Source organism: Zea mays, chromosome 5 (genome assembly GCF_902167145.1).
Source record: "Zea mays cultivar B73 chromosome 5, Zm-B73-REFERENCE-NAM-5.0, whole genome shotgun sequence".
Taxonomy (NCBI): Eukaryota; Viridiplantae; Streptophyta; class Magnoliopsida; order Poales; family Poaceae; genus Zea; species Zea mays.
In genome coordinates, this window is record NC_050100.1 from 4,118,594 (window position 1) to 4,188,630 (window position 70,037).

The following is a 70,037-nucleotide window of genomic DNA, read 5'->3' on the forward strand; positions in this document are numbered from 1 at the left end:
ACTTAGCACAACAAGTGCGCAAAAATCAAAGTCTATCGCGAAGACTATCCGCGCAGAAGTCGCCTAAGGGTGCAGCCGGACTTAGCACAACAAGTGCGCAAAAATCAAAGTCTATCGCGAAGACTATCCGCGCAGAAGTCGCCTAAGGGTGCAGCCGGACTTAGCACAACAAGTGCGCAAAAATCAAAGTCTATCGCGAAGACTATCCGCGCAGAAGTCGCCTAAGGGTGCAGCCGGACTTAGCACAACGAGTGCGCAAAAATCAAAGTCTATCGCGAAGACTAACCGCGCAGAAGTCGCCCAAGGGTGCAGCCGGCCTTAGCTCCACAAGTGCGCAAAAATCAAAGTCTATCGCGAAGGCTTTTCGCGCAGAAGTCGCCTAAAAGGCGCAGCCGACCCGCAAAAACCGCCCAAGGGCGCAGCCGACCCAGTATGACAAAAGCAGAAGCGACAGCAAGACCAATTATAATCACACTGGCACAGCACAATCAATCACGCCAGTCAAAGTACACAGCGCCCTCGCAGGCACATACACAAGCGAGGGCACCACGCCCTACATCGGCTCAACCTTAGGAATGATCCCCATCTCTCTATAGTTAAATAACATTATCCTAAGCTCCTCACCAGCAAAAAGGCTTCGCAGCTCCCCTTCCCCCATACCCGAGACGGCCGGCAAAGACAGCAGCTCCCGCCGACCAACCCTACTAACGCGAAGACGAGCCCCTTCCTCCGCACTAATCCTACGCTTCGCAACCGCCCTTCGTCGTCGGTGCCCGGTGCTAGGACCGGGCACGCCTGGCGCGTCCGCAGCATGTAGCGCAGCCTCCGCCGCAGCCTCGTCCAGGGCCGCAAAATAGTCCAAGTCCTCCTCCGACGACTCCTCGGTCCATTCAACCGAGCTCCCAGAGTCAGTAAAATCAAAAAACTCAGAAACAGACCCACCACATTCATTTCCACCTTCCGCGGTCGAAGCCGCCAAAAAACCAGTAGTAGCGGTTGCGTGCGCAGGCCCAAAATCTTGAACCTGCGCAGCAACCAAAATTCAGTACATCATCCAAAAATCCCTCAACCCTAAACACCACCTACGCCACCTGCGAAGGCCCTGCCGCTGCGGGAGCCTCCGCCGCCGCCTCCGCCGTTGTCTCCGCTGGATCTTCAGCGCCCGGCACGGCAGCTGCGGGGGCATCAGACACGCCTTCGGCCACCCTTGGGAGTAGGCCTTCGCCGGCCGCAACAGGTACAAGGGCGCCTGGTGCATCTTCCGCGGTCACCGGGGCGACTCCAGTGGCGGCCTCCGCAGGGGTGGTCTCCGGCTCAGGCGGCGCGCTGTTCAGCGCCCCAAAATCGTCCACCCGCTCGCCGCGCTCCGCCTAAGACAAAACGTACAAAAATTCAGCAAACACACGCACAAACCGCATCCAGCAAGCACCGAGTAAACGACAACGTTACCTGAGCCCTTGCAGCCTCGGCCCGCGCCCGGACCACCTCTCGACCATATGAACCCCACATCCGGTCAAAGAGGGCCCCGCCGGACTCCTTCACCACGGGGTCTTCGACCTCAAAGATATCTCGCCCAAAATCTTCATCCACCTGGTCGAGGGCCTCAAAGTGCCGGCAGCCTTCGCGAGAGAGCGCGTTCATCGCTGCCTCGCAGGTGACCAGGGAGGTGAACGACATCAACCCCGCCAAGACAGTGGGGAGCTCCTGCAGTTCCTCCTGCACCCACTCCAGACAGCGAAGTCCGGCCTCTCGCTCCGGCACCTCGAAGTCGCTCGTCCGCGCACCCAGCTCGCGATATGAAGTCATGAGCTGCGTGCGCGTCCGTTCGGCCTCCGCTCGCGCCGCAGCCTCGGCCCCCTCCGCGCGGCTCTCGAGGGCAGCAAGCCGCCGCTGCAGCTCCCCGGCGAGCTCCTTGGCGACATTGCCCTCCGCCCGCGCCAGCCTGGCCTCCGCCTGCGCAGACTGCTCCTTGGCGATGGCTTCGTTGGCCTCCCTTCTCTCCTCCATCAGCTGGCGCCGGAGGTCCGCCTTCTCCTTCTCAAGGGCGGCCACCTTCTCCGCCAGCTTGCGGCACTTGCTGTCGGAGGCCGACTTCTCACGGACAGCGTCCGCGTGTTGCGTCCGAAGTCTCTCGACCTCGGCAGACAACGTCGCCGTAAGGGCCCCCGACGCAGTACGGCTGGTGAAGTCAGCCACCTGCAGAACACACATAAGGCCCGTGTTCCAAAAAAAAAAAAAAAAAAAAGCTCGGCAGACCTGACTCAGCGCCTCCATTACTCCTTTCAGCCGGCGGGTCGCCGCGTCCGCCTCGTCTCTGACCAACGCGAGGGCAGTCACCTCGCCTCCAGCGCCAAGGGTCTCTACCCCCGCCTTCGGCGCTGGCGCAGCCGTCGCAACCGCCGCGCCAGGCACAACTAGAGCGAGCGGGCCCTCGTCCAATCCTGCAACGCATCAACAGATTAAAAAAAAAAAAGTGTATACATATAGACTCACCCCCGAGATAATCCTCCACATCAATCTCGGTGCCGAAGTCGGCAACGCGTTTACCGGGCGGCGGTAGCGATCGGGCCGCCTTCGCAGCCTCCGCCACTCCGCTGGCGGACGGCACCGCCTTCGACAGCTTGGGGCCTCCGGCGCCCACCGTCGCCTCCGACGCCTTGCCAGGCGCGGAGGCACCCGCCTTCGCCGGCAATGGCGGCTTGCCTCCGCCGGAGGCCTCAGCCTTCGATGCTCCCCGCTGCCTTTTCGGCCGGGCTTCAGGAACCCTCACGGTCGCCTGGCGTTTCCGCGCCGCCGCTTGGCGATCCTTGTCCATCACTGCCCACACAACATGACCGATATTTCGCCCATAAGGAAAAACTTTCCACCGACGAGCCATACGAGATGTAAAACAGTCCTCTTCATCCCAGGGGATAGGAATGTTTTTAGGCCAGCAACCCCCGGTAACCCTCAGCATCCGAGCCGAAGACTCCCGGAGCTCGGGCGAAGACATCCTCTCCCCCGGGGCCGCACACGTCCTCATTAACTCTCTAGCGAAACTATCAGACACCCCAAGCCCTCCCATCGCAGTACCTAATTTTCTCTTTTTCGAAGAGGTGGCGGCCGCCAGCGCAGGGTCGCCTCCGGCCTCCACCGCCGGTTTCTTCCCGCGGCGGTCTGCTTCGTCCTGACCAGGGTAGCCGTCGTACGGCAGTTGATTTAATTCAAAGACCCTGTTCAAGCGATCGTTTGACCCTCGGATATCGAAACTGCGCTGGCCTTCCGTCTTCGGCACGTAGCGCCCCACGAGTCGCACCGCCAAGTCTTCTGCATCACGCACGAAGGCGGCCGGGTCACGGTTCCGCAAACTCAGTGCGAAGGCAGGGCTTCGCACATCCCTTCCTCCGTGAAAGGGCATCTGGCGAGGGCATACTTCGCCCAGCGCCCAGCCGTGCGCCAAGGGCCAGACCCCGTACGCCGCAAACTCTTCAACCAAATCACGCCCGCTGCTCAGTCCGGCGGCGTACCGTAGGGCCTCTTCGTCTGTATCCTCTTCTGCCACTTCGAAAGGCGGATACGCAGAGTAATAGTGAGAGCACATTATGGACACGGGGAGCCCTTGATGGCCTTCGACAGTTGCCTCAGAAACATAAAACCAAAACTCATTCCAACTGCCCCACTTATTGCGGGCGCACGGGACCAACTCCACTACTGGCATCGTGGTCTTGCCGGTCTTCGGCGTGAAAGTGCACGACCCGAACTGCGCAACTCCGCCCTCAACCACCCTTTTCTGCCAATGCAAGCAATAATTCTTCGCGAAAACTTCAACCGACGGCTGCCCGCCGTACGAAGTCGTCGCCCAGACATACTTCGCCAGCGCCACTATGGCGTTCGGCGTAAGCTGATGTATTTGAACACTGAATCTGCGCAGGACTTCGCTGACAAACCGGTGCGCAGGCAGGCGGAGTCCGGCGGCGAAGAACGCCTCGAAAACAACCAACTCGCCCTCCGGCTCGGGGACTTCCTCCGTCCCCGGGGCCCGAGCGACTCCGTCGCCAAAGTAGCCCAACCGCCGCATATCTTCAATACGGCCTGACGTCATCCGTGACACACCGAATTCAACAGAGTCGCCGGCGCGCAACTCTTCCACCATCGCGTCACTCAACGTCTCCTCAGACGAGGCGGCGGCCGGCGGCGTGGCGGTGGCGGAAGAAGAAGAGGATGGCATGGCTACGTACCGTCGGCGGCGGCGGGCGGTTTGCTTCACTCGAGCCAGAACGACGGCGAGCAAAGGGAGCAGCGGAGGAAAAGGAGCAGCAAGGCGGCGGGCGGCTAGGGTTTTACGGAGCGCGGAAAGCAGAATTCAAACAGCGCCGCCCCCGCCCCCCTTTTATAGGCAGGGCGCGGCTCCTCGGGAAACCCACAACCCGACAGGCCGCGACGCTTCGGGAAACCCGCAATCCAACAGTACGCTGTCCATCAACGGTCACATCAAAAACCCCCGCGGAACCACTTCGAGCGAGGGCAGCGTCTCCGCCATCTAGCGACGTCTTCGGCACCAGGTGACTTTGTCGAACTGGTCCCTCGGAGGGCAAATGTTGGGGCGAAGGCAAAGACGCCACCCTTCGCTCCAGGCCTTCGCTGCAGCCGCTGGTCCGACGGAGGCAAAGCGGGCAGGGACACCCTTCGCAGGACTCGACACTTTGACGAAGACCTGCGGCGACGTCCTCACACGGCGCGGCCTCATTCAGCCCCAAGGCCCACGTGTGATCTGGCCCATTGTAACGGGCCCCGCGTGGCCGCCTCTGTATTACGGGCCTGACTTGTAAAGGCATACTTGTAATTACAGCTTGTAACCCTGCTTTATGGGAATATTCCGGGGATAAACTAGGCGTCTGAGGGCACATGCGTCCTTAAGACAAGACGCTGGGCACTCGGACACCTATAAATACCCCCGCACAGTGCCCGTGAGAGGCTAGATCAACAGAGCTATTGCCCCCGTGCACGTAACCCTGTTGTCGCCATTGTTCACCCCCGTTGGCCCACTTGCAGCAGAGAGCAAGTTCCAACAATGTGCAACCAATATAAAACCAAGGATACACGATTCAGGGTATAAATTAATTAATGGAACACATCTCTCAGTATACCGCACGACTAATCTCCGCTGGTTTTACGCTATATATACTAGCGGAGGTGCCTCTTTTTACTGTACACGGATGAAGTTTACGGTAGGTTGCTTCTGATAGCCCGGTGTAACTGCACAACCGGCATTTTCTCCACCAGAACTCAAGGCCCTGTCTCCGCCAAAGGTTTGTGGTTTATGAACCATATGGCCAAGGAAATGATTTGGCCACTGAAAATTCACAACAGACAAAGAAGAATGGTCAGTTGGAGCATGAAAAGGATCAGTAGATCACAAACTGGTGAAAAATTCTAACAACCAGGCTGTACACTGAACCAAACTGAAATCCATTAACAAGTGCTGTGAACTAGGCCAAGGGTGTATCATAAGCCTAGAATTTATGGCTTGCCTTCTCTGTGGAAGCTTTTATTGTTTTTTTTTTTTGCGGGGGTGATCAGAAATATATGATTGTTCGGGGAATGGCTGCTTTTTTTTTGCTTATGAACTTGAACTGTGACCCTGTAATTTTGTTGCCTTGGTAATGAAATCGGGTTTACCATTGTAGGTAAAAAAAATCAGAAACGCGTTAAGAGAAATTTTTAATATGATGACCCCAAATCATCAAATGGCCAAGATGAACATTTAAGGGGTGTTTGGTTTCTAGGGACTAATGTTTAGTCCCTTCATTTTATTCCTTTTTAGTGTATAAATTGCTAAATATAGAAATTAAAATAAAGTTTTAGTTTCTATATTTGGCAATTTTGGAACTAAAATGAAATAAAATCTAAGTACTAAACATTAGTCCCTATAAACCAAACACCCCCTTAAAACCACACCTCTAGATTTAACTACAACATTATTATAACTAGGTATCTATATTAATAGGAGTAGTTTTTTATTGAATCAAAATTCAGCACATGATGCATGGTTACTACTAAGTACTAACTGTTCACAATGCGTCACAAACCCATTGAGTCATGAGCATACCATGACCAACAACGCTCAGTGCATGTTTTTCACTGACAGAATAAATGTCATCTTTGTTGAAACAAAGATAAGACATCTTTACCTTTCATTACATTGGGAGGAAGTGTGTGCCGGGCACAACCCCCATTAACTTGAATGAGTTGTCATCACGCGGTGAGACCGTCACAGTAAGTAACGGCAAGCAAAACTTTGAGATGCAAAATCTCAGATATGCATTGTTTTATTGGTTGCCTTTTGCGTTGAGAAATATATGGTCAATGTCGAGTACCACGAGAGGGACATCGAACAAAGATTGAAGGGTTGCGCAGCTACTATGGTATTAAGTGGACGGTCATGAAACTAGACCAGAATATTTCCTTGCGTATGAAAAAAAAGGAATTTTCAATATTTAGCATAGAGAAGTGAACTTTCTTCCCTAAAAATATAACATACATCTTCTCTAAAAGTTGTCGTGGCATTGCAAATTTTAAATGGCGCTTGACATCATGAAAGTACAGGCCGAATAAGAAATCAAATGCTTAACTGCTTAGCAGCTAGGAATGCAAGAATAATAAAGATAGAATAAGAAATAGGCTATCGTGATTCGTGCTTCACCAACTAGCCAAGTGGAGGTCCATGTGACCAAAACTATAGCAGCTATCTATTCACAATGCAAAGCAAGCAATCTACTGGTAAAAAAAGAACAGAGAGTTGGTAATGGTAAAAAAGGAGTGGCAAGCTCACCCTTTGAGGACTCCTGGACGAGCACGATATGCATCGCTGCGTTGTTCGGTGGCAGCTGCAGACGGAGAGGAGTGAGCTTCCCGTTGATAGGGCTGCGTGTGCATATAATGATGTCCTCCAGACCGGTCTCCTCCTGCAACTTGTGGGCGAGCTCCTCCAAGTTGCTGCCATTGAATGTGAAGGAGTGTCCCACTGTGCCTTCATCCACATTGCCCAGATCATCTGCAATATGGTAATGGATGGCACGTCCCTCCACCTTGTGCAAGGGGGCGGAGAAAGAAAGGGAGGACTGAAAATGCGAGAAAATTCAATGTCAGCTCTTATTCTGAAACACCTAAAGAAGGCTGAGAAGTAACATGGCAAAAATATCTGAAATGTGCAAGAAAGTGTCTTCGAAAGACTCGAGGCGAAACTGTCATGATCGTTTGACAACATTAGGAAACTAACCAAACCGAACTAAATTTAAAGTGCACTAACCAAACCAATTCATAATAGATAAGCGCCACAAATGAGATGCAAGTGGGTTTGCAATTGGATTTACAGCAAACAATTCCTATAAATGCTTCAACGTACAAAAATGAATTTCAATAATGCACATTGCCTACAGTGGAATTCCCTAGATAGAAATAGAGCTAGCTAATTCAATCCTACGATGTTGAATGCAGTAATCCCAAAAAAGAAAGGAACTTTTACAGAGTGAGAGCATTGTCACTTGGACAAACAAAACACATCGAGACCAGCGGTGTGTGAAAGTGAAACCGACAGACACATAGCTAACGAGGAACAGTGGCAGCGATTCCCCAGCATGATTAGCATTTCAAAGTCACCGTAGTCATAAAGTCTTCCCAGATCCAAAATGCAGTTGAGACCGCCAAAAATCCCAAGAAGAAATTGGATAAGCAAAGCGGAGAGATGGCAATAGTCAATTTTCTTTGTGAAGACGTCATCACAGCCAGACGGCCGTCACGTTCGGCGGGGGCGATTTAGTCAACGTAGGGGAGAAAATCGGGCACTAACCTCGAGCTTATTGAGCCTGGACGGCGGCGGCGGCGGCGGCGGCGGCGCCACGGGCTCGAGCGTGGGCGGTGGCGTCGCGTAGGACTTGGATGGGCGGTGGTGCGGCCCATGCGCCTGCGGTGGCTTGCCGAGGTCCGGCGCGGGCGGCGAGTCCGGCAACTTGGCGACGGGCGCGGAGCCGGTGCGCTCGGGCCGCGGCGCGGGCGTGAGGAGCTGCACGACCTCGACGTCCCAGAGCACCCAGTCCTGCGTGGCGGTGCGGTGGGGCACGTCGTGGGTGACCGAGTTCCTCCAGGGCGGGAGCCCCCCGTTGGCGCGGAGGAAGTGGCCCGCCTTGGTGCGGAGGCGCGCCTGGAAGCCGTCCCGCAGGGGCTCCCAGTCCACGGACGCGTTGGCCGGGCGCGGCGCGGCGGGCGCCGTCTGCCTCACCTTCCGCCCCGTCATCCCCAGCAGGAACGGCTCCCCGGAGGCGGTGAGGTAGCGCCCGTAGCGGCTGCGCAGGCGGACGGCGCCCGCGCTGTGCGGCGCCGCCTCGACGGTCCACCGCGCGTTCGCCGAGGACCCGTCCCGGTCCTGCGTCACGCGCACCTCGTCCTCGTCCGCGTACAGGAACTTGTCGTGGTGGCTCCTGAGCCGCACCACCTTCGCGCGCGCGAACAGCTCCATCGGTGACGGGAAGGGAGGAGAAGCCGGTGAGGACTGAGGACTCTGGAGTCTGGACTCTGGCGTTATGAATACGAAGACGCGGGGCCGGGGCGTCGCTGACTCGCTGCGTGCGGGGGTGGGGCGCCGCGGGGGGGTTTGACCTGTTCACAGAAATTGGGCGCCCGAGACCGGGATTGCCTTTTACCGCGCGTTTGTCCGATAGACAAGGGAGCAAGTTTTCTATCGTGGCGGCTCGGCTCACGCGGTTGGCGTGGGCGTCGTTGTCGTTGGGGGTCATCGTGGACGTGGAGTATGGTACGGACTACGGAGACAGCAGGAACGAACGCGGGATCACAGGGCGGGGCACGTGAGCTCCTGGGCGATCTATCTTTGGATTAGTGTTGTACATTCGGTTTTATTGGTTTATTTGATACGGTTTATTTAGTGCTAAAAAAGTTTAGTGTTTAAAAAAAATGTAAACCAAACTTTTTATTCACAAATCAAAAGGGGCACAAATTTGGTGTTCGGGTTTTTCAGTTCGGTGTTTCGGTGTTTGTTATTTACCACAATCACCGAACAAGTGGCAAATTGAAATTACAAACACAATTGTGTAAAGAATATACTTATAATTCATCAACAAGTACTTAGTAAAATTGCATAGACAATTTAGTGTTGAATAAGAGCAACTAACACATAGTTCTTAAAAATTAAAATGATATGAGCTTAGAGTTTAGGACCTTATATGAGCTGCTTATTGGGTTTTAAGGTATAGATTTGCTAAATTTCGGGTATTTTTGGTATTTTTGGTGTGTGAATATTGAAAACTGCATTAAACACCAAAAACTGAATAACCCGCAAATTCGATGTATGGCGTTCACTTTTGATGTGACGCCTGCTAAGTTGGTTTGACCTGTAGACGGAGAGACGATCAGACGACGTCACGACGAGATCTTTAGACTATCCGTAGTTATTTTCTTTAAATTTTCCTCTATATCCTACGTCGGCAAGATTTCTTCTAATTTTTCCTCTTCCGTAACGGTTCCCTTTTAGGGCTTGTTCGGTTGTACCCAATCCAGGATTGAAGGGGTTTCAATCCCTAGTAAGTCAAAATTTCTCTCAATCCGTATCAATCCCCTCCAATCCGTATGGATTGAAAATAACCGAACAAGCCCTTAATTCATCTGAGGCTTGATCGCCGACCGGAACATGCATGGCCCGCGCGTCCTGCAAACGGATCGGATGGGTCTTCATCGGGTTCAGCGGCAGCGGCAGACGTGCACTCAACACTCACGCGGCGTTTCGGCACGCGGCTAGAATTATTCGATCACCGGCGTCTGTATGAAGCTCAAAGTCATACCGACCAATAAGGACAACGCGGCTAGATTTGCTCGGCCACTTCTAGCTCGTCCAAACAACATCGTAGTATAGATATGCACTAATTTTCATGCAAGATTTTGGAGATAAGTTGACGATTTCAAAGGCCTGTGCGCAGCGGGAGAATTTTCTTTCCTGCTTTCTATGTTTTTCCTATGAAAATAAATAAAAACCATATGAAGTTTCTTTATACTTTCTGTATTCCAAAGGACAAAATTCCTAGTTGGACCCGGTGCCTGGAAACTGTAGCCATCCAACATGAACATTAATTACCCTTTCCCCCTTTTGCGAGAAAAGTAAGGTAGTGTTTGGTTACTAGGGACTAATTTTTAGTCCCTCCATTTTATTCCACTTTAGTTTATAAATTGCAAAATATGGAAACTATAACTCTATTTTAGTTTCCATATTTGACAATTTAGTGACTAAAGTGGAATAAATTAGAGGGACTAAAAATTAGTCTCTAAAACCAAACACCCCCTAACACTGTAAAGACCTTTTCACATGACAGTGACCTGACGTGACTAGCACCATACCCCGCAGAAAAAACCAAACCATGCAGCTGAGGGCAGCACCGCCATCACGCTTGAGCGAGGGGAGTGACACGTTGGAAGCAAAATCACATACACTCGAGAAGCCACATGAATTTCCTGCAAAGTTTCCGTTAGAAATACCAACACAGGAATTTCAGACACAGGCAGGTCATCATGAAGCCATAAACGGTGTATGATAAGATGATTCATAATTATACGGCTGTAACTAGATCAGTTATAAATATCAGTACAGATGGACACAAAACTATTAAGCATCACAATCGAAATTTTGGCCTCAGAAAGTTTGTGGAGACTTGCTCTTCGAAACGTTATACGGTGGTCCGGGACACCGTGCTGCTCTTCAACATCAATCCCACTTCCCACAGTTCCCAAGTCAACTATCCTTTGGTCTTGGTCTTGGTCTTGCTCACACCATGTTGCAAGAACTTGAAACGGTACTGCTCCACCAGCGACTTGTCCACGCCTCCTTCCCCGGAAGGTTCTTTCCTTGTCCTTTTTGTAACCTTTCCTCTCTTTTGCTCTGCCTGACCGTCTTTTCTGTTTTTTCTTTTCTTTGGAGCAGCTGCCTGATCAAGCTCACTTGACGCAACTTGCTGCACCACAAATGAAACAGGTAACCATTTAACACCAATTCAATGCAGTAAAACTGGAGAAATTATTAATAAGTATCATCAGGTACCAATACAAAAAACCTACATTCTGAGCAGTGTTTGGGGTTGCAGCTGTTAGACCTCGGTCCGGCAAAATGGTCCCCACATTTGACTTCCTTGCTCTCTTTGCAGCTTTCGCGTTTCGAACTCCAGGAACTAGAGGATCCTTGGCCAGCCCTTCAACAGAGTCGGAGGGTTTAGATGGTAAACTGTGTGATTTCCGCTTGTTTCCTTTTCTGAAAGTCCTGCTGTTATCTGCGTTACGGCCTTCACTTGCAGGTTGATCCCCTGAAGGGGTCTGCTGAACTTCTGCAGTTTCTGCTGCTGACTTGCGATGCCGTTCCATTCGAATCTTCTGAAGCCTCACCTTTTCAACATCCTCAAGCGCAAACTCTACAATTGGGCGACGTTCTGAACCAAAAGTTTCTGCAAAGAGTGAAATACATTAAATCATATAACTGAGATGGCCTCAAGCAAAAAAAAAACAGCCAATATGTTTGTTCATAGAACAGACCAAGGCAGAAAGAGTGACAAGACAGGCACAGTGATATAATGTAAAACATTGAAATGTGGCACTAATGTGGTGGCGTTTGGTTCATGGGATAGAAAGGATGGGAAAGGAATATCATAACCCAATGGCCTCATAACCCATGTTTGGTTTTATGGATTGGGATATACTGTGGGTTTGGGTTTGGGTTTGGGAAACTGGAACCTCAAATCCCACCAGGAGGGATGGGTTACCAACATCACATGTCGTTGGCAGCAGGGCGGCACACACGGGCTGAAGTTACGAAGGGAACTTGCCTCAACCCCACATAGTTGTGCCGCCTCCATCTGCTCCGCCGGCCATAGCTGCCTCGCCAAGCGCATCACGAGACACCATCAGTCCATCACCACTGTCTCATGGAGCCTCGCATGCGCGAATAAACCATTGAAGCCACAGAAGCATCACACGTGCCAGTGGCCGCAGCTGCCGAAGAGCTGGCCACCTCATGTGCCCGTGTGGGTGTGAGCCGTCGGCGGGAAGCTGCTGGCACTGTTTGCCTTCACGATTGGATCTGACGAAGATGGAACTGAGCACAGCGATGTCACGAAGAAGAAAAGATGTTTTATGTTTTTTTATTTTGTGGGTCCCATCACATAACCCAACCCAAATCCAGAAAAAGCGTGGGAAATGAATAAAATCCCGTATCCTCGTCCCTAACCAACACCATATTTTCTATCCTCAGAAATCAAATGCCACATGTGTAGTAATACTGAATATATACCATTTAAGAACCATGGCAATAAAAAGGATTACTCAGTCAGCAACATCAATTCGCTGAAAGAGACCAAAAGTTGCAACAGGGCACAGAACATTTGACACAATATGATTGCAGAAACTACTCACGAGTGGAGCATACCAGGATTGTTGTTTAGAACCCTTAGAGCAACAAGAGCGTGTTCATGTTCTTGAAAATCAACAAAGGCTACACCGCGTGAATGCTTCTGTATGCCTTTCTTTTCATTCTTCAGGATATTCACCTGTTCAATAAATTTATCACCATAAGCATTACGAAATACAGAAAAAATGGCATAGGAATTTAATAAAAGGGACTCCAAACCTTCCGGATGACAGGATTTTGTTTTGTAGCACGAGAAATGACTGCTTCTCTGCAAAGCTTCTTTACGTCATTAATGGTCATAGTCTTAGGCAAATTGTAGATGATAAGCCTTGTTCTCGACACATGAAATTTTGGAGACTGAAGCATCTCCGCTTTCCTTCTAGCTAACCTAAAACAGACAAAAAAAATACTGTCAAATCATCAATGTAGATATATGATCAAATGATGTGAAAATTATCAGAAAATAAATATTATCAGCGACATAATATGTAGCCGAAATGATGTCAGCAACAATAGTTGCAAATATAACAGTTTTGATGTAGGAGCATGTAACAAACAGAAATGCAGTTGCATTTCAAGCATGAATGTAGCATTCATCCATCTGAAAGGCATATTGGCAGATGGTCTGGGAACCATTTGTATTAATTTGCATAAAATCATTGTCTTTTGTCCTAAATATAAATTAGAAAGAATAGAAGTCTTTTGTATAAAAGTAAAATAGAAATAATAGGTACGAAACACATCATAACATAGTGCCAACACTGATACTAGCTAGAGTATGAAATGATGAAGAATGCTAGCTATCAACTCTTACCAATTACGTTTATTCATGTCAGCATCTGACACACCTTCTGCAGCTGGTATTCCAGCAAGTATTTCACCCTCCTGCTTCGAGACCAAACTTTAAGGAATATAGTACTAGAAGGCTACTACAGTTCACATGCAAAAACAAGTGCTGGAGAATTTGCCTTAGCCAAGTATAGGTTCCGTCGATCCTCGACCTCAGTCTTTGCCTTCTCAAGTGCCTTTTTGTGAGCTGACTCCTTGTCCATCGCTTTCATGACATTAAGTGGCCTGCTCTTTAAAGAAATTCCTAAGCCAGGAGCAACACTGGCAGCAGAAATTGCTGCATCAGCTGCCTCTGTTGTAGAAAACTTCATGAAACCAGTACCTCTAGGTCTCCTGCTTACAGTACAGAACTGTTGGTATCAACGAGAGTGCCAAGTAAACTTTCGCTGGTTGCTACAACTTAGGAAAATGATGTATGAAAGTGAAACAAATGAGCAAACATACTTAGTAAGTTTATGAAGAACCGGGAAGAAAGATTCAACCTTCCCAAAGACTGAGAAGCGCGCTGTTACCTCCTCATTACTTATATCAAAAGGAAGGTTGCTAATAAATATAGTCCTATCCAGGCCAGTATCATTTTTCTTGGGTTTGGAAGCAGGATTACTGATTTCTGCATCTGTTACACGTTTCGACTTAACCAGCTTGTCAGCTACAGGTGAATCAGATTTCTCCTTTTCTGATGTATCATCTTCTGTTTCAGTGTCGGTACCAATGTCCGAACCTTCAATGCCAGATGGTTCGGACTTCTCTGATGACTTGATCAAATTCTCAAGAACTTTTTTAGAAATATCTGCTTCAGTTTCAAAATCATCCTCAGATGGACGGTTAGAAGTCTCCTGATCAAGTTCAAAGCTAGCTTCTCCAACAAGATTATCATCAGAGGTGTCATCATCACTGACATTGTCAGGTATATTCTCAGGCTCTGGAAACATGATATATTCATGAGATACAGCTCGCAAATTAACTAAGAAAAAATGCAGAGCAAACATAACAATTGAAATGTGTTAGAATAGGAACCCATACCCTAATCAGGGGTTGGGAGTGGTATTAAATAGAGAGAGTAACTGGGCCAAGGCCCATTACACAGGGGTATAACGGTCATTACACGGGGAATAGCACAAACCCTAGACGGGTAGTCTAACACCCCCCCGCAGTCACAACTCTATCCTGTACAGATGTTGAGACTGGATCGGAAGTCTAAAAAGACACTCGACGGTAACCCCTTGGTGAAGATGTCGGCGAACTGAAGCGTGGTGGGGACGCTGAGAACGCGGACGTCACCGGCAGCGACACGCTCGCGGACGAAGTGCAGGTCGATCTCCACATGCTTCGTGCGCTGATGCTGCACGGGGTTGGTGGAGAGGTAGACCGCGCTGACGTTGTCGTAGTAGACGAGGGTGGCGCGCTGGAGGGGACTGTGGAGCTCGTGGAGGAGCTGGCGCAGCCAGGAGGCCTCGGCCACGCCATTGGCCACGGCACGGTACTCGGCCTCAGCGCTGGAGCGAGAGACGACGGGCTGCCTCTTGGCGGCCCAAGAGACGAGGTTGGCGCCCAGGAAGACGGCGTAGCCGGAGGTGGACCGGCGCGTGTCGGGACAGCCAGCCCAGTCAGCGTCGGTGTAGACCACGAGCTCCGACGTCGGGGATGGGCGGAGTAGGAGGCCGTAGTCGAGGGAGCCGCGGAGGTAGCGTAGAATCCGCTTGAGCGCAGTGAGATGGGGCTCCCGCGGAGTGTGCATATGCAGGCACACCTGCTGGACGGCGTAAGCGATGTCGGGCCTGGAGAACGTGAGGTACTGGAGCGCGCCGGTGAGGCTCCGGTAGGACGTCGCGTCGGCGACCGGAGGCCCGTCGTCCTCAGAGAGCTTCGCCTGAGTGTCGACAGGCGTGGAGCAGGGCTTGCAGTCAGACATGCCAGCCCGCTCCAGGATGTCGATGGCGTACTGGCGCTGGTGGAGGAAGAGACCCTGGGGCCGACGTTCGGCGGTGATGCCGAGGAAGTGGTGGAGGGGCCCCAGGTCCTTCATCGCGAACTCCCGCTGAAGGGCGACGATCGTGCGCTGAAGGAGGTCGGCGGTGGATGCCGTGAGCACAATGTCGTCGACGTAGAGCAGGAGGTAGACGGTGTCGTCGCCGCGCCGGTAGATGAATAGGGATGTGTCCGACTTGGCCTCGACGAAGCCGACGGAGGCCAGGTAGGAGGCGAAGCGACTGTACCAGGTCCGGATGGTCAGTGTCGACGAAGCCGGTGGGCTGGCTGCAGTAGACAGTCTCCGTCAGAGTGCCATGGAGGAAGGCATTCTTGACATCGAGCTGATGGATCGCCCAGTCGCGGGAGAGGGCGAGGGAGAGGACGGCGCGAACAGTGGCGAACTTGACGACAGGGCTGAAGGTCTCGTCGTAGTCCACTCCGGGGCGCTGGGTGAAGCCCCGAAGGACCCAACGGGCCTTGTAGCGGTCGAGGGAGCCGTCCGAGGTCAGCTTGTGGCGAAATAGCCACTTGCCGGTGACCACGTTGGTGCCTGGTGGACGCGGCACCAGTTCCCAGGTGTGGTTGGCCAAGAGGGCCGCGTACTCCTCCTCCATAGCGCGACGCCAATGTGGGTCGGCGAGGGCAGTGCGAACGGAGGAGGGTACCGGGGAAGCGTCGGGTGGAGTGCTGGTCGTAGCGGCTGCCAGGATGAGCCGGTCAACGGGGCGGAGAACGCCAGCAGCGCGCCGAGTCACCATCGGGTGGACGTGCCCGGGGTCGCGGTGGATGGCGACCGGGTGGTATACGGACGACTCGGAGTGAGCCGCCGGAACGTCGGGAGCGGCTGGTGGGGCCGGCTCACGGCGGTGATAGACGACGGCGGGGTCGGCGAATCGGGCCGCGCTCGTCGACGGGCCCGAGTCGGGGGGCGCCGCGGTAGTGGCGTGGCCGCGGCGATGGTAGACGAGGGCGGGGTTGGCGAAGCGAGCCGGAGTCGACGGGGCCGCGCGTGGCGCAGGCAGGACCGACGGGGCCGTGCGTGGCGCAGGCGGGGTCGACGGGGCCGCGCGTGGCGCAGGCAGGACCGACGGGGCCGCGCGTGGCGCAGGCGTGGTCGACGGGGCCGCGCGTGGCGCAGGCGGGGTCGACGGGGCCGCGCGTGGCGCGGAAGAGGGCGTGGGGGCCGCACGAGGAGCAGGTAACGGCGCAAGACGGGGAACCGAAGGTGGGGGAGGAATCGGATCGGACTCGAGGAGGGAGTCGAGATCGGTGGGTGGGGTGGAGCCAGCAAGGGGAAACACATCTTCGTCAAAGATGACATGACGAGAGATGATGATGCGGTGGGAGGTGAGGTCCAGACACCGGTATCCCTTGTGGTCAGGGGAGTAGCCAAGGAACAGACAGCGGGTGGAGCGAGGAGAAAGCTTATGTGGAGCGGTAGCGGAAGTGTTAGGGTAGCAGGCACAGCCGAACACGCGAAGGTGGTCATAGGAAGGGGCTGTGCCGTATAGGGCGAAGTGGGGGGTAGGGTGGCGAACCGCCTTCGAGGGAAGACGGTTGAGGAGGTGGGTGGCAGTGTGCAGGGCCTCTGCCCAGTAGCTGGCAGGGAGAGACGCCTGGAAGAGGAGGCAGCGGAGCATATTAGTGGTGGTGCGGATCATGCGTTCGGCTCGACCGTTCTGAGCAGAAGTGTAGGGGCACGAGAGACGCAACTGGACGCCATGAGTGAGGAAGAAGGAGCGAGAGGCGTGGTTATCAAACTCGCGGCCATTGTCACACTGCAGAGCACGGACCGGGCGGCGAAAGTGAGTGGATACCCAGGTGAAGAAGTGTGTGAGGGTGGTGAAGGTGTCCGACTTCAACCGAAGCGGGAAGGTCCAGAGAAAATGGGAAAAATCATCCAAAATCACCAAATAATATTTATAGCCAGAAAGACTGAGTACAGGGGAGGTCCAAAGATCACAATGAACCAGGTCAAAAGCCTGCTCAGCCCGAGAAGAAGAGGTAGTAAATGGGAGACGAGTATGTCGGCCTAACTGACAAGCATGACAGAGACCCTCAAAATGTCCCCTACTACATGAAAGATCTAGACTGCTGGTAATCTTGGTCATGACGTCGGATCCAGGATGGCCGAGACGTCGATGCCATGTGGTGGAGGAGGTGGTGGAGACCAGGGCAGGAGGTGGAGACACGCCGGCGGTAGAGGGCTAGAGCGTGTAGAGAGGCCCCGAGCTGTCACAGCGGGCGAGAAGGGTCCTGGTGGCCAGATCCTTCACAGAAAAACCAGAGGGGTCAAACTCAATAGAACAGGAGTTGTCAGTGGTGAATCGACGAACAGAAAGAAGGTTGTGAGTGATGTGGGGAGCTACGAGAACATCGTTGAGGTAAAACGGCCCAGGGAGAACCGAGGCACCTACTGAGGTGACTGGCAGAGTGGAACCGTTTCCAACGACGATCGAGGATGGGTGAGAGGGGAGGGGGGGATGAGAGCGAGAGAGCGTGCCTGCCGTGGGAGTGGTGTGGTACGAGGCGCCGGAGTCGATCACCCAGTCGGAGGGGGCGGGGTCATCGCCATGGTGCTGAATGCAGCAGCGAGGGAGGCGCTGTCCCAACCACCGGCCGGCGGGGACCAAGGCGGCGAGGTGTGGGTCCCCGGGGGCAGGAGCGCGGGCGGAGCCTGGGGCACGACGGGAGCACCATAGGGAGGTGCGTCGTAGTGAGGTGTAGTCAGGAGGGCTGGCGTCGGAGGACGGGGGGTACTCGGTGCCTGGCCCGGCCACATGGCGATGGTCCCGGTCCAGGGGTTGTAGAATGACGGCCACGCATGGCCGCCACCCCGGCCGGAGGGACCACCACGAGAGGAGCCGCCGCTCCCACGGCCGCCCTTGCGGGAGCGGCGACCCCCGTCGGTCGTGGAAGTCGGACGAGGGGCCGCCGGGACGGCAGGTGGAGGGCGGGTGGGAGCCCCAGTCGAAGGAGGACGGGTGGCCTGGCCCCCTGAAGGCGGCTGGCCACTGGTAGGAGCGCTGTAGAGGGCCGAGGCAGGAGTGGGTGCCTCATTCGCCATGGTGAGCTCCTCGAGGAGAAGCTCGTTCCGCACGGCGTGGAAGGTGGGGAAGGGCACGCTCCTCTTGATGAGGGCCTTCAGGTGGCCGTAGCGGGGGCTGAGGCCACGCAGGAGGTTCAGCACCAGGGTACGATCGGCAACTGGCTCGCCGAGATCGCGGAGAGAGTCAGCCAGGCCCTTCATCTGGCGGCAGTATTCTCCCACGGAGAGATCCCCTGAGAGAATAGGTGGAACTGGGCGTCGAGGTGGAGCGCCCGCGCATCCCGATTCCCGAGGAACTGGTCCTCGAGAGCGAGCCACGCCTGGCGAGCAGTGTCCGCCTGATCGCGGATGATGTCCTGCAGCTCAACGGTGATGGTGCCGTGGAGCCACGAGAGGACAACGCTGTCCATGAGGCACCAGGAGCGAGGTGGTGGAGCGTCGTGGTCGACGAGGACGTGATCGTCGAGGACAAACCGCCGCAGCGTGAGGAGGACCTGGCCACGCCAGCGGGGGTAGTGGGAAGACGCCGGATCCAACACCACGGACACGAGGGCCCGGATGTTGTGAAGACCAGCGGCTTGAGCGTGGAGAGCAGCGATGAGGTCGGCGTCGAGGTCGGAGGCGGGGGGGTCCGCTGGGGGCTCCGCATCGGCGAGAGTCGGACGGCCGAGGAGGCGCTGCGTGGTGGCCATCTGGGTGGTCAGAGCGGCGTCCAGGGCACGCTCACGCTCCAGGGCGAGGGAGGCAGCGTGCGCGCGCTCCCGCGAGGCCGTCACAGCGACCTGGATCGTGGCGAGGGTGCCGACGAGCGGGGAGTCGGTGGAGGGCGAGACTCAGTGACTCCAGGTTGGTGGAGCGAAGGCGGGAAAGCCCGGTGGGGAGCTGCGACGCAGGGGCAGCGGGGAGACGGCGGGGATCGGCCCAAGGCCGGCGATGTAGGGGGGGCCCCGTGGGTGAGCTCGCTGCTGGGTGCAGCAGGGGCGATGGGGGGTGGTTGCCAGGGACGGTGATGTCCCCGACGTGGAGTCCGGCCGAGGGGGCAGTAGGTGCGTCCATCGGGCGTGAACGCAGCAGGGGAACGGGCGTCGGGCGCGGGTGACGCGGCACCTGGCGAGGACGGAGGCGCAGAGCAGAGCGCGTGGTCGGAGCAGAGGGGCGGCGAGGACGGTGCCTGGGCGGCGCGGCTCCCTGGCGGCGCAGAGGGGCGGCGGGGACAGCGCCTGGGCGGCGCGGCTCAGGGGCGGCGGGGACGGCGCCTGGGCGGCGCGGCTCCCTGGCGGCGCAGAGGGCGGGGTCGCGGGCGGCGCAGAGGGCGGGGTCGCGACCAGCAGCGGCCATCCAAGGCGCGGTTGGTCGGGGCAGAGAACGGCGCCGGCACGGCAGCAGCCTCTGGCGGCGCGACGAACGGCGCGGTGGGAGAGGGAGAGAGGAGTGGGAGAGGGGAGAGGGGAGGCCGGCGGCTGGGGGGAGGCCCGGCGCCTGGGAGACCGGCGGTGCAGGGGGAGGAGGCCCCCTGGCGGCTGCGCAGGGGAGAGGAGACCCCTGGCGGCTGGAAACAGGGAGCAGGGAGCTAACCTAGACTGAAGATACCATGTTAGAATAGGAACCCATACCCTAATCAGGGGTTGGGAGTGGTATTAAATAGAGAGAGTAACTGGGCCAAGGCCCATTACACAGGGGTATAACGGTCATTACACGGGGAATAGCACAAACCCTAGACGGGTAGTCTAACAAAATGACACAAAAAATCCTACACCGAACATCTGTTTAGACAATCAGGAATAAGACTAAATTATTTTTAAATTAACAGAAGATAACCCTGTTCCCTGAGAAACCACGCCAAGTATCAAATAGCCAACATGATATCAATCAAATGTCTAAGGCTAATAGTCATTTACAGTATCATTCACGTAAGATAAATCTTGCATTAGCTATGTAAGAACTCTTAATTTGTGTATAATGGATAAATGAATGACTTAAGGAAAGATAGCTGATAAAGGAAACTTTAGATTTACCATTATCCTTAGCATCAACTTTTGCAGCAACAGTGTAGACTTTTTTCGGAACAGCCCAATCAACAGCCACTGGTCTCTTTGCAACATCTTTTCCATTAATATTTTTTATAGCCTGATTCAGAAAAATTAAATCATGGCCCATTAAAAATTTAAATGGATTGTGTACTACAACTGAATACAGTACTGACTATACATTTTCTGCATCTTGCTTCCGTGTGAAAGATACAAAAGCAAAGCCTTTTGATATCCTGTTAAAGAGCAGATGTAATCAAGTCATACATCTTGCAAGTTTTATTAATCCACTTAAGGAACAAAAAAATCAACGGAACAGTAACATACCCCTCATCAGACTTATGTGGAATTGTCACATCCCAGACAAACCCTGCTGAACTAAACATATCCACGATCTCCTTCTCTGTAATCTGCAGTAACATGCACACAATTGGCTTATCTGCTCTAGAGAAAGAAAAAAGAAAGACTTGGAACCGTGACGACGTAACCAAACACCTTGAATGGCAGGTTCCTGACAATCGCTCTCCATTTTCTGATCTTTGAGCCCTAAATAGAAAGAAAACAAGTTTCAAGCACTTGTAACCAAATCAGTAAAGAATAGTGGTGATTCTACAAATAGCCGACCATGTACTTATGAGCAAAAGAAAAAAAACAGAAATCAATGAACAACTAGAATTTTCAGTTCTTATGCCAATTCTTAGTTTCCTACTAGCATGGTTGCAAGTAGTCAGCAGCCACTCAAATGATTCTGGTAACATCTTCCTAATTCGAAGAGGCAAAGCATGCTTTAATCGTTTAGTCCACTAATACTTGATAACTTTAGGACTTAGGAGATTAGGGTCACCACATCCAAGTAAGTATCATTATCAACTATTCAAAACAATAACTACCTCTTTAGCTCTAAACTGTTACACTCTACTACACTAAGCAACATAAAGAGATGTTACTTAAATGACTGCTATGCAAATTTTAGCTATCTAACTTATTTAAAACCTAGATTCTAGAAACTTGGAATAGATGTGTATGAGGTATTGACAAGATGTGTGAGCCACAGACAAAATTTGGGATCTGAACCCATTCTTTGTTACAGCAATTATAGTTTTATTTCATAACACACATTTTAGTGCTAAGGAGCAAGTGTTAAGATGGCATTTAACAAATAGAAATAAACTCAGAAACACATACAATTAATGGTTGCAGGAACAGAAGATGCTTTCACAAGATTATTAGTTGCCAAATAGGGATAAAACAAGCAAACTAGAAGCAGAGATAATGTGAATCAATCATCAAACATATGCAGATAAATACAATAAAAAGACAGCCATTAAGTTACCTCTCCGCCAAGTTGACGAGCCCAAACAGTAGCTCCCTTGACTTCCTTATTATGCAGTTGGACAACAGAATCCCAAGCTGATTTGACACTTGCAAAGAGTACAGCTGCCATATCTGATGTGCATCCATCTCGAGCAAGTCCTGCAGGGGTGACCGCAATAATTTAAAGCTAGAGGTGTTTACAGAATCATATGGTAATTGAAATAAACGGGAATAGGTGAGTAACAATAGATGCTTGTTGAAACGACAAGTAAGCTAAATGAGACATGTCATGTATAGGCAAGAGTTCCTCAACTTTTCCTATTGAATCATAAAGCAGCAGATTTATTCTTCATGAATCATGACATACACTGCATCCAAATTTAGCAAAGGCAAAAGAGTCTACAAAGAAGAAACAAAGAAACCCATAAAAATTCCTGCAAAAAAACTATGACAAGCAATAAATGAGCAGAAATTCACTATGCATTTTTTATAGGGAAAACCAGCATGAGGCCAGAAACTGGAATCTCAAGATTAAAAACTGACACCACTGAAGACATCTAGTTTTTGCATCGTCCATACACTGGGAATTTACAGGGATCAAATATAAACTGTACTCACATGCATAACAATTACAAAGGCCTCGGGTCAAAACAGGCATGATGCCATAGACAGATTATAACCAATGATTGCAAGTCACCTGGTCGATCCCTGGGACCGACCAGGCGACTAATCGTGACTAGGCAACGACCAGGGCGACTAGTCGACCCCTAGTCGGTCCCTGATCGTCCTAGACCTTTTAGACTAGTGGTTATACTTATATAGGTATATATAAAAATAGCACAAAAGATATGAGCACTGAGCAGGAACAAAAATGCAGCAAACAGCCTGCTTGAAGCCTACAATAATCTAAACCAAATCATCATCCAAATGGAAGCCTGCACCAGCAACTTCAGCAGATCCAGATTCATCATCATTGTCCTCATCCATTTCATCTGTTGCATCACCTTCAGACTGTTGGGTTGGTCCCTTTGTCGCTTTCTACACCGAGAATAAGAAAAAATATGGCTAGAAACTGCAGCAGCATGTGTAGAAGCAGCACGAGGCAAGTTACGGCCCCTTAGACCCTCTGCTGCACCAACAACTTCATCCACATTGGCCCAAGTAATATCAGCAAAAACCCTAGACGTTGGCGACCACGAACTACAAGTCGAACGACTAATCGCCCTAATCGGCGACTAGTCGGACTATCAGGACGACTAGACAAGCTAATCGAGTCGTCCGGCTAATCGAGTATAAACAGGCGACCAGCCCGACTAATCGTGATTAGTCGGACGACTTGCAATCACTGATTATAACCATAAGTAGTGGGACAAAAGAGACCCTTGGAAATTGCAAATTTGATACATGTAAAAAGGTAACTCAAAACACAAACAAAACCATCATAGCTCAAAGATAGCCCCCTGTAATCATGTACAAGCCTAAAAAAATCATTGATGTTGCCAGGTTATCAGCACCATCACTCAAAAGACTAATAATGGTAATTATCACTGCTCTAAATTACTGCTGCAGAATTAACTCAAAGCACAGGAATTAGGAAATGATTCAAATGAAGCAACATAAAAGAACAGTTTACATGAAATTAGAATCCAAAGTCTGTGAATATGAAAATAGCATACCATTGAATCTCATTTCCTCTTTGGGAAGTGGATAGTTTACAGATACAACTGAACCAATCTCTCGAGCTTGACGGAAAACCTCGGTTGCCATGGCGGAGTCTTGCAGGCCACCAAAAATCACCGTCTTTGCAACCCTTTATAATAAGAATGTCAGAATTGCCAATCAACCCAAAGGGGAACAGAGGTAATATAAATGCTACCAAAATATCTATGCATAGTTATAATTAACTGTTTGCGACTTATCCAAAAAAAAGGTACAGACGGAATAAAGTAGTTAGTCTCTGTGTCTCTGATGATGAGGACATATTGGAACCTTAAATTAGATGACAAGTTAGATTTAGGTGATGACTTCTGAAGTAAAATATTGCAGTATATACCTTTGCTTTTCAGAATTTTTCACTTTTTCGGAGTCGCCAATGGGAGCTTCCTTTGATACCTTAGCATCATTTGACAACAAATGCAGTTGCTCTGGTTCCACATAACATATTGCATCAGTATTGAAAAATACTAACCATGGTATAAACATAAAACAAAAATAATCTCCATTACAACCTGGATCTGTTTTATGAGATTTCCCCTTATGCTTTTCAGCAGGAGAAATTTCGTCTGCTTCATCTTTTGCATCAGAGTCCTTCACTTGCACTGCTCACAATCAAATAAAACACAAGACCGTCGGATCCACAATCTACTGAGCTTCAGTGCAACAAACTGTTAGAAGAAGAGCCTTACTATTCCCCTTTTGCAAACGTTCCTTCAGTGGAGCACGATTCATTGCTAGCTTAACTCTGATTTTCCTACCAGCAACAGGAGATCCATTCTTTTGTTGAAGAGCTCGATCAGCATCTTGAACAGTTGCACTGGCATATACGGGAACGAATTACATTAACCAAATGATCGCCTAACAGTGTCAATGAAAACTCCATGCCCAGATTATTAGTAGCAGCTTACTTATACATGAACGATCATAACAAACACTTATACATGAACAATCATAACAAACACTGGTACATGTAACAATATGATTAGTTTATATCATTTGATCATCCTGGTCTAGCCTGTACTCTCTAGTGAATATTAACTTATGGTCTATGGTCACCAAATTTGCTAACAATAGCACTAAGTTCTGGTACACAGAGCAGTATAGTCTATGTACATTAACCACATGATGTGCCGGTTCATGTGCCATTTGAGACTGGCATACACGAATTTATGGTTAACATTCAGAAACAATCAGCTCGACGGGTATCCACATCATTCGCTCAAAAAGGCACCTCGATAACAGCATACAGTAATCCCATTATACCATCGGCGATTCCTGAGAGAACTTACAATTGCACGAACCCGAAGCCTCGACTCTTCTCCGACCCTGCCGTAAAGAAACCACGAAGGTAGAATCAGCAAATGATACCACTCCCGACTAAACAGCAACCGGATTCGTACAGCTCACCTTTCTCCGCGACCATAAAGCAGCGCCGCACTGGGCCGACCTCGCTAAACACCGCCTCGAGCTGCACAACAACAAAACGCTTGATTCTGAGCTACGACCGCAGAGCGAGGTAGCAATTGAGCACTCGGCAGCTCGTGGTTACATCGGAGGACTTGAAGGTGTAGGGGAGGTTGGAAACGAACACGGTGGAGGGGCTGTGTCCTCCGCCAGCACCGCCTTCCGCGGCGGGTTCTCCGTCGCCGCCGCCGCGCTGTTTCCGCTTGCCCATCGCCGGCGTCGTGGGGGAAACCGTGGGAACTGGGGGGAGCTTCGCAGTTGCGATGAGACCGAAGGAACTGTCGGGAGTCGGGGCTGTGGGGCTAGGGTTTTAGTTGAGAATACGAGGGGTGTTGTCACGTGGGCTTGGGCTTCATCGTCAATGTTTGCTTCGGTTAAATATGAACGGCTGGGCTTTGGGGGGTTGGGGCCTTGGGGGGGGGGGGGGGGGGGGGGGGGAGGGGGGGCGGAACGTAAGGTGAACGAACGGCCCGCTGGGGGTTTTCTCTTCGGAATTTTTAAATTGTATAGTCACTTGTTTGGGAAAAAACTTTGTACTCAGTTCGGACGTAGATACTAGAGCATATAATTAGGAATCGGAATCAGCTTTTTAAAATTCTGTTGTTTGGTTGCGCTAAAATTGAGATTTGAAATCAGGGGCATAATTCCCTAAAATTGGACTATAACTAGAAACCACCTCTCTAACACAAATCCTCACCCTCGGTAATCGGTATTACGTGGAATTAGACCACACAATTCTAAACTCTAATTCCATGACATCCAAATAACATAGAATTATTAAATATAATCTAATTTTAAAACTAACTGTATAGTTGAGATAAATGACAAGACAAATTTATTAAGCTTAATTAGTCCATGATTCAACCATGAGATGCTACGGTAAATATTTGTTAATCATAAATTAATTAGGTTTAATAAATTCGTCTCACCATTTAGTCTTTATCTATGCAATTAATTTTTTAATTATACTATATTCCATAATTGATATTTAAGCATCCGATCTGACATGATACAAACTAAACTTTAGTAACAAGAACCAAACAATGTCCGTTTCTATGCCATCCTTAGCATGTGAGAGCACATTTTGTACACTCCTAGTCTCCTATGGAGAAGTTATTCTAAAATTGGTGTTTAGCAGGATAAGCTATAAGGGGATATTCAGTTTTTCTGACTAGGTTTGGTCTATGTCATATCAGATGTTTTAATACCAATTACAAGTATTAAATATAGTATAATCATAAAACTAATTATTTAGATGAAGGCTAAATAACGAGACCTTTTTTAAGCCTAGTTAATCTATAATTAACAAATATTTACTATAGCACCGCACGAGCGAATCATGGGAAAATTAGTTTAATAAACTCGTCCTACCATTTAGTTCTTATCCGTGTAATTAGTTTTGTAAGTAAATTATATTTAATAGTTCTAACTACTATTCAAACATTCATTGTGATAGGACTAAGAGTGAGCATCTCTAATAGTTATACGAATTTAGCACCCTAAAATATAGATTTTAAAAGTTGCTAAAACACATTAAGGAGTAAAACAATATTTGTGCTCCAACAATCATGTATTTGTTGGTTGTTAATTTTTAAAGTTGACGGTAAAAAGGTCTGCTTTATGTTTTTAATTGAACTGCCAACAAAAATCTTTTCTATTAAAACCTGACCCGTTTGCGCGCCGACGCGTGCGCGGTGTTTCGGACTCGAGGCCTTTCTCCAACTCGCTTTTGAACCTCGGTCGCGTCCACCGGTCTTCGGCTGCTCCCAACCCTGGCCAAGAACTCGCAGCCCTGCCTCCATCCCGTGGTGGGCGCGGATGGCGGCGGTGAGCGCCGGCGCAAGGGCGGCCTCGGCGGCGGCGAAGAAGGTCGGCGCGGCGGAGGCGTCGTCCGGGAGGAGGGAGAAGTCCTCGTACCCGCCGGGGCAGCGGAGCGGCGCCGCGTGGACTGGCACGGACGCCGGTGCGAGGGCCGCGAAGTGTGCCGTGGTGACGATGGCGGCCGTGGTGGTGGCGGCGACCTCGTGCTCTGTACCGGCGGCTGCGGAGGAGGCCGCTTTGGCCGCGAGCGGGGCGAAGTGGCTGCGCTCGAGGAATGGCACGAAGACGAGGTGGAGAGGCGAGCGGGGCGAGGTGGCTGCGCTTTGTGGTTTCTGTAGTTCTATATGCATTAGGTGGCACTAGGGTCCAGATTCAGAATATGAGTACTGGTATGTATTTTCCATTTTATATTTTTTCAGTATTGCCACTATATCTGCAACCTACTCAATCATAAATCAAGATCTTGCACTTGGTTGCTTCCCCGGTGTGAAGATGGTCCACATCAGACTGCAATCTAAATTGTTTACTGTGAACTAGAACTTCTGCATACACATACGTGGATTTGTACATGTACAAAATCTGCAATGCCTCAGATTTTATGCACCCTCGGCAACTGGCGGAATCCAAGGTGGCCTGGTAGAAAAGGGGCCTCCACCGCTCATCTTGTAGGCTACAGCTACAAATCAGATAATAAAACTCTATTAGAAAATGCTAGATGTTGAAGGTAGCGAGAAAGAGAATCTTGAAGAAGAAATAGGTGTTTTGAGAAGTCAGTTATTGCATATGAGTATGGAAGTTGATGAGGTAATTGATACTATCATTGTCAAGGATTTTGCCCCTGGGAATCTGCTATTTCTTTTTATAACTCATTTTTGTTTCTGACTTGAACATGCTACCCTAACATAGTCGGTTTGTTTTCTCTTCATTCTTATTTGGTCACATCAGACAAGAAGTCTTGATAAAGGAGATGGACCCAAAAAAATTTCCTGGTTTAGATTCATTGGTGTCCTAGACTCGAGGTTCGCAACCCAGAGAGCAGAGCAATGGACTGAAGCAACCAATTGCCAAATTCTTTGAACAAGGTATTAGTTATTTGTTCTTTTATAGGACCTGCTTGATCTGCCTACTTCCTGTAATTTTGTAGATGGTGTGCAAAAGGATTTATTGTCCTAGCAAGTTAAGCTTTCTCATAAATTAAAATACTACCTGTTCGTACAGATGCACTAGCACATTAGACTGCAAGGACGAAAAATGCTACCTGTCCCACTGTGCTATCTTTAAGCACTAAGAGGTTGAAGTCTATGCATTATTGCCCCTTTCTGGATTCTGATGATGTTTAAGATAAGTGTCAGCTTCTGATCACTTGACTACTTTATTGGTACTCATACCTGTTAAAAAGCTTACTGCAAAATGTTGTCGTGATCTTTGTGCCTACTTTGCATATCACATAAATTAGCGGATAAGTCACATAGGATTACAAACATAGCTCTTTATATAGTGATGAATTTCTGAGGAGACTAAGTGGTCCTAAACCTAAGTACTCCTCAGAAAAGGAGTACTCGTGGCATGCCTGTTACTCCTTGCCCGCATTATGTGAATGCTAGCATGTGATAAAAATACAAGTCATGTAAAGTTCAAGAGCTGATCACATTTAATACTCGTGGCATGCCTGTTACTCCGAAGCTTTAACATACTCAGCGATCCTTCTCAATTTTCCTCAAATTTGAGGATTAGCCTCTACCTTCCCGTCCCTCAAAGCACAAAGCCATGTAGAATCGAGAGGAATCTCGGAGATCAGGAGAAGAAAAATAGGGACAGTGGAAGAATACATATCTCAACTCCAGTCCTTGCAATATGATTTTACCATGCACAGCTGCCAGCTTGCCACTATAACGACCTCTTATTTGCTTCGAAGTATGTCAGTGGCCTCAAAGATGAAATCAGGGCAACAGCCGAACCTGAAGTGCCTTGTACAGTGGACAGAGCATTTGTCGTTGCTAAAATCCAACAAAGGGTCTTAGACAGAAGCAAACTCAAATAACACAGAAATCCTGCCACACCAGAACCGCCACAATTCAGACATGATAAAAAAAATGTATGGTAACTTGTGGAGGGACGAGCAATCCAGAGAGTATTTTAAGGCCAACAATCTCTATTTCCATTGTGGGGAGAAGTTTGAGCAACGCCATGCAGAGGTCTGTATCAAGAGAAACAAACCACAAATGAAGGTTGTGGTTCTTATTCTTAATGACTTGGATAAGGAGCTAAATGGAGACCTCCTGAATGAGATGGCTGTAGCAAAGATACTCAGTGAAGACTTTTGCCAACCCTCCCTTAATGCCTTGGCGGGGACTAAATCTACTCATTGTATCAAATTGAAAACCACAGTGAAGAACAAAACCATGCTTATCTTGGTCGAGAGAGTATATACAGGGAGAGTGATGAAGTAGAGAGAGAACCTGAGAGCGAGAGAATGAGTGGGAGGGCATGTTCTGGTGCCTGCATTACTTCTGTGAGTTGGACAGCTGGGATAACTTGGGGGGCTAGAAAGCTCTACAAGTGGCTCCTTGACCTGTGCATAGCATGTATTGACGGACGAACTCTCGATCACACCGGATGATCCGCTAGAGCATAAACTTACATCTGTAAGCCACTGTATTTTTATTTCAGTACTCCTTTTTATTATTAGGTACTCAGTTTACACCGTATGCGACATTGTTATTAGTATTTGTTCAGGCCACGGGCTGTTGCCAAACAAATGATTGTTATATGTGATTATTTGTAACGATAATTTGTTCAGGCCACGAGCTGTTGCCAAACAAATGATTGTTGTTAGTACTAATCTTAAGGTACTTCTGGACTTTCTGATTTTGTGTCCGCATCAAAATATCTATCTTATACACTATGATATATAGTTTAATTTGTTCCCCTACTTGCGTGAGCTGTCTAGCGCCCGATAGGGCGCTTCCTTTTCTAGTCAATATCAACAACCTAGCTTCCATGACATCTCGACGCTAGAGATGGATTTATGGCCAATGGAGCGGCGGGACGACACCAAGTAGTGGTTGAAGTATGCTTTTTACTATGGTCTTAGCATCAACGTTGATTTAGGGAGTTCCAACGAGTATGGTAAATGTAGGGATGAAATTGAGTTTTATAGTGCGTTTGTAAATTTAGGGACCAACTTTATATAACTGTCGAAGAAGAGTTTTTTCTTGAAAGTTTCTTAAATTCATGCAAATGTCCGACATAATTGTGACTAAAATTAGACAATGGTTTTTGTGCGACCGTATGCACGAGTTGCTCGTTGAATAGTATTAGGGTTCGTTTAGTTTCTTTAGTCTAGAGACTAAAGTTTAGTTAGTAGAGTAAAGTTTAGTACTTACATGTTTGGTTCTATGGACTAAAAGTATTCAAAATACACTAAATAAATCATAAGATGACCAAAATATCCATTAACATTTTTCCGCCATTAGTGCAACTAAAATAAAGGAGGGGCAAAATTGGAATTGATATGATTTAGTCACTTTTAGTCACCCTTTGAGGGATTAGAGACAAACAAATTAGTCTCTGTTTTAGTGCAATTGTTTAGCAATTTAGAGACTAAATGTGACTAAAATGGAAAGACTAATTTTTAGTCCCACCGTTTATCAATTTAGAGAATAAATAAGACTAAAATGGAAGGGCTAATCTTTAGCCTCTCTGACCAAACGGCGCCTTAACTGGTTTCATCTAAAACTAAAAGCCGTTTTTTTTAAAAAAAACACCTTTTGCCGTTTTAACACCTCCCTTCAAAACCATTTTTGGGTTACTCTATCTGTCCAAATAAATGAAGGATGCGATTCTCAATTTTTAAGTAGTCAAACAGTTCAAATTTAACTAAATTTGTATTAAAAATATTAACATTTATAAACTAAAATAAGCATTATTAGATTGGTTATAAATTATATTTTTTATAATACGTTTATTTAAAAACATAAATGCTAGTGATATTATTTATTATAAATTTGAGTCAGTTCGACCAGCACAAATTCCATAGTTACATTCTTCTATGACCAGATAGTTGCATTGTTTTGTGGACAGGGGTACAAGACTACAAACACCAGGGCTTTACTCTAGGTAAGTGTATCGGTAATCTATCACTGGTTCAAGCAGGACTCAAAGTACTCCAAAAGGTGAAATGGCCAAATGGGCACACGTGCTTCAGTGCTTGTGATTGTTCTCAGCAAGAACGAGTGAAGAGTAACACGCCACATAGCCGAGTAGTGGTTAAACAAAATGTTCAAATGCTATGAAACAATCATCAAATGTCCAGCCAGAACTCAGAAATGGAGGCATGCACTCCAAATGTTACAGAAATCTAAAATCCATAAGCTTTGTATGAGGGGCGGAAATATACAACAATGAAACTCAGGTAGCAGTAGAACCAATCACGAACACAAGTAATCCTGTACAGACCTGTGCTCACCAAAGGACAGCTTATTGCCACCTGACTAAACCTGAAAATGTTGCCAATGGGCGAGCAAACCCGCTCAGACCGTGAGATTTGAGAATAACAGCTCATGTAAACATCCTTTAGTTGGATGCTACTAAAACTGGCGGTTTCTATTTCACTGAACCATGTCAAACAAATGATCCAATTCTCTTAACAAAATCAAAACCAGTCATCGTGACGTGTTTGTTCCGAGTCATGAACTTGTCTTTATTTGTTCATATTTTTCGCCTATGGTTCCACCTTTCTGCTTCTGAAATTCAATGTACCGCAAAGTGCTAGAAAAGAATGCCTCTGTAGATGGATCAGCTACAGAGTTATCACTTTGCTTCTCCGTTCTAATCAATTCAATCAAATCTTGAATCACAGTGTTTGTGATTTGTGGAATTCCTTTCTCAAAGAAGTACAAGTACCTGAAAATGGTGAAAGCGCAAGGTTTACTCTGACAGAAATCAATTGTCCACCAGAAAATATCAAATATAGTTCTCGAGTGTACTTGTTCAAAATTTCAATAAATAGGGTTACAGATCCACTGCTCCCCCTTGTAGCACTAGCCATCTGTTGAGCAGCATTTGCGATTCTCAAGGCACGCTTCAAACAAAGGAGAACCCTGAAACAAAGTTTCGATTAGGAAGTCAGTAACTCTTAACAAGTTGGACAAAATTCAATAGCAGTTGGCTATAACCTTTAGTTACCACTAACTTGGATTTCCATAGGCTTGAGCTCATGACAACATGTGATTTTTTTACTAGACTTTTACTAGACATGAACTCATGGCATTAATGAGAGGCACTTATCTCAGTACCATTAGGAAGCAATCTGCAAATAATTTATTTGCAAGACTAAAAACTGAAAGATGGACAATATGAACTCGAGATCCAATTTAGTATTTTTAAAGTGAGTAGATCAATCATCTTACCTTTCACCATCCATTATACCATCTTGGTCATCAGTCCAAAAAAGATGTGAACACGCATATACTGCTCGGCATTGATCAGGCTTCTTGAGAAGTTTTGCTGAGTACTGCAGAAAGCAGTAGCAATGTAATTTACAAGAGAGGCTAGCACTTCATTTAAAGAAAGCTGATTCATGCAATAACAGGTCTCGCGAGGCTACAAGGCTACTTTGGATACACCCATTCCCCATGGGGATTGAAGGGGGGATTGAGGGGGAAATGAACTAGCCATAAAACAAGAATCATTACCCCTGTTGTCTTGTGAGTGAGGGTGTCTCTATTTTCCACCCCAAATATATTCATCCGCTGAAGGGTCCCAATTATCAGGTGAATTGCAGTGATCTGAGCCTTTGAATCCTGCTTGTGGAACAGAAACATCATAGAGAGAAAATAGACCAAATGTAAACGATGTCCTTACAAAGGCATATAGCATACATTATGATACAGTCCAGGTTACATCGAACAGCTCAATTAGGTACTGGAAGTGCATGGGTCACATGCACTTGGACATACAGGGAAGGGGATGGGAAGGTTCATACCGTGATTTCTTCTTCATATAAAATGAACGCTTGAGTAAAGAACTCATAAGCAACTGGTTCCAAATCACAGTCATTGGCAGCCTAAATTAAAAACATAATCAGAGAGTAAGATGAAGAATTATGAAAATACGCAGTATCACAAACATACCTCTGCACACTGCAAATATAGTCTCAGAGCTAACTCTGGAGAAGGAACACAAGAAAGTGCTTCAATAGTCTGGACAAGAAAAATGAAAACAATGACAAATGTGCAGAAGAATATGGAGATGTTATGAAATGTTTTTTTTATAATTACGAATGTAAAAATTGGGTGCCCTGTGTTATTAACCATAGTTTACCAGAAACTTTTGATATAATTAATGCCTAAAAACATGTGTTATTCCCAGGCTCTTCCAAGGACAAAAGGTTAAAAAAACTGAAAACATATTTACAGTGTATGCATCTGTTATGATACTGTAACCAAAGTTAGATGCATGCAAAATAATGATAAAAACCTGATGCAATATCTGGAATATTTTCTTTGGAGTTGCAGGAACATCCTCCCCAGTGACATCTCCATCTTGGCCTTGTAATCGCCTGACCAGCTGCAAATAAAACAAATTATCTGCATATCAGATCCTTCAGATGATAATCTATATATATCACATATATCAGTTTTCTAATTACACAGATAAATATTCAACAAAGTATTATCCATTGATGATTTATGATCAATTGATGATTTGCCAGTGTTATAAATATGTTTCTTCAATTTAGGATGATCGTGTATACACAGCTAGACATTTGCTCATAAAATAATCTATTGAAAAGTCAATAAAACAAGTTGAATTGGAAAAGGAGCCATGTTTCAATATGAAAAGAAAGCAATATTGCTCAACAAAAAAGCCACAGTAGCAATATGAATCTTAAATTTTAGGAGTATGAACATTAGCAATATAATATATTGAAACTAAAATACTGACATCATAATATTTTCAATGAGTTGAGAACAAACCTTAAGAGAAGAGAATACTAACGAAGGCACAGTGAAAGTTAGACGCTTGGGGCCTCCCTGAAGTATATGCTTCTGTACAGTACATAAGATCTGAAAGACCAAAAGCATATTGCAATCAGTAATTCAAACTTATCGCATCCATGCAAGTGGATACAAATAAGTGCTGCTTAGCAACAGAGATTCATGAAGCAATTAGCATCAGCTTATTCCTTTTTCTCTAATGCGCAGGAGAGCTGCGCACCATTATATTAAGGAGAAAAAATGTCTAAAATAGACCAGCAAAGATACAAAGGAGGCCTCCTTAAGGCGGGCCAGTATACACCATACATGAACACATCCATCGGACACTTATTTCAATTTTCCCATTTAGGGAGAATGAGCACCATGGTCAAGTGATACGACAAAATAACAGGAGCAATTCAATTTCTCCATGTTGATACAAGAAAAAAAATGGTTTGTGCAACACAGATGCATAGCAATGAGTATGTAACCACAACATGGAACCAATCAGAATTCAGTGTGTTATTGATGCTTTTCGTTAAAGGGCAAGCCCGATGTAGTGGTGAGGGTTGTCTCACTGAGTCATCAGGTCCGGTTCGAAGCAGCCTCTCCGTATTTGTCGGGAGAAGGCTTGCTTCGGTATCCCTTACCTAGACCCCACTCATGTGGGAGCCTCCGGGTCTGCTCTTATTGATGCTTTTCATCAACATCAGTGTAACAACAAATTACCTTCAGCATCTCTTCAGGATCATCATTGTGCAGCATGTGAATGAGACGCGCTACAGAGTTTTGTTCCTCCTTAAAGTCTTCTTCATCAAGCTAAAATAATTAAAAGAACATTGTTACAAGTTGAGCAAACTTCATGAGAAAATGAAAATGGAATTGAAATGTGTTTGTACTGATCTAGCTGAACAATATTGGGAGAACTAAGCATCAGAACGAAGACAACAAACAAGTAAAATTTCACCTTTCTAACAAAGTGTATGATCTCACCTCATCATCTTGAGCTCCATCCATATCCTTTATCAGCCCCTTAATTAAATCGAATAGTGCCTCAATCTGCAAGAAACAAGAACACAGAGTCATTAGATTAGTTGCTTAGTAATATGTAGAGTAATAACATCATAGCTTGAAATATTACCTTGTCAGAAGTAGATATGCAGGTTGTGTTTTTCATTATGCTTTGAATTATTACCACAGCCATCACTTTGGTTGTAGCATTATCAAGATAATCCATAACCCGAGGATAGTTTGAAAGTTCTAATGCAGTAACAATATTGCTATATTTTTCCAGGGGAGCACTAAGAAGTGCAACAATTTGCTTTGTTGCCCTGCTATCTTCAAGTTTTGCCTTGCCTGAAAGTTTCTTGACACATGCACCCTGTCCAAGCAAATATAATGAGTTAGAAGATTCAATTGACATTGTACTACCACTAATGGATTGCATCATTGCCTTGCTATCAATTATAGCACAACAAAAAATGGCTTGCTGAGTCAGCAAACAGACCATAAGAGAAGGGGCATACATCATATAGTTGTTTAAAGAAGACTTACCAGCACTTGGTCAACATAATCAAGCCGATCAGGATGTACACGGAGAGTAAAGGTCAGAAGTGATACATATAGAGTTATGGCTCCAACAACTGGCATGTCAGGTTGGGCTTCTATCACCTGCAAAAAGAAAAGTGTATATGTTTAGGTTTTCCAAGAGCCAAAGCCCAAAATAGCTATGGAATAAACAAATGCTGTGCAAATCAATCGTGTACTATGTATGTTAGTTGTGAACATTTAGCCTTGTATCAAATCAAATGCACATTACATGTCCAAACACTAACAGCTAGAGTTTTACCTTTCCAATAGCATTACTGAACTTAGCAAAAGCTTCAACTTGCAAGAACTCTGGCAACAGCTGCATATTCATTTATGTCAAGCATATACAAAATTTGAATGATCAAGCTATATAAGGAACACTTACTTCAGGACTTGAGGCAGCATAGTTAGACAATCTGTCCATAAGTTGAGAGAGTACTGTTTTTATATCAACACTTGGCTGCAACAATAAATTTAGAAATGACTTCAGTTCTTGGTGAAATAAGTAGAAATTGCATGTAAACTCCCAAAACAAATCCAACTTCAAAATATTCAGAGTTTGAGCTTGGTCGGATCTATTTATTCTACAAAATAACAGATTGACAATCCATGCAACTAATATCTATGTCAGATATTCTACTGAAATTAAATTGGTATGTATGTGCTGTACAATTAACATTAGAACACGATTCAAGTGCATGTTTATTTTACATGGCCTCCTGGCTGCAACCATACGTGATTCCATCGAAGCATAAAATTTACAAAATCACCAATTGATTTTGCAGATAACAAAAGGCCAGGCAGAGCAAAGAAATTAAGTAATCACAAAGGTAGCAGGCATAGGCAAGCCAAGTCCTTGGTGGTACTGGTACCAGCATGATGCATTACAATGAGGAATTTGTAATGGCAAATGCAGTAGGAATCAAGCTGAAAAAGGTAAAGTTGCCAACCTGAAGCTGGGGAAATGCGCTCAATAACGTTTCCAATGTTTGTAAATGGTATTCGTCTGGAAAGACTTGGATTATGCAGTCCATCAGGTAGAATTGTGCAAGGTCATCCTTACAATTAACCACCTGCCAATGCATTAATACTTAAGTTCCAATATGATCAAGGTATCATAATCATTAACATCAATACTTCAGACTGCAAACCTGCTCTAATATCCTTGGAAGAACAGTTTCTTTGTACATATCAAGGTCAACGCCGTCAATCTGGCCTAGAACATGAAGGTTTTTGCCTACCTAGAAGATAAAAAACAATAATAATATCAATGCCATGACTTAGAAAATACAGTTGAGTAAAATATCCAGATGTCACTGAATCACCAGATCACGCAGTTCATTTCTTTCCTTCCCACGCTTTTCCTTTTCTCGGGCAGGCCCCTGTAAACCAAACAGATCATTTTTTCAGATTCAGATAGGATGGTATAACCAGAGAATGATTTAATCACTTCTGTCACTAATGTGCTATGGTAAAATGCATGGTAAAGATTTAAGAAGCAAAGGCAGATTCTGACATAGGTTACAAGCCTGCAACATACCTGATGCTGCATCCGGACCCAGAGTTTGTTCATTTCTATGAAATTCTGAAGAACAAATTCAACCGCATCGTTAATATTTTCCACATCGCTGCATGATTAAAATTATAAGTCCAGACATAGTATATATCTAGGTGAACAGATAAAGTTAAGCGCTGAGTAATTTAGAATGAAGGGGATACAGGATTTTATGACCTATGAGTAGTGAAAATATGAAGTGGGGAATAACTGACATTAGTGCCCATCTTGTAAAGCCAAGGAGATACATAAAAAATAATGCTACTTTGCAACCAGATAAAGCAGCTTTACCCTAACTAGCTTGGGACTACCATGTTTCATGTTAAATCTATAGGTTAAGGTTTTAATTTTTCCCTATCAGTCGACACTACTAAATTATGTTATTAACTTGAATGCATTCATTACAAAAGAAAAGAAAAAAGAAAACATAATAGAGACTTGGCAATAAAGAATAAGCTAACTCTTGTCCAAAAAATAGCATGATGCTATTGAAACTCTAAACAAAATAGTTTGGTTAAGAAATATCATGGCATTAAGTAAAGGTACAGTACCCTTCGTACTCAGAACCAATATCAGGCAATTTGTCTCTGCTTATTTGAGAAAGGTAACTTCTCAAAAAAAGGCCACGAAGAGGATGTTGAATGCCTCGGCACATTTCAACGAGATCTTTAAGAACATCTTTAGCAGGAGCCTCTTTCGATTTGATGTACACAGACCCCACCGTGCACAGGAGATAGCTGGCATGTAAACACCAAATAAGATGTATGTTTTCATAAATCATAGGTATTCTCCTAGAAGAAGATCAGTTCTTCACAAGTTTCATAGATGTTCAAGAGCATAACGGAAATATCACGGGAAAAAACATAACAAATGTACACTATCAAACACGATAAGAAGTAGGTCTGATATTGATAGCGATTTTCTACAAATTGGCTACAGTAAAAATAGCGAACAGGTAATGCACTGTGGTCGCAGTTTATGCAGAACTCTACCATGGATCTGCTTGAACAGCACTTCAATTTATCTTTAAAAAAAATGCTCCCTCCGGTCAAATATATATACTTCACCTTTGAGCAATTGACATTGACACAGTCTCTAACATGTACCTTTGAACACTGTTTTCTCTATTATGTATTTATAACAATACATTCCATTTATGAAATTATGAAAATATTTTTCAAGGTAAACCTACATATCTGATTTTTAGTATTTTAAGGCTAAATACTTTAAATTTAATGGGTAGTTAAAGTCTCACAAAATTGACTGGATCTTGTACAAAGCATGAAGTATTCGTGACCAGGGGGGGGGGGGAATAATCCATTGCAGGGGAAACACCAACAGATAAGGGCTCAGTGAGGCCAAAAGAATGAAGTTTGATTACAACCGATTGATGAGACATACAGTGGAATCGAAATGTACTCTCCATGGATAGTTGGATACTAGTAAAGATTGGATGCCATTGTGGAAGAATTTCCACGCTTTACAGCCCTTTTAGTTTAAACCTAAGTCCATGTAAAAAATCCAACAAACTAGGTTATTTCTTATTTGTGACCAGAAACACATGATCATTTATGTGGCCAGCAAAAGAAGCCCAAGTCAGCATGATCTACACGTGCACAGCGCACAAGTTAATCCTAATACAAATTTGTTAGCAATGTAGGATAACTTTTTAATTAACAGGCAGTAACAAGTTACTGTAACATGTGCCTCCTTCGAAAAACACATTTTCACATTTGGGTAGCAAATACAGCAGAGAGAGCAGAGAGAAATAGCTAATGATATCCTGACATAATGATGATGTGCCGAGTTCAAGAGTGGATACTAGAAAGATGGGCATTAATTCAGTTTGCTCATGATGTCCGCTCACTGGTTGGGTTATCGTTTTATCAAGTTAAGCATACTATCTCAACACCCACAATAGATACATGTGCTTATTTTCCTCACTGGTATTTACATACATAGCAATGAGAACTGAGAATATGCCAAAAAAACGGGGGCAGGAGCCTCACAGTCTCGGTAAGACATTCCCAGCATGCTGCACAAGCTCGTACAGATCAACCACAGAGCAGCTGCCTCGGCGAGTCTCCTCCCTGAAGAACATCTCCAGCTTCTTCATCTCATCAAACGCCCTCATGTCTGCAGCCGGACAAGTGAGTCCAATCAGTACCCCAACCGATCCCATTTCCAGAATTCCGCACACTCAGAAGCTCCAAATCCACAGTTACTCACAAAGCTCGTAGTACTTGTGCGGCGATAGTCGCGAGGTGCGCAGCTCTGATAGCATCTGCGCCGAGTACTTGAGTGCGTCCTTGAGGTTGTTGGAATCCTGCGCCCAAATTGCATGATTGGAACACGGACCGAGGAAGGAAGCAGCGGTAGCCGGTAGGCAGGTGGGGGTATAGTTCCGCAGGGGGCTTACGAGGGCACGGTGCATGTAGAAAGCGTTTTGCTGGACGCCGGCGATGCCCTCGGCGAGCCAGCGCTCCTCGTCGTCAGCACCGCCGTCGGGGAGCACCCGTACCGACGTCGATGCTGCCGCCATCCGAGACGACTGAGGAGGTGGATCTGGTCGCCCTCGCCCGCGGCGTCGGGACTTGGGTTGGATCTCGCTCGCGTAGGCTGTCCCCGAGGGGAGGCTCGGCTTGGATTGATGCGGGTGTTTGTGTTCAGCTCTGTTCGTCGCGTGTATTTTTATTTATTTGTTCATATTTGTTTTTATATGGTTCGATCGAGACTTTTGGCATTATAGAACACGGCTTCGTAGAAACGGACGCGTAGGCGAGGATTTCGACGATATAGAAATGCAGAGAACGCGCAGCTGCTGAAATAGACACAAAATCGTTATTAGCCGTTGATGGTAACCATTAAGGATCCTCCGTCGTCGTCCGTCCGCGCGTCGTTCTCTTTAGCCGTCACAGCCGGTCTCGCTCCTGCTACTGAGGTATCTCCTCTCTTCTTCCAGATCTCATGTTTCTTCATTCTCTATTTCCCTCCTGTCGGTCTCTGTTCGCGGAGATCTCCTGTTCGCGAGATTTCTCTGCCCGCTGCTATCACGGGACATGCTAGGCCCTGCCGACCTCTAGCTGTAGACCCTTAAGTGTCGCCCTCAAGTTCTAGAAGGACCAGCCGCGAGCCCTTGGCCGGGGCGCCGCCATAGTCTCCTCCATGGATGCAGCAGCTCCGGACACCAACGCCGAGGTCGACGAGACGTCCCTGAAAGGATCACGATGCCCAAGAGGGGGGGTGAATTGGGCTTTTCTAAAAATCAACACTAATTAAAACCTAAGCAAGAGCTAAACAAGAGCCCAACTTCACCCCAACAACTAGCACTAAGAATATAATACTAGAAATGTAACAAAACTAAGATAATACTTCAAATACTTGCTAAACAAATACACAATGTAAAGTGCTTGAATTAAGTGTGGAATGTAAAGCAAAGTTTAGAAGACTCCAATTTTTCCCGAGGTATCGAAGAGTCGGCACTCTCCACTAGTCCTCGTTGGAGCACCCGCGCAAGGGTATCGCTCCCCCTTGGTCCTCGCAAGAACCAAGTGCTCACTACGAGATGATCCTTTGCCACTCCGGCGCGGTGGATCCCTCGAGACCGCTTACAAACTTGAGTCGGGTCACCAACAAGATCTTCACGGTGATCACCGAGCTCCCAACGCCACCAAGCCGTCTAGGTGATGCCGATCACCAAGAGTAACAAGTCGTAGACTTTCGCTTGACCAAGAAAAGCCTAATGCAAGTGGTGTGTGCTCTAGGTGACTCTCACTAGCGCTAATGAGGAATAAACGCGGATTATGATTCTCTAATCTCCTCACTAGGCTTTTGGTGCTTGCAATGCTCTAGCAATGTGATGGAATAAATGTGGAGTGCAAGACCTTGAATATGGTGGGTGGAGGGGGTATAAATAGCCCTCACCCACCAACTAGCCGTTACAGGCAATTTACTGCGCGATTGCGCACCGGACAGTCCGGTGCACCACCGGTGCGCCAACGGTGCGCCACCGGTGCGCCAACGGTCACTTCCAACGGCTAGTTCTGTCAGAGAGCCGTTGGACTCATGGCGCACCGGACAGTGAACAGTCCACTGTCCGGTGCACATCGGACAGTCCGGTGCGGTGTCCGGTGTGCCACTAAAATTCAACTTTGAACGCTGCGCTCTCGGGTTTCTGCGAAGGGAAAACACTGTCGTGGACCAGCCTGGCCCCACCTGGCAGAGGGTGCACCGGACAGTCCGGTGCCCCTAAGCCAGAAACACTAAGTCTTGTTTTTCAGCTGATTTTCAAATCGGTTTTCGCTCTAACTTGTGTGTGAGTTCTAGAGTGACACCTAGCACTGTATATGAGTGTGATTGTGCACCAACACTACACTAGAACTCTCTTGGTCAAACTACTCATCGACAACCCCTCTTTATAGTACGGCTAAAAGAGAATAAAAGACAACTAAATCGCGAGTGTCCACATCTCCTTGACACTCGAACTCCGTAGACCTTCACCTTTTGTTCCGTCGTTTTAGCCGTCGCTTCGAGTTCTTATTTCCGGGATTGTTTTCACTGTTGTAGTACTTCTACCTGTCATGCGACCTAACTTACCATTTGTCTCTGCAAAACACACGTTAGTCACATATAATATTACGTTGTCATTAATCACTAAAACCAACCAGGGGCCTAGATGCTTTCAATCTCCCCCTTTTTGGTGATTGATGACAACCCTACAAGTTTTGTGAGAGTAGTTTGTTTTGAAGATTCTGTCAATAGAAAGAATGGTTAGTTATGCTCAGTAATCTTTGACAGAAAGAATGTGTACCATAATAATAAGAGTGAGCGCATACACATCATAAGATTCTTGTTCATATAAAAGTGAAGTTAAATTAATGAAACAAGAGCTAGAAGACTGGTGATATGATATAAGGTGAAAACATAATACACACAGTCAATCATACGCAACGAGAGTATATGACGAGTTTGTGAGCCAAAAACATCAAGCTAGTACAGAGAGTAGCAAGCACATATATTACATCAAAATGACTCTGACTCTCTACTAACTCTCTAACTCCCCCTAGCTCTCACAACTCATATCTCTCCCCCTTTGGCGTCAAACACCAAAAGGGACCTGAACCTAAACGCCTGAAGCAGGAGGAGGCGGCGGGGGCGCATCCGGTCGAGGTCGAGGTAGCAGAGCGAACGCCGACGGAGGGTCAGAGTCAGTCTCGGATCCAGGATCTGCGGTAGAAGCTGGAGCTGGTACTGACTCGGACTGCGGTCGCACTGCAGGAGCTACCGGAGCAGAAGCGGTCACAGATACTGCCACAACGGTAGTGGTAACAGCAGATGCTGGTGGTACTGGCGGCTGCGGACATACAGAGCTGAGAACCGGAGAGGTGAACGCCAAAGTGACCGGCCGGAGCGGAGAGGTACCAACAGGGGGTCCTGACAAAATCGATGGCACCACTGGAGCGTGAAGCGGAGGAGGTGGAGCAGACTGAACCGGAGGTGCTGAGATACCAGAATGCTGAAGCATAAGGGCCATGAATGCCCTACTCTCTGCCCGATCCTGAAGTAGCTGCTGCTGAAGTGCATCCTGCCTGTCCTGTATGCTTTGAAACATCGAGAGCATCGTCTCAGATAACCGGGCCTGCTCGGCTGCCAGGTTGGCCAGAATCGCCGCAAGAGCAGGGTCCATAGCCGGAGGAGGAGCAGGGGCAGCACGAGAACTCCCAGCCTCATGATCATGTGAGCGTGGAGGCATAGGAGGCGGAGGCGGAGGAGGAACCCCAAAATCATCATCATCATCATCATCATCATCAGCTGCTGTACCCTGAGTGTCAAACTGTCGAAGAGCTGCATCCTCGGCCTGAGAATCAAACACAGAAGCAGAAGCTGGCACAGGAATCTCAGGAGCAGGACGGTAAGATCCAAATACAAGGCGTGAGGCCTCAAGGGTGCTCTGAAATCGAGGTGGCTGAATCAGCTGCGCAAAGATGTGGCACAAGTAGTGAGCATAAGGCAACTGCCGACGAGCACGAATCCCATCCAGAACGGTGTCCTCGATCTCACAAATCAGGAAGTCCACAACGTCAAACTCAGAGTGGGAGACCAGGGCACCAAGGAGCCAAAGCTGAATATGAGTGGTAGCCTCCCTGTATCCCATCCTTGGCAGGAGTGTCCGTCTGATGAGCTCATATAAGTACTTCGCTGTTGTAGTAAAGTCTGCTGGTGAACGTCGCGACCCATCTGTGAAAGGCGGGCGGAACAGAGCCGCGACGTGAGCTGTCCCTGGAGCCACACCGCCGTGAGGGCGACGAGGAGGGTCAGAAGAGCCGTAGCAGAGGCTGTGAAGGCGAGTCATCGACTCTGGGAATCCAAAGAGCTGACGGATCTGACTGGTAGTGATCGTGACATCCTCTCGCTCAAAGCGGAACCTCATCCAGTGATGATCCGGGTCAATCCAAACAGAGGCATAGAAGACTCGGACCCACTCCTCAACATATCTGCCGCTGATAGTCAGAAGGGTCAGAAGGCCAGGCAGATAGGTGAGATGCGCCTCAGAGTCAGCACCGGCTGCAAGCAGAAAAGCTGGAAGATCCAAAAGGCGGTGCACTCGCAGAGCTATCTGAGCAGACATCTGAGCTCTGAAGAATGACTCCTGAATCCGTGTGCTGAAAAGATCACCTGCTGTTGGGTCTCTCTGAGCTGGTAGCCAAGACTCCACGGGTACGTACCTGAATCGACGTACCCGTGCCGCAGTAGCACGCTGAAGATCAAACAGACGAGGATCCGAAACCAGAGGACGGACCTCAGTCTCATCACGCTCCCGGAAGCGAGGTGGAGGGACAGGAGGAGCTGAAGCGGGAGCGGGAGCAGGGGAAGCAGTGGAAGCTGGCGTAGAGGAGGTAGTGGGTATGGCTGTGGAGGTGGATGGAGCAATAGGAGTGACGGGAGCAGGCAGAGTGGGTGGCGGAGTGGAAGCGGTGGTGTGAGAGGAGGAGCGAGTCCGGGAGGTGAGACGACGAGCACGGAATGCAATCTGATCGGATGGAATCTGCGGCTGATCTCCAAGTGCAGCCTGCGCAGCGGTTGCTGCAGCTGCTGCCGCTGCACGGGCTTCTCTGTCCGTACGCCGCTTCTTGCGGCCTTCCTGCTGCTCCAAATAGACAGTCTTGCCCTTGACCTGCCTGAAGGGGCGACGAGGGTCCTCATCATCGCCACCCCCTGGCGTTGACGCATTCTTCGTGCGCGGCATCCTGAACTAATGTCTGCAAATGAGATAGAGAGACTAAGCACATAGCAAAATTTACCGATAGATTTAGCAAAGAATGAGATGACTACCTGGAAAGCTCACACGAGATGTGACGATCCAGGCAGGACGGGAGACGGCACACGGTCAAACAGGGTCACTGAAATGACAGAAGAGGTGAGCACGTATTAGTCACATAGTCATAAGCATATGAAATGTGAATAAATACATACACAGAGAGATATGGCACGAGACGAGACGATCAGGAAGTCAAATGACGTGAAAACGACGTTTGACGGATAAATAGTGCCATAGGAGGTTTGGAATTTGAATTGAGGCACGAAACGATATGGGAATGAGCCGATACTTCACGAATAGGTTTATATAGGTGAATATGAGTGAAGTGTGTGCTTGGTTTGAATTTAGGCGAAGAAATAGGGATTTGGGCACTCGGCTCGGAAACGATCGCTCAAAACGGGAAATTTGGTGAAATTTAAGCCTGGGATCTCGGATTGGCGTGAAATTTGGCAAGTAGGTTACTGGAAGTGTTGTAAAGGTGCCTGAAAAATTTGGGTTCAATTGGAACATTTTTGGCTGGTTTGGGCATTTCACCGAGCATGTGGCGTGCGGGGAGTTAGGGTTTCGGTGAAACGGCCATTTGAGGAGTGAAAACCCTCCCGAAGGAGCTAGGAACCTGCAAGGATGTTTAAGGCACACATAGGAACACAAATGGCCACATGGTTTCACTGGATTTCACAGAGATTCGAGATTTGCGCAAGAGGAGAGAAAGAAGGGCTTCACTGCCTTCAGTCAGAGAACAAGAGAGAAAGGGAGAGGAGAGTGGAGTGCAGCTCACCGAGAGAGGGAGAGGACGAGCGCAGGCACAGGGTCACCGGAGAGTCGCCGCCGGTGAGGGGAGATCGCCGGTGAGGGGAGAAATCGCCGTGGGACAGAGAGGGAGTAAGCGCTGGCAGAGAGAAGGCAACGCCTCTGGCTCGGTCGGGCTGGAGGCCTTTTTTTAAAACACGATATGGGCGCACCGGACAGTCTACAGTGCCTGTCCGATGCACACCGGACAGCGCACAGTAGCTGTCCGGTGAAACACCGGACAGCGCACAGGAAAATTGAATTTTAGCGCGCGGCTGTCGGTGCACCGGACATTGCACAGTGCAGTGTCCGGTGCACACCGGACTGTCCGGTGAGCCCAGACAGAGGAGAGTTTGAAAAAAATTGAATTTTTCTATCTAACTCCCAACCAAACCAAATCCCAACTTATAATCACACAAAATAACACTTGTTGGGATAGGTATTGGCACCCTCATATATTTTTCAAAATATTTGGCCATAGGCTAGATAATTTTTAGAGAAAATAGGCAAATGGTGAAATTTGCATTTTGGTTTGCACTAGGGGTTTTCATGAGTGATTTGAGTTTTGAATACTCCCCCTTAGTGCAGTACCTCATGCATATTTCAAGAACCAATAATTGCATAAAAAGTAAGAATTTAAGTGCTAAAAGCTTAAAACTAAGACTTGTCAGGTTTGACCCGAGTTAAGCTTTTTCACTCGCTTTGTTGGCGGTTATCTCAACTAGGTTAGACAAGTCCTAGATGCAATACAAGGAATTTAAACATGCAATGCAAGCTTGACAACACCATTTGACATTTTACATAAAATTTCTGAGATCAAGAATATTTAGTTCATTCCTCAATATGCAAAAGCGGGTCTTATCAAGTGGCTTAGTGAAAATATCCGCTAATTGATCTTCCGACCTCACTCCTTCTAAAATGATATCTCCTTTAGCAACATGATCTCTAAGGAAGTGATGACGGATATCAATGTGCTTGGTGCGAGAGTGTTGTACAGGATTATTAGCAATTTTAACATCACTCTCATTATCACACAACAAAGGTACCTTTTCTAGAACTACGCCATAGTCTAGAAGAGTTTGTTTCATATATAAAATCTGTGTGCAACAAGCTCCTGCGGCAATGTATTCCGCTTCAGCAGTTGACAAGGCAACACTATTTTGCTTTTTGGATGTCCATGAAACTAGTGATCTACCAAGCAGATGGCATCCCCCAGAAGTACTTTTCCTGTCAATTTTGCAACCGGCATAATCCGAATCGGAATAGCCAATTAAATCAAAAGTAGCTCCTTTGGGATACCACAGACCAACGCTTGTGGTGTGCCTGAGATACCTAAGAATTCTCTTAACAGCGCGAAGATGAGCTTTCTTAGGATTAGATTGGAATCTAGCACACATGCAAACACTGAACATAATATCGGGCCTAGATGCGGTAAGGTACAATAAACTACCAATCATAGAACGGTAGAGAGTTTGATTAACCGGGTTACCTCCCTCATCTAAGTCGAGATGTCCATTTGTAGGCATGGGGGTCTTGATTGGTTTGCACTTCTCCATGTTGAACCTTTTCAACAAGTCTTTGGTATACTTCTCTTGTGAGAGAAAGTTACCATCTTTCATTTGCTTGACTTGAAAGCCGAGGAAGTATGTTAGCTCACCAATCATTGACATCTCGAACTCCTTCGACATCAACTCACCAAATTCCTTGCAATGATAGTCATTTGTCGAGCCAAAGATTATATCATCAACATATACTTGACAAATGAAAATATCACCGTTATGTTTCTTTGTGAAGAGAGTTGTGTCGACGGTCCCGATTTTGAAGCCCTTTTCGATGAGGAAGTCGCGAAGACGCTCATACCAAGCCCTTGGAGCTTGCTTTAGCCCATAAAGCGCCTTGGACAACCTGTAAGCATGGTTAGGATATCTAGGGTCTTCAAATCCAGGCGGTTGCTCAACATATACAAGTTCATTTATGAAGCCATTTAAAATGCACTTTTTACATCCATTTGATAAAGTTTTATATCATAGCATGATGCATATGCAAGTAAGATACGGATGGCTTCCAGTCGAGCAACTGGTGCAAAGGTCTCTCCAAAATCTAAGCCTTCAACTTGAGAGAATCCCTTTGCGACAAGTCTTGCCTTGTTTCTTACAATCACACCTTGATCATCTTGCTTGTTTCTGAACACCCACTTTGTTCCAATGATTCTTGCATCTTGTGGGGGCTTCTCCAGGGTCCAAACTTCGTTACGGGTGAAGTTGTTAAGTTCTTCATGCATGGCATTCACCCAGTCCGGATCCTGTAGCGCCTCATCTATACAAGTAGGCTCAACACAAGAAACAAAAGAGTGATGTTCAATAAAATTAGCATGTCTATGTGATCGAGTAATAACCTCTTGTGAAGGACTCCCGATGATTTGGTTTTGAGGATGAGCTTGAAGTAGTGATGAGTTTCTCCTGTCAACCACTTGGGAAGAAGATCCTGGAGCATCAACATCTTCGGCTTGTACCCTTGCTTGTTCATGAGAGACAAATGTATCTTCATTTGCATGCCTCTCATCTTTTTCATCATCTTGTGGTACATTTGATGAAGAAGGCCTGTCAATGATTTGCACCTCTTCTTCATCTTCTTTTGGTTTGATAGCTCCAATAGGCATGTTCTTCATTGCTTCCCTAAGTGGCTCATCACCTACATCATCAAGATTTTCAAGTGCTCCTTGGGAGCCATTAGTCTCATCAAATTCCACATCATATGTTTCTTTTACCATGCCATTGGCATGGTTGAATACTCGATATGCTTTGGACTTTAATGAATAACCCAAAAGAAAACCAATATCACAACGTCTTTGAAACTTCCCTAGGTGATGGCGTTTCTTGTAGATGTAGCATTTGCACCCAAATACCCGGAAGAAAGAGACGTCTGGCTTTTTCCCATTTAGCAGTTCATAAGGAGTCTTCGCAAGTAGCCGGTGAGGAAATAGCCTGTTTGATGCATAACAAGCAGTGTTGACAGCTTCGGCCCAAAACCTCTCCGGTGTGTTATACTCATCAATCATTGTTCTTGCAAGGGTGATCAAGGTCCTATTTTTCCTTTCAACAACTCCATTTTGTTGAGGTGTATATGTGGCAGATACTTCATGCTTGATCCCAATTTCATCACAGTACTCATGAATGTTGGTGTTGTCAAATTCTTTGCCATTGTCACTTCTAATATTCTTAATCTTGCAATCAAATTCATTTTGTGCTTTCTTGGCAAACTTCTTGAATATAGATGCAACTTCAGATTTGTCATGGAGAAAGAACACCCAAGTGTATCTTGAGAAGTCATCAACAATCACTAGACAGTAGAGGTTGCCACCGGCACTGACATAATTTGTAGGTCCAAATAAATCCATATGAAGTAGTTACAGTGGCCTTGATGTTGACATGAAAGCTTTAGTGGGATGTGTATTAGCAACTTGCTTTCCAGCTTGACATGCCCTGCATGGCTTGTCTTTTTCAAACACCACATCCTTTAATCCTCTAACCATATCTTTCTTTAATACCTTCTTGAGTGCGCTCATCCCAACATGTGCAAGCCTCCTATGCCAAAGCCATCCAAGAGAAGCTTTGGTGAAGAGGCAAGTTCTTAAGTCTGCATCTTCTGAAGTGAAATCCACTAAGTAGAGGTTGTTGTATCTAAATCCCTTGAATACCATTGATTCATCATCCATTTTTGTTACAATAACCTCTGTTGGAGTGAATAAGCATTGAAGTCCAAGATCACAGAGTTGTCCCACTGATAATAAATTGAAGCTCAAAGGTGCAACTAAGAGAACATTTGATATTGATAAATCATTTGAGATTGCCACCTTGCCAAGTCCTTGCACTTTTCCTTTTGAATTGTCTCCAAATGTGATTTTATCTTGACCATCAACATTCTCATCTAATGAGGTGAACATCCGTGGGTTGCCTGTCATATGTTGTGTGCATCCACTGTCAATAACCCAATGGCTCCCACCGGTCTTGTAGTTCACCTACATTCACAGACAATTCAAGCTTGAGTTTTGAGGGCCCTATATTGCATAGGACCAGTGACTCTCTCAATTAAGGACTTTGCCACCCAGATTTGTCTAGGTCTACTCTTATTTGGTGGACCTAGGAATGTAACTTTAATCTTTCCATTTGCAACCTTTCTTAGAACATAGTGAGCATTGAAAGCAAATGGTCTTGAGTGCTTAGGCAAGGGAGTTGGTGGTTTAGCTTTGCAGTTGTGGGCAAAATGACCTTCATTTCCACACTCAAAGCATTTGATAGGCTTGTGAGTCTGCTTTGGCTTGTATTGAGTGATAGCTTTCTTTTGCACAAAAGCATTGTATCCAATACCACTCTTGTTATTTTTCGTAACAGTGTTCATAAGCAACTCATTTTGGAGGTATTGACCCTTGTTGAACTTTTGCACACTTGTTGCAAGATGTTCATTTTCACTTTTTAGTTTCTTGACCTCATTCTTAAGCCTTTGATTATCCACTGCCAACTCATTGTTGAAATCATTGTTCTCAATAGCAACTTTTCCTCTAGTAGTTGCATCAGTCAAGTAGTTCTTCAATTTTTGGTTGTCTAAAGTCAGGACTTCAACTTTTTCAGTCAATTCAACATGTAGACTAGTTTGCTCTTCTTGAATCAAATCATCACATGAGGTTGCTACATCAAGCTTAACAACAGGGTTAATAGCCTCATGTGTTTTGCAAGATAAAAGTTCATTTTCAACAAGAAGATTGTCATGATCAAATTTAATTTGAGTATAGTCTTCCTTGATCTTTACTAGTTTATTTTGCAACTCCCTATTAGCTTCATTTAATTTGTCATGTTTTTCCTTAGCATCTTTTAGGGAGTTTGTGAGCTCATTTACAGTTGATGACATAGTTTTATTTTCTTCTTTTATTTCATCACTAGCCTTTATAACTATGTCATACTTGGCATTTAAAGATTCATTTTCATTTTTCAGCCTATCACATTTAGCTTTTGACTTTCTAATGATTTGAGTATATTCTTTAAGCAAGTCAGCTAACTCATCATATGAAGGTGAAGCAAATTCTTCATCACTATCACTATCACTATCATCAGCAATATTAATATCATTTTGTACCTTTCGTTCACCCCTAGCCATGAGGCATAGGTGAGAAGTGGATGATGGCGATGGTGGTGGTGAAGAGAAGTCCCCGGCGATGGCCGCAACTTTTTCATCATTCTCTTCTTCACTTGAAGAAGACCCACTTGATGATTCGATGTCGGTGAGCCAGTCGCCAACAATATATGCCTTTCCATTCTTCTTCTTGTGGAACCTCTTTTGCTTCCCATCCTTCCTCTTGAAGAATTTCTTTTCCTTCTTTTCATCATCGTTGTCATCTTCTTTCTTACCCTTGAACTTATTCTTCTTGGGCTTGTTGCATTGATGAGCAAGATGACCAAGCTCACCACAGTTGTAGCAGTCCATCTCAGAAATGGGCTTTCTTTTGTTGGAAAAGAACTTCTTCTTTCTTGAATCAAATTTGATGCCTTCTCTATTTAGCTTCTTCAACATCTTGGTGGTCTTCCTTACCATCAAGGCAATGTTTGCATCAAGGTCATCATCACTTGAGGATTCTTCCTCAACTTGTATTTTTGCTTTTCCCTTTCTTTCATGATTTGCTTTGAGAGCCAAATCCTTTCTTTTGGAAGATGATTCTTCTTTGTTGATGTGCATGTACATTTCATGGGCATTGATCTTTCCCAAAATTTGTGTAGGTGTGGTAACTGAAAGATCCATTTGATGTAGCACAGTGACAATGTGTCCATATTTGTCTATTGGGAGGACACTGAGAATCTTCCTCACAACATCCGGTTGTGAGATTTGAGTAAGCCCCAATCCATTGACTTCCTCTACAAGAATATTAAGTCGTGAGTACATAGCGTTTGCATTTTCGTTAGTAAGCATTTCAAAAGAATTTAACTTCCGCATGGCTATGTGATATCTTTCCTCACGTTCACTTCTAGTTCCTTCGTGTAGAGCACAAATGTCCATCCACAAATCATGAGCATTTTTATGATTCCTTACTCTATTGAACACATCTTTGCAAAGGCCTCTAAAAAGGGTGTTTTTGGCCTTAGCATTCCATTTCTCATAATTGAACTCATCACCTACAAGATTTGTGGGATCTCTAGGTTGGGGAAACCCTTGTGTGGCGGCTTTATAGACACCAATGTCTATAGCCTCTAAGTATGCTTCCATACGAATTTTCCAATAAGGAAAAATCGTCACCATCAAAAACGGGAGGAGGTCCATCCCCACCGGACATCGTAACTCTAGCGGTTAAGCTAATCTATGAGCAACAAGGCTCTGATACCAATTGAAAGGATCACGATGCCCAAGAGGGGGGTGAATTGGGCTTTTCTAAAAATCAACACTAATTAAAACCTAAGCAAGAGCTAAACAAGAGCTCAACTTCACCCCAACAACTAGCACTAAGAATATAATACTAGAAATGTAACAAAGCTAAGATAATACTTCAAATACTTGCTAAACAAATACACAATGTAAAGTGCTTGAATTAAGTGTGGAATGTAAAGCAAAGTTTAGAAGACTCCTCCAATTTTTCCCGAGGTATCGAAGAGTCGGCACTCTCCACTAGTCCTCGTTGGAGCACCCGCGCAAGGGTATCGCTCCCCCTTGGTCCTCACAAGAACCAAGTGCTCACTACGAGATGATCCTTTGCCACTCCGGCGCGGTGGATCCCTCGAGACCGCTTACAAACTTGAGTCGGGTCACCAACAAGATCTTCACGGTGATCACCGAGCTCCCAACGCCACCAAGCCGTCTAGGTGATGCCGATCACCAAGAGTAACAAGCCGTAGACTTTCGCTTGACCAAGAGAAGCCTAATGCAAGTGGTGTGTGCTCTAGGTGACTCTCACTAGCGCTAATGAGGAACAAGCGCGGATTGTGATTCTCTAATCTCCTCACTAGGCTTTTGGTGCTTGCAATGCTCTAGCAATGTGCTGGAATAAATGTGAAGTGCAAGACCTTGAATATGGTGGGTGGAGGGGGTATAAATAGCCCTCACCCACCAACTAGCCGTTACAGGCAATTTACTGCGCGATTGCGCACCGGACAGTCCGGTGCGCCACCGGTGCGTCAACGGTCACTTCCAACAGCTAGTTCTGTCAGAGAGCCGTTGGACTCATGGCGCACCGGACAGTCCGGTGCGGTGTCCGGTGTGCCACTAAAATTCAACTCTGAACGCTGGGCTCTCGGGTTTCTGCGAAGGGAAAACATTGCCGTGGACCAGCCTGGCCCCACCTGGCAGAGGGTGCACCGGACAGTCCGGTGCCCCTAAGCCAGAAACACTAAGTCTTGTTTTTCAGCTGATTTTCAAATCGGTTTTTGCTCTAACTTGTGTGTGAGTTCTAGAGTGACACCTAGCACTGTATATGAGTGTGATTGTGCACCAACACTACACTAGAACTCTCTTGGTCAAACTACTCATCGACAACCCCTCTTTATAGTACGGCTAAAAGAGAATAAAAGACCTAACTAAATCGCGAGTGTCCACATCTCCTTGACACTCGGACTCCGTAGACCTTCACCTTTTGTTCCGTCGTTTTAGTCGTCGCTTCGAGTTCTTATTTCCGGGATTGTTTTCACCGTTGTAGTACTTCTACCTGTCATGCGACCTAACTTACCATTTGTCTCTGCAAAACACACGTTAGTCACATATAATATTACGTTGTCATTAATCACTAAAACCAACCAGGGGCCTAGATGCTTTCAGTCCCCCCAAGGTATCCCTATTTGTTCTTGCTTGTACCATGGAGTCTTTGCAATGTCATGATTTGGCCTAGCTAGTATAATAGAATCTGAACATTCATGCATGTACCAGTGGAAGGCATAGGTCCTGTTTGTTTCGGCTTCTGGCAGCTTCTGGCCACCAAAAGCTGCTGCGGACTACCAAACGCTCAGCTTTTCAGTCAGCTTCTATAAAATTCGTTGGGGCAAAAACCATCCAAAATCAACATAAACACATAATCAGTTGAGTTGTTGTAATAGTAGGAATTCGTCACTTTCTAGATCCTGAGCCCTATGAACAACTTTATCTTCCTCCACACGTAATCGTAATGATACTCAGATTCTCCCCACAGCCAGATTTTTAGAAAAAGCTGGTCAGAAAAAAGATGAACCAAGCAGGCCCATAGGCTTGTCTTCCAATCCGAATGTAGAAGATGAATCTTTGTTTGATTGGGATTCTATGGTTCTCGCTGGTTTGTGGGGGGAGGAAGGGAGACGGGATGTTCCTAGTGAGATGCATATGTATTCTCAACTTGGACTTATTGAAGAGGACGAGGCAGAGGAAAATAGAAGAGATGAAGTCTTACGAGGTGGTGCAACTAATTTGGATGAATCAGACCATATTTGTCGGGGACCATAATTAGGGGTACCCTCAAGGCTCCTAATTCTCAGCTGGTAACCCCCATCAGCACAAAGCTGCAAAGGCCTGATGGGTGCGATTAAGTCAGGGATCGGTCCATTCGAGGGACTCAATCACGCCTTGCCCGAGCCTAGCCTCGGGCAAGGGCAGCCGACCCCGGAGGATCTCCGTCTCGTCCGAGGCCCCCCTCCAGCGACGAACATACTTCCGGCTTGCCCGAGGCCCTGTCTTCGCCAAGAAGCAACCCTGACCAAATCGCTGCGCCAACCGACCAGATCGCAGGAGCATTTAATGCAAAGGTGACCTGACACATTTATCCTGACGCGCGCCCTTCAGTCGACAGAGCCGAAGTGACCGCAGTCACTTCGCTGCTCCACTGACCGACCTGACAGAAGGACAGCGCCGCCTGCGCCGCACCGACTGCAGTGCCACTTGACAGAGTGAGGCTGACAGGCAATCAGGCCCGGCCGCAGGCACCATAGGAAACTCCGCTCCGCCCGACCCAGGGCTCGGACTTGGGCTAAGCCCCGAAAGACGGCGAACTCCGCTCCGCCCGACCCAGGGCTCGGACTTGGGCTAAGCCCCGGAAGACGGCGAACTCCGCTCCGCCCGACCCAGGGCTCGGACTTGGGCTGAGCCCTAGAAGATGACGAACTCCGCTTCGCCCGACCCCAGGGCGCGGACTCAGCCCTGGCCTCAGCCGACGGTCTCCGCCTCGCCCGACCTAGGGGCCCGGACTCGACCACGGCCACAGAAGACAGACTCGACCTCGACCTCGGAGGAGCCTCCACATCGCCCAACCTAGGGCGCGGAACGACCACGTCGACGCGAGGCGCCATCATTACCCTACCCCAAGCTGACTCGGGCTACGGGGAACAAGACCAGCGTCCCATCTGGCGCGCTCCGCCAGATAGGCAATGATGGCGCCCCACACGCTCCCTGACGACGACAGCTCTCCGCCCCCTTACGGAAGCAAGAGGACGTCAGCAAGGACTCGACAGCCCCGATAGTTGTCCTTCCTCCAGGCTCCAGCGCTCATCCGACGGCCACGACATCACACGAACCGGGTGCCAAAACCTCTCCGGCTGCCACGACGACATGTACTTAGGGCGCTAGCTCTCCTCCGCTAGACACGTAGCACTCTGCTACACCCCCCATTGTACACCTGGATCCTCTCCTTGCGCCTATAAAAGGAAGGACCAGGGCCCTCTTACAGAGGGTTGGCCGCGCGGGGACGAGGACGGGACAGGCGCTCGCGTGAGGCCGCTCGCTCCCTCTCCCGCGTGGACGCTTGTAACCCCCTACTGCAAGCGCACCCGACCTGGGCGCGGGACGAACACGAAGGCCGCGGGATTTCCACCTCTCTCACGCCTGTCTCTGGCCACCTCACTTCCCCCTTCGCGCTCGGCCTCGCGCCGACCCATCTGGGCTGGGGCACGCAACGACATTCACTCGTCGGCCCAGGGACCCCCGGTCTCGAAACGCCGACAGTTGGCGCGCCAGGTAGGGACCTGCTGCGTGTTGACGAACAACTTCCCGTCAAGCTCCAGATGGGTAGTCTCCAGCAACCTTTCCAGCCCGGGACGGTGCTCCGTTTCAGGAGTCTTGAGTTCATGTCCCTCGACGGCGGCTACGACATGATACTCCTTCCACCGCCGTGCGACAGCGACAATGGCGGCCGACAGCCCGCCCGCCGGCGGCGGAATCGACGACGTCTTCCCCGCGTGGTGGAAGAACAACATTCGAGCTCACCCCGTCCTCTCCCCCGCCGACGGAGGAGGAGGCAGGGCAACCAAGGCCAAGCAGGAGGCAGCGCCTCGTCGGCTGTCGAGCGAGTCGACGGCGCCAGCGCCCCAACGGGGGGCGCGTCGGGCATCGACCTCGCGTTTGAGACGAAGACAAGCGCCGTCTCCCCGCAACACGCCAATTCCGAGCAAATGGACGACGCCAGCACGCTCGCGAAAGGCTTGCTGGACGTCACCCTCGTACCTGAGACGACGGTGCAGTCAGTCCCCGACGTGACTTCATCACCGCCCGTCGACCAAGAGGTACCGACCGATTCCCATCTCACGCCTTTCGGATTCAGCCTCGACCCGCCAAGCGGCTTCGCTTTGGCGGACGCTCTCGTAGAGGCGAGTCCAAACCCTCTAGGGTTTCGTGTGCGGTCACCCTGGGACCGGCCGACGGACGTCTCGACCCACGGGCCCTCGGGGTCCGAGGAAGATGACGAGCCCAATGTCTGTTGGGATTTCTCCGAACTTGGTAACCCCAGTGCCATGCGGGACTTCATGACCGCATGCGACTGCTGCCTTTCCGACTGTTCCGACGGTAGCCGCAGCCTCGGCGACGAGGACTGCGGCCCAAGCCGCGAATGTTTCCACGTCGATCTAGGGGGTCCCTCCGAAGGCAACCATCTCGGTATGCCGGAGGACGGTGATCTACCTAGGTCGGTGCCTTGCGTTGACATCCCACGGGAGCTAGTTGTGGTCCCCGTTCAGGCGGGGGGCCATGACCCACAGCTCGAGCAAATCCGCGGGGTGCAGGCCAGGCTCGACGAGGGAGCAGGAGCGCTTGAGCCGATCCACCGGGACGTCGGGCAGGAATGGGTGGGCCAACCTCCGGCCGGAGAAATGCGTCATCTGCCCCAGGACTTTCAGCACCGCATCGTTGACGATGCCAGGATGAGGCCGCCACCCGCTTCCAGTGGGGTCGGCCATAACCTGGCTGCAGCAGCAATGCTTCTCCGTGCGATGCCAGAGCCATCAACCACCGAGGGGCGGCGAATCCAGGGAGAGCTCAAGGATCTCCTGGAAGGCGCCGCGGTCTGACGGGCCGAGAGCTCCGCCTCCCGAAGGTAGGGGTACCCCTCGGAACATCATGCCGCGACTTCCTGATTCATGCGGGAAGCCTCGGTCCACACCGGGCGCACGCGCAACACAGCGCCTGCGGCCCCGGGTCGCCTCGGCAACGAGCACCATCACCGCGACCGTCGGGCCCACCTCGACGAGAGGGTGCGCCGAGGCTACCACCCCAGGCGTGGGGGACGCTACGACAGCGGGGAGGATCGGAGTCCCTCGCCCGAACCACCCGGTCCGCAGGCCTTCAGCCGGGCCATACGACGGGCGCCGTTCCCGACCCGGTTCCGACCCCCGACTACTATCACAAAGTACTCGGGGGAGACGAGACCGGAGCTGTGGCTCGCGGACTACCGGCTGGCCTGCCAACTGGGTGGAACGGTCGATGACAACCTCATCATCCACAACCTCCCCCTGTTCCTCTCCGACACCGCTCGCGCCTGGTTGGAGCACCTGCCTCCGGGGCAGATCTCCAACTGGGACGATCTTGTCCAAGCCTTCGCCGACAATTTCCAGGGCACGTACGTGCGCCCTGGGAATTCCTGGGACCTCCGAAGCTGCCGACAGCAGCCGGGAGAGTCTCTCCGGGACTACATCCGACGATTCTCGAAGCAGCGCACCGAGCTGCCCAACATCACCGATTCAGATGTCATCGGCGCGTTCCTCGCCGGCACCACCTGCCGCGACCTGGTGAGCAAGCTGGGTCGCAAGACCCCCACCAGGGCGAGCGAGCTGATGGACATCGCCACCAAGTTCGCCTCTGGCCAGGAGGCGGTTGAGGCTATCTTCCGGAAGGACAAGCAGCCCCAGGGCCGCCCATCGGAAGATGCCCCCAAGGTGTCAACTCAGCGCGGCGCCAAGAAGAAGGGCAAGAAGAAGTCGCAAGCGAAACGCGACGCCGCCGACGCGGACCTTGTCGCCGCCGCCGAGTACAAGAACCCTCGGAAACCCCCCGAAGGTGCCAACCTCTTCGACAAGATGCTCAAGGAGTCGTGCCCCTATCACCAGGGGCCTGTCAAGCACACCCTTGAGGAGTGCGCCATGCTTCGGCGTCACTTCCACAGGACCGGGCCACCCGCGGAGGGTGGCAGGGCTCGTGACGACGACAAGAAGGAAGATCACCAGGCAGGAGAGTTCCCCGAGGTCCGCGACTGCTTCATGATCTACGGTGGGCAAGCGGCGAACGCCTCGGCTCGGCACCGCAAGCAAGAGCGTCGGGAGGTCTGTTCGGTGAAGGTGGCGGCGCCAGTCTACCTAGACTGGTCCGACAAGCCCATCACCTTCGACCAAGCCGACCACCCCGACCACGTGCCGAGCCCGGGGAAATGCCCGCTCGTTGTCGACCCCGTCATCGGCGACGTCAGGCTCACCAAAGTCCTCATGGACGGAGGCAGCAGCCTCAACATCATCTACGCCGAGACCCTCGGGCTCCTGCGTGTCGATCTGTCTTCGGTCCGGGCAGGCGCTGCGCCTTTCCATGGGATCATCCCTGGGAAGCGCGTCTAGCCCCTCGGACAACTCGACCTTCCCGTCTGCTTCGGAACACCCTCCAACTTCCGAAGGGAGACCCTGACGTTCGAAGTGGTCGGGTTCCGAGGAACCTACCACGCGGTACTGGGAAGGCCATGCTACGCGAAGTTCATGGTCGTCCCCAACTACACCTACCTCAAGCTCAAGATGTCGGGCCCCAACGGGGTCATCACTGTCGGACCCACGTACAAACACGCGTTCGAATGCGACGTGGAGTGCGTAGAGTACGCCGAGGCCCTCATTGCCGACCTGGAGAGCCTCTCTAAGGAGGTGCCAGACGTGAAGCATCACGCCGACAACTTCGAGCCAGCGGAGACGGTTAAGTCCGTCCCCCTCGACCCCAGCAGCGACGCCTCCAAGCAGATCCGGATCGGCTCCGAGCTCGATCCCAAATAGGAAGCAGTGCTCGTCGACTTTCTCCGCGCGAATGCCGACGTCTTCGCGTGGAGTCCCTCGGACATGCCCGACATACCGAGGGATGTCGCCGAGCACTCGCTAGACATCCGAGCCGGAGCCCGACCCGTCAAGCAGCCTCTGCGCCGATTCGACGAAGAGAAGCGCAGAGCCATAGGCGAGGAGATCCACAAGCTAATGGCGGCAGGGTTCATCAAAGAGGTATTCCATCCCGAATGGCTTGCCAACCCTGTGCTTGTGAGAAAGAAAGGAGGGAAATGGCGGATGTGTGTAGACTACACTGGTCTAAACAAAGCATGTCCGAAGGTTCCCTACCCTCTGCCTCGCATCGATCAAATCGTGGATTCCACTGCTGGGTGCGAAACCCTGTCTTTCCTCGATGCCTACTCCGGGTATCACCAAATTAGGATGAAAGAGTCCGACCAGCTTGCGACTTCTTTCATCACACCCTTCAGCATGTACTGCTATGTCACCATGCCGTTCGGCTTGAGGAATGCGGGTGCGACATACTAGCGGTGCATGAACCATGTGTACGGCGAACACATTGGCCGGACGGTCGAGGCCTACGTCGATGACATCGTAGTCAAGACGAGGAAAGCCTCCGACCTCCTTTCCGACCTTGAAGTGACATTCCGATGTCTCAAGGCGAAAGGCGTGAAGCTCAATCCCGAAAAGTGCGTCTTCGGGGTGCCCCGAGGCATGCTCTTGGGGTTCATCGTCTCCGAGCGGGGCATCGAAGCCAACCCGGAGAAGATCGCAGCCATCACCAGCATGGGGCCCATCAAGGACTTGAAGGGCGTACAGAGGGTCATGGGATGTCTCGCGGCTCTGAGCCGTTTCATCTCACGCCTCGGCGAAAGAGGCATGCCTCTGTACCGCCTCTTAAGGAAGGCCGAGAGCTTCACTTGGACCCCTGAGGCCGAGGAAGCCCTTGGGAACCTGAAGGCGCTCCTCACGAATGCGCCCATCTTGGTGCCCCCTGCTGCCGGAGAAACTCTCTTGACCTATGTCGCCGCGACCACTCAGGTGGTTAGCGCCACGATTGTGGTTGAGAGACGAGAAGAGGGGCATGCATTGTCCGTTCAGAGGCCAGTCTACTTCGTCAGCGAGGTACTGTCCGAGACCAAGATCCGCTACCCACAAGTTCAGAAGCTGCTGTACGCGGTGATCCTGACACGACGGAAGCTGCGACACTACTTTGAGTCTCATCCGGTAACTGTGGTGTCATCCTTCCCCCGGGGGGAGATCATCAAGTGCCGAGAGGCCTTGGGTAGGATTGCAAAGTGGGCAGTGGAAATTATGGGTGAAGCAATCTCGTTCGCCCCTCGGAAGGCCATCAAGTACCAGGTCTTGGCGGACTTCGTGTCTGAATGGGTCGACACCTAGCTCCCAATAGCTCCGATCCAGCCAGAGCTCTGGACCATGTTCTTCGATGGGTCGCTGATGAAGACAGGAGCCGGCGCAGGCCTACTCTTCATCTCACCCCTCGGGAAGCACCTACGCTACGTGCTACGCCTCCATTTCCCGGTGTCCAACAATGTGGCTGAATACGAGGCTCTGGTCAACGGGTTGCGGGTCGCCATCGAGTTAGGGGTCCGACGCCTCGACGCTCGCGGTGACTCACAGCTCGTCATCGACCAAGTCATGAAGAACTCCCACTGCCGCGACCCGAAGATGGAGGCCTACTGCGATGAGGTTCGGCGCCTAGAAGACAAGTTCTGCGGGCTCGAGCTCAACCACATCGCCCGGCGCTACAACGAGACTACGGACGAGCTGGCTAAAATAGCCTCGGGGCGAACAACGGTTCCCCCGGACGTCTTCTCCCGAGACCTGCATCAACCCTCCGTCAAGATCGACGACACGCCCGAGCCCGAGGCGCCCTCGGCCCAGCCTGAGGTATCCTCGGCTCAGTCCGAGACACCCTCGGCTCGGTCCGAGGCATCCTCGGTTCAGCCCGAGGTACCCTCGGTCCCCGAGGGCGAGGCACTGCACGTCGAGGAGGAGCGAAGCGGGGTCGCGCCTGATCAAAACTGGCAGACCCCGTACCTGCAATATCTCCACCGAGGAGAGCTCCCCCTCGACCGAGCCGAAGCTCGGCGGTTGGCGCGGCGCGCCAAATCGTTCGTCTTGCTGGGAGATGGGAAGGAGCTCTACCACCGCAGCCCCTCGGGCATCCTCCAGCGATGCATTTCCATCGTCGAAGGTCAGGAACTCCTACAAGAGATACACTCGGGGGCTTGCGGCCATCACGCTGCACCTCGAGCCCTTGTTGGAAGCGCCTTCCGACAAGGTTTCTACTGGCCGACGGTGGTGGCCGACTCCACTAGAATTGTTTGCACCTGCGAAGGGTGTCAGTTCTACGCAAGGCAGACTCACCTGCCTGCCCAGGCTCTGCAGACGATACCCATCACTTGGCCTTTTGCCGTGTGGGGTCTGGACCTCGTAGGCCCCTTGCAGAAGGCACCCGGGGGCTACACGCACCTGTTGGTCGCCATCGACAAATTCTCTAAGTGGATCGAGGTCCGACCCCTAAACAGCATCAGGTCCGAGCAGGCGGTGGCGTTCTTCACCAACATCATCCATCGTTTTGGGGTCCCGAACTCCATCATCACCGACAACGGCACCCAGTTCACCGGCAAAAAGTTCCTGGACTTCTGCGAGGATCACCACATCTGGGTGGACTGGGCCGCCGTGGCTCACCCCATGACGAATGGGCAAGTAGAGCGTGCCAACAGCATGATTCTACGAGGACTCAAGCCTCGAATCTACAACGACCTCAACAAGTTCGGCAAGCGATGGATGAAGGAACTCCCCTCGGTAGTCTGGAGCCTGAGGACAACGCCGAGCCGAGCCACGGGCTTCATGCCGTTCTTTCTAGTCTATGGGGCCGAGGCCATCTTGCCCACAGACTTAGAATACGGTTCCCCGAGAACGAGGGCCTATGCTGACCAAAGCAACCAAGTTAATCGAGAAGACTCGCTGGACCAGCTGGAAGAGGCTCGGGACAAGGCCTTACTACACTCGGCGCGGTACCAGCAGTCCATACGACGCTACCACGCCCGAGGGGTCCGGTCCCGAGACCTCCAGGTGGGCGACCTGGTGCTTCGGCTGCGACAAGACGCCCGAGGGCGGCACAAGCTCACGCCTCCCTGGGAAGGGTCGTTCGTCATCGCCAAAGTTCTAAAGCCCGGAACGTACAAGCTGGCCAACAGTCAAGGCGAGGTCTACAACAACGCTTGGAACATCCAACAGCTACATCGCTTCGACCCTTAAGATGTTTTCAAGTTGTTCATATACCTCGCTCCCACGCAAAGTTTAGTCATCAAGGAAGGGTCAGCCTTGCCTCGGCAAAGCCCGACCCTCCCTCGGGGGCTAAAAGGGGGGAACCCCCTCTGCGTCGAAATTTTCCTCGAAAAAAGATCTTTTCTGCCAGAATGTCTTTCGTGCTTTTCGACTACTTCGAAAGTGGATCCTGAAAACGACGGAGTACACGTAAGCAGCCAAGGCTGACCGAGCCGAGGGACTCCTACGCCTCCGGGATACGGATACCTCACTCATCACCTTCTGCGATAAGTAAATCACGTTCGGATAAGTGATTCCGCGGACCGAACAAGTCTTCACGTTCGAAAGCTCCTCTGCCGAAGCGATTCTTCGAGCCTTCTCGACTGCGTCGGTGACAGAACCCTATGGACGGGTAAGAGTGCGCGTAAGCGGCAAGGCCGAATGAGCCGGGGGACTCCTACGCCTCTGGGATACGGATACCTCACTCACCACCTTCCGCGAGAAGCAACTCTCGCTCACACAGACAATTCTGTTATCTACGAAAAAGTCCAGATACTCGAAACAAGAGGAAAAGAGACGCAACTTTACAACACGGCGAGAGTGTGTTTGGGCCTCGGCGGCCGCAGAAAACACACACTACAAGATAATCTGATCCTGCAGGCTCAGATCTTGACGGTTGAAGGGAGCAGCAGCACCCTCGGCATCGGCTACACCTTCGGCGAGGTCCGACCTAGCCTCGGACGGCGACACGGTCCGAGGATCTCCACTCTGAAGGACGACATCATCACCACGCCCGTGCCATCGCCGCCAGGGTCTTCTCCGAGAATCCGGCCCGAGCAGGCGGCTCGGCTGGTCACCCCGAGGCCTCGGCCAGCTGTCCCCCGAAGACATCAGCCCGGCCTAAGCGATAGTCGCCTAGAGGGGGGGGGGGTGAATAGGGCGAAACTGAAATCTACAAATATAAACACAACTACAAGCCGGGTTAGCGTTAGAAATAAAAACGAGTCCGCGAGAGAGGGTACAAAACAAATCCCAAGCAAATAAGCAAGTGAGACACGGAGATTTGTTTTACCGAGGTTCGGTTCTTGCAAACCTACTCCCCGTTGAGGAGGCCACAAAGGCCGGGTCTCTTTCAACCCTTCCCTCTCTCAAACGATCCACGGATCGAGTGAGCTTTTCTTCTTCTCAATCAAACGGGAACAAAACTTCCCCGCAAGGGCCACCACACAATTGGTGCCTCTTGCCTTGGTTACAATTGAGCTTTGATCACAAGAACAAGTGAGGAAGAAAGAAAGCGATCCAAGCGCAAGAGCTCAAAAGAACACGACAAATCTCTCTCGCTAGTCACTAAAGGCTTGAGTGGAATTGGAGAGGATTTGTTCTCTTTGGTGTGTCTAGAATTGAATGCTAGAGCTCTTGTAGTAGTTGGGAAGTGGAAAACTTGGATACAATGAATGGTGGGGTGGTTGGGGTATTTATAGCCCCAACCACTAAATGTGGCCGTTGGGAGTTCTGTCTGTTCGATGGCGCACCGGACAGTCCGGTGCACACCGGACAGTCCGGTGCCCCCTGCCACGTCATCACTGCCGTTGGATTCGACCGTTGAAGCTTCTGACTTGTGGGCCCGCCTGGGTGTCCGGTGCACACCGGACATCTACTGTTCCTTGTCCGGTGTGCCGGAATGGGCGCGCCTGACTTCTGCGCGCGCAGAGCGCGCATTAAATGCGCGGCAGAGAGCCGTTGGCGCGGATGTAGCCGTTGCTCCGGAGTCGCACCGGACAGTCCGGTGCACACCAGACAGTCCGGTGAATTATAGCGGACTAGCCGTTGGAGTTTCCCGAAGCTGGCGAGTTCCTGAGGCCGACCTCCCTTGGCGCACCGGACACTGTCCGGTGTACACCGGACAGTCCGGTGAATTATAGCGGAGTCGCCTCTGGAAATTCCCGAAGGTGGCGAGTTGGCGTTGGAGTCCTCTGGTGCACCGGACACTGTCCGGTGCTCCCAGACCAGAGGGCCTTCGGTTCCCACTTTGCTCTTTTGTTGAATCCAAAACTTGGTCTTTTTATTGGCTGAGTGTGAACCTTTTACACCTGTATAATCTATACACTTGGGCAAACTAGTTAGTCCAATTGTTTGTGTTGGGCACTTCAACCACCAAAAATTAATTAGGGACTAGGTGTAAGCCTAATTCCCTTTCACTAAGGCCTCGGAAGATCAACTCCGGCGTCGGTCCCGCTAACGGACGACCCGGCCAGGCTCCGGCCGACCAAGTCTTCTTTTCGAGCCAACTCTGCCTCTGCCCGTGCTGACGCCGCTACCCCTGGCCTCGGCTCATCGAAGAGCGGCCGAGGGGTTCCTTTAACTAAGCAAGAGAAGCCTCGGACAGCAAGGCCGACCGAGCCGAGGGACTCCTACGCCTCCGGGATACGGATACCTCACTCATCACCTTTACACGGGGCAACTCACGCTTGGTGAAGCGGTTCAGACAACCAACAAGCGAGTCTTAGTGCTCAAAAATGAGGCAAAAAACATGGCTCAGTGCCAAAAATACATACATGTTCAGGCCCCGACAACCACTATGAACATATGATCGGCATTCAAAGTGCCATTACAAACGGAACTCCGGTTCCACCTCCGCAGGTACAAACAACCCCACTCGATGGGGGGGGCTGTGGAGCAACAGAAGACCGACGAACGGCGCGCCGTCACCCGCCCCAGCAGCGGCGACGACGACGACTTCTGCTCTGGGGGGCCGAACAGCGGCAGCGATGACCTCAGGGCGGATGCTGCTGCCAGGAGGCCCCCGCCCATGCCCAAACTCGTGAGGCAAGGACGGGCGGAAGGCCGTAGAGTTGGAGGTCGGTCCGTAGGCGGCCCCGGCTATCTCGTCGGCGGAAGAACCTCTTCCAGCTGCCGTGGCGGAAGCCGGCGCCGAGAGCGGCTCCGGAGCCACTCGGGTCCGAGAGCCAGGCACGCGGCAGCTGCCAGCGCCACGGACAGCAACCGCCCTTCCCCCCGATCACTGAGAGAAGGAGCGGGCCACCGCCCACGCAGGGCCGACCCCAACTCGGCACACTCCCCTCCTCAGCCCTGGTGATGAAAATCCTTGAGGCTGAGGGAGGGGCAGAGGCCGCAGCCCGGCTTGCTTTCCCCGCCATCGAACTGGAGGTCACAATCTTGGGTGACCGCCGGCGGAGGGGTGCAGCCGGGCTGCATGATGAAAATCCTTGAAGCCGAACGATGGCTGAAAGGTACCAACTCCCACGGAGTTGCGCTCCCCCCAACGACAAGGCAGAAGGACTGTGGGCATCCCCCATCCGGGGGCACGGAAGGTGGAAAGACACGATGCATAAGGGAGCACGAAGACATGGACGCCTTTCAAGGGGGTCACCCTCCTTTTAAAGGCGACTCTCCCTACTTGCGTCCCCAGCCGTCGCGGGCTGAGTCTTCTCCAACACGCTCCAAGGTCTTCCCCCTACGGCGCGGGGGCTGGGTCCCACGCGTCATGCAAGCTGGCCCGGAGCAGAAGAAGCCAAACCGCCGCGCGCGGTGCATGCAACCGCCCAGCGGTTACAAGCGGCTCTCCACTTTTGCCCAGACCAGCGGGCGAAAGGTCGGGTAGCCATGCAGGCGGCATGCAACCGCGCCAAGTGGGTGCACTTCTCTGACTTCCAACACGCCCAGCATGGAGGCCCAGGCCCACGCGTCATGCAACCGGCGCGCCGGATGCTGCGTGCGAGTAACTGCACCGCCACCCGCGCCACTACCGCGCCTCCTCGACTGCGGAACCAATGCCGCGACTCGAGGCGACCCAGCAGCGCCAGCCTGGCGCGACTGTCAATGCGGCCAAAAATGGGCCGGCAGTAATGGCAGTGGCAGGCGGGCAGGAGCAGCGGTCACGTTGTCAGCCAGGCTTACGTCCCATCCGGGGGCAGTGAGAGAACCCTCTCTCACGGCGTGAAGACGACGCGCCCGTGTTCCGTTCCTCGAACGGCCCGCACACGCGCAACGGCCGCCCCGCGAACCACTCGCCTCGTCGCATTAACTCCGCGGCGGGACAGGCGGCGCCTCTGGCAGGAGAAGCAAGCGACGCTTCGCCTTCGCCATAATGACCGCGTCAGAAAAAGGTACGCCGCGTCGTCCGATTTCGTATCCTTTTCCTTTTTTCCTCTTTCTCTCTCTTACAACAGGGACCGGGAAAGGGGGATACCCCGAAAAGGATCCTTCCCCGTGAAGGAACCAGGCTCCGAGCCTCCCTACTGATCAGAGGTTCGAAGGCTGGCCCCTCGGAGGGGTTCAACAGCCGCCTCAGAGCGCGTGGGCTCCACACCCACTACTGGTCAGAGGTTCGAAGGCCGGCCCCTCGGAAGGGTTCAACGACCGCCTCAGGCTACTCGGGCTCCGCGCCCACTACTGATCAGGGGTTCGAAGGCTGACCCTCGAAGGGTTCACAGCCGCCTCAGACGCAGAGCGAGGGATGACCATGGGTACGTTCGATACATAACCAAGGCTCGGGCTACGCTCCCGAGGTACCCTAGGACATTTCCGAGACCAGCGGGAACGATCTTGTAACGGAATCCCATCAGAGGGAGGCATCGAGCCCTCGGACCCCGTCGACAGGGGACCGGGTCCAGCAGATCACCCGCAGGTACTTTTGGGCGCGCCTCTGGGCCTCTAGCCGACCCCTAGCAAATGGGGCACGGACGTCCGCTCGGATTACCCACCAGCAGCTCACCGGAGACACCATGTTCGGCGCCCACCGAGGGCAACATGGCGCTTTCCCCCCTCCTCCTTGCGGAAAGGCGACGCAGGGGCGTATGTAAAAAAGTCGAGTCTGTCCCTGATCGTCCTCTCGCCCTGTGCAGAGGCTCGGGGGCTGCTCTCGCAAACCCGGCTCCGGCCAAACCGTTGACAGCGTCAACATACCAGCCCGAGAACTTGGAACCCGACCGTGCACCCGGGCTACGGCCAGCTCGCATGAGGGAGCGACCAGACCAGCCGAAGCATTACGCGAGGCATTAAGACCTTGGAGGAGTCAAACCACTCCTCCGAGGCCTCGGGGGCTACACCCGGCTGGTGCGCTCGCGCGCACCCACCGGAACAAAACGCAACCAAGAAAGGCTGGTCCCCTTGCAAAAAAGTGCGACAAAAGCCTCCAAGCGAGTGTTAACACTCCCTTCGAGGCTCGGGGGCTACTGTCGGGGACCATAATTAGGGGTACCCTCAAGGCTCCTAATTCTCAGCTGGTAACCCCCATCAGCACAAAGCTGCAAAGGCCTGATGGGTGCAATTAAGTCAGGGATCGGTCCATTCGAGGGACTCGATCACGCCTTGCCCGAGCCTAGCCTTGGGCAAGGGCAGCTGACCCCGGAGGATCTCCGTCTCGCCCGAGGCCCCCCTCCAGCGACGAACATACTTCCGGCTTGCCCGAGGCCCTGTCTTCGCCAAGAAGCAACCCTGACCAAATCGTTGCGCCAACCGACCAGATCGCAGGAGCATTTAATGCAAAGGTGACCTGACACCTTTATCCTGACGCGCGCCCTTCAGTCGACAGAGCCGAAGTGACCGCAGTCACTTCACCGCTCCACTGACCGACCTGACAGAAGGACATCGCCGTCTGCGCCGCACCGACTGCAGTGCCACTTGACAGAGTGAGGCTGACAGGCAATCAGGCCCGGCCGCAGGCACCATAGAAAACTCCGCTCCGCCCGACCCAGGGCTCGGACTTGGGCTAAGCCCCGAAAGACGGCGAACTCCGCTCCGCCCGACCCAGGGCTCGGACTTGGGCTAAGCCCCGGAAGACGGCGAACTCCGCTCCGCCCGACCCAGGGCTCGGACTTGGGCTCAGCCCCAGAAGACGACGAACTCCGCTTCGCCCGACCCCAGGGCGCGGACTCAGCCCTGGCCTCAGCCGACGGTCTCCGCCTCGCCCGACCCAGGGGCTCGGACTCGACCACGGCCACGGAAGACAGACTCGACCTCGACCTCGGAGGAGCCTTCACATCGCCCAACCTAGGGCACGGACCGACCACGTCGACGGGAGGCGCCATCATTACCCTACCCCAAGCTGACTCGGGCTACGAGGAACAAGACCGGCGTCCCATCTAGCGCGCTCCGCCAGATAGGCAATGATGGCGCCCCGCACGCTCCCTGACGACGGCAGCTCTCCGCCCCCTTACGGAAGCAAGAGGACGTCAGCAAGGACTCGACATCCCCGACAGCTGTCCTTCCTCCAAGCTCCAGCGCTCCTCCGACGGCCACGACATCACACGAACCGGGTGCCAAAACCTCTCCGGCTGCCACGACGGCATGTACTTAGGGAGCTAGCTCTCCTCCGCTAGACACGTAGCACTCTGCTACACCCCCCCATTGTACACCTGGATCCTCTCCTTGCGCCTATAAAAGGAAGGACCAGGGCCCTCTTACAGAGGGTTGGCTGCGCGGGGACGAGGATGGGACAGGCGCTCATGTGAGGCCGCTCGCTCCCTCTCCCGCGTGGACGCTTGTAACCCCCTACTGCAAGCGCACCCGACCTGGGCGCGGGACGAACACGAAGGCCGCGGGATTTCCACCTCTCTCACGCCTGTCTCCGGTCACCTCACTTTCCCCCTTCGCGCTCGGCCTCGCGCCGACCCATCTGGGCTGGGGCACGCAGCGACATTCACTCGTCGGCCCAGGGACCCCCCGGTCTCGAAACGCTGACAATATTGATTCAGGAGAAGACAATATAGACCAACAATGTGAAGACGACCTACCGGACGAGAAGAGAGTTAAGTATGATAAAATAAATCCCTCAATGCAGTGAGGCAGTTTGTTTCCGAACATGAAGGAATTTAGAATTGCTATGAGACAGTATGCCATAAAACATGAGTTTAAGCTTGGAATCAATGTTACTTCGACTACTCGATATGTTGGCTATTGCAAAGGGGGTGAATGCCCTTGGAGGATCTATGCACGGGAGGAAAAGAAAGGATTACCGACCATTGTGGTATGTAATATTCCTTTTTTGTTAGCAATCATTTTTCAATTTTTTGTTGTTTAAAAAATCGTGAACCGACAATTTGCAGGTTGCTGTCTTGCATGATGTGCATACTTGCACATCTAGTGGCAGGAGGAAGACGACGACACCAAGTAGTGGATGGGTAGCATTTCACGCTATTCCACTACTTATGAAGAAACCGCAAATGGGTGCTAAGGAGTTGCAAGAAACACTACAAGGATTTCATAATGTCACCATTGGTTACGACATTGTTTGGAAGGGGAAGGAGAAGGCATTGAAAGAGTTGTTTGGTAGTTGGGAGGAGAGTTTCAAGCTAATGTTTTCTTGGAAGGAGGTAGTACTTGCTAAGGCGCCCGATAGTATTATCGAGATTGATGTTGTTTTAGAGGATGTGTTGGGTCTATGCTTCGTCGCCGAAGGTCTTATAGAGAGAAGTGATCCTCGGATGAAGCTGTTCGTACAAGATAGCCGAAGGTGCCTCTTCGCAGAGCTTCGGCATTACAAACCGACTTAAAGATAGAATGACCTTTTAGTCCATAAAGGTCTGAGTCAACGTTGTAAGTTATTATAAGGGGCATACTTGTAATTCTTCACAGGCTGCGTCCTGTGCCTATAAATAGTGAACAGTATTCCGTTACTGTTCACGCATTTTCTGACATTTGCAATCCCATTTCTCGGAATACAACCTTTGTCAAGGCATAGGTATCATTGTATTTAATGATTCAATATATTAAGTGAATATTATATAATGCATCTGTGAATCATTTATCCATTCTTACCTTTTACTTTGCATTATTCTACAACGTTTACTGAAAGTTTATTACGAAGGTTCAACTTCGTAATAAGACTCTTATCAACCTTCGTCTAAGATCCATTATCCCAAAAGGAATAATGCTTCACGGACGAAGGACAAAATCATTTAACATTTTATGTTGCCTTGTTCTTAATTCATAGCATTTGAGAACAAGTCCCCAACATTGGCGCCCACCTCCGGTGAACTCACTTCCACTTTTTGAGCTGATGGCTTCGTTCAACAACCAAGCTGGAGCTGCTTCGGACCCGAAGCTGGTGCTCCCGATCACAGGTGGCTCGTCCTCAGAGCCAGCTAACAAGAAGCAGAAGAAGGAAGCACAGAGAAGAGTACAACATGTTGGGGTGCAAGGACCCTTCATCAAATCAAGATGGTCTCACATTCCTATTACCTTCTCTCAAGAGGACCTTCAGCTCAAAGATTACCCACACAACGATGCCATGGTTATCTCTTGTGTTATCAAAGGATTTCTGGTCCACAATGTCTTGGTCGACACAGGCAGTGCAGCTGACATCATATTTGCTAAAGCCTTCAGACAAATGCAAGAGCCAGAAGATAAGATTCATGATGCTACACATCCTCTTTGTGGCTTCGGAGGAAGACAGATTGTAGCACTGGGCAAGATCACCATGTCAGTAACCTTCGGATTCATCAACAACACTAGAACTGAGCAAGTTGTGTTTGACATTGTTGACATGGAATATCCTTACAATGCAATTATTGGTCGTGGTACTCTTAATGCCTTCGAAGCAATCCTTCATCCTGCCTATCTTTGCATGAAGATACCTTCGGATCAGGGACCCATTGCTATCCATGGAAGTCAG

General features: G+C 49.7%; 4 protein-coding genes across 7 annotated transcripts; 1 reads left to right on the forward strand and 3 right to left on the reverse strand.

Annotated features, from left to right (window-relative positions):
- Nucleotides 1-5,093: 5,093 nt before the first annotated feature.
- On the reverse strand, nt 5,094-8,519 carry LOC100193298 (Actin cross-linking protein). Its single transcript, NM_001138437.1, has 3 exons — nt 7,829-8,519; nt 6,812-7,100; nt 5,094-5,332 (listed from the first exon to the last, which is right to left on the reverse strand). The coding sequence occupies exons 1-3, from the start codon at nt 8,492-8,494 to the stop codon at nt 5,298-5,300; spliced, it is 990 nt and encodes a 329-aa protein (NP_001131909.1). The 5' UTR covers nt 8,495-8,519; the 3' UTR covers nt 5,094-5,297.
- A 2,027-nt stretch (nt 8,520-10,546) lies between these two features.
- On the reverse strand, nt 10,547-25,198 carry LOC103625805 (RNA-binding protein 28). 3 transcript variants are annotated; one of them, XR_004849333.1, is made up of 20 exons: nt 24,909-25,174; nt 24,767-24,827; nt 24,649-24,685; nt 24,049-24,176; nt 23,872-23,961; nt 23,697-23,787; nt 23,320-23,453; nt 21,663-21,802; nt 20,825-20,875; nt 20,657-20,739; nt 20,511-20,565; nt 20,318-20,429; nt 13,727-14,204; nt 13,402-13,615; nt 13,248-13,318; nt 12,653-12,821; nt 12,452-12,572; nt 11,853-12,121; nt 11,095-11,474; nt 10,550-10,991 (listed from the first exon to the last, which is right to left on the reverse strand). XR_004849333.1 is itself a non-coding variant. In XM_020537833.2 (19 exons), exons 1-19 carry the CDS (start codon nt 25,032-25,034, stop codon nt 10,776-10,778), a joined length of 2,757 nt encoding a protein of 918 aa, XP_020393422.1. In that variant the 5' UTR covers nt 25,035-25,198; the 3' UTR covers nt 10,547-10,775. The 3 variants fall into 3 exon arrangements, 2 of the variants coding, with proteins under 2 accessions (XP_020393422.1, XP_020393423.1); XM_020537833.2 differs by lacking the exon at nt 11,853-12,121 and having other exon boundaries at nt 10,547-10,991; nt 24,909-25,198; XM_020537834.2 differs by lacking the exon at nt 11,853-12,121 and having other exon boundaries at nt 10,547-10,991; nt 24,949-25,170.
- An 89-nt stretch (nt 25,199-25,287) lies between these two features.
- On the forward strand, nt 25,288-28,066 carry LOC103625804 (uncharacterized). 2 transcript variants are annotated; one of them, XM_023300101.2, is made up of 2 exons: nt 25,288-27,726; nt 27,863-28,066. In XM_023300101.2, the coding sequence occupies exon 1, from the start codon at nt 26,642-26,644 to the stop codon at nt 27,005-27,007; it is 366 nt and encodes a 121-aa protein (XP_023155869.1). In that variant the 5' UTR covers nt 25,288-26,641; the 3' UTR covers nt 27,008-27,726; nt 27,863-28,066. The 2 variants fall into 2 exon arrangements, with proteins under 2 accessions (XP_023155869.1, XP_035814817.1); XM_035958924.1 differs by having other exon boundaries at nt 25,288-27,448; nt 27,590-28,066.
- Nucleotides 28,067-30,932: 2,866 nt separating this feature from the next.
- On the reverse strand, nt 30,933-39,432 carry LOC100279276 (uncharacterized). The gene is made up of 22 exons (NM_001152297.1): nt 39,189-39,432; nt 38,999-39,095; nt 38,779-38,905; nt 37,321-37,506; nt 36,755-36,842; nt 36,540-36,596; nt 36,366-36,455; nt 36,165-36,287; nt 35,600-35,674; nt 35,474-35,533; nt 35,179-35,295; nt 34,766-35,005; nt 34,618-34,683; nt 34,354-34,443; nt 33,625-33,714; nt 33,125-33,214; nt 32,779-32,847; nt 32,631-32,711; nt 32,341-32,448; nt 32,056-32,159; nt 31,633-31,746; nt 30,933-31,549 (listed from the first exon to the last, which is right to left on the reverse strand). Exons 1-22 carry the CDS (start codon nt 39,309-39,311, stop codon nt 31,333-31,335), a joined length of 2,412 nt encoding a protein of 803 aa, NP_001145769.1. The 5' UTR covers nt 39,312-39,432; the 3' UTR covers nt 30,933-31,332.
- Between the last annotated feature and the right edge of the window lie 30,605 nt (nt 39,433-70,037).

Excerpts from the sequence above, each read along its gene's own strand:
- LOC100193298 (NM_001138437.1), bottom strand. The coding sequence starts at position 8,494 with ATGGAGCTGTTCGCGCGCGCGAAGGTGGTGCGGCTCAGGAGCCACCAC. Across the intron at positions 7,101-7,828 it reads CCAGGCTCAATAAGCTCGAG|TCCTCCCTTTCTTTCTCCGC; the intron begins GTTAGTGCCCGA and ends TCGCATTTTCAG. Across the intron at positions 5,333-6,811 it reads CGTCCAGGAGTCCTCAAAGG|TGGCCAAATCATTTCCTTGG; the intron begins GTGAGCTTGCCA and ends GTGAATTTTCAG.
- LOC103625805 (XM_020537833.2), bottom strand. The coding sequence starts at position 25,034 with ATGGGCAAGCGGAAACAGCGCGGCGGCGGCGACGGAGAACCCGCCGCG. Across the intron at positions 21,803-23,319 it reads AGAGGAAATGAGATTCAATG|GACTTGCTCGAGATGGATGC; the intron begins GTATGCTATTTT and ends TCACCCCTGCAG. Across the intron at positions 14,205-20,317 it reads AGTTGATGCTAAGGATAATG|AGCCTGAGAATATACCTGAC; the intron begins GTAAATCTAAAG and ends TCATGTTTCCAG.
- LOC103625804 (XM_023300101.2), top strand. The coding sequence starts at position 26,642 with ATGGCGGCGGTGAGCGCCGGCGCAAGGGCGGCCTCGGCGGCGGCGAAG.
- LOC100279276 (NM_001152297.1), bottom strand. The coding sequence starts at position 39,311 with ATGGCGGCAGCATCGACGTCGGTACGGGTGCTCCCCGACGGCGGTGCT. Across the intron at positions 35,675-36,164 it reads GCGCATTTCCCCAGCTTCAG|CCAAGTGTTGATATAAAAAC; the intron begins GTTGGCAACTTT and ends TTATTGTTGCAG. Across the intron at positions 31,550-31,632 it reads TTTATTGAAATTTTGAACAA|GTACTTGTACTTCTTTGAGA; the intron begins GTACACTCGAGA and ends CACCATTTTCAG.